Source organism: Oncorhynchus clarkii, chromosome 1, assembly GCF_045791955.1.
Source record: "Oncorhynchus clarkii lewisi isolate Uvic-CL-2024 chromosome 1, UVic_Ocla_1.0, whole genome shotgun sequence".
NCBI classification, from domain to species: Eukaryota; Metazoa; Chordata; class Actinopteri; order Salmoniformes; family Salmonidae; genus Oncorhynchus; species Oncorhynchus clarkii.
Genome location: NC_092147.1, coordinates 31,615,824 through 31,687,912, shown reverse-complemented (window position 1 = coordinate 31,687,912; position 72,089 = coordinate 31,615,824). Strand labels below are relative to the sequence as shown.

General features: G+C 45.1%; 2 protein-coding genes across 2 annotated transcripts; one reads left to right on the top strand and one right to left on the bottom strand.

The window, feature by feature from the left end:
- The first annotated feature begins 18,881 nt into the window (after positions 1-18,881).
- LOC139405858 (metabotropic glutamate receptor 3-like) lies at positions 18,882-42,280 on the top strand. The gene is made up of 11 exons (XM_071148295.1): positions 18,882-19,202; positions 19,395-19,538; positions 20,563-20,832; positions 21,449-22,085; positions 38,015-38,257; positions 38,452-38,641; positions 38,796-39,105; positions 39,299-39,492; positions 39,620-39,752; positions 41,522-41,699; positions 41,940-42,280. The coding sequence occupies exons 1-11, from the start codon at positions 18,882-18,884 to the stop codon at positions 42,014-42,016; spliced, it is 2,697 nt and encodes an 898-aa protein (XP_071004396.1). The 3' UTR covers positions 42,017-42,280.
- Positions 42,281-48,420: 6,140 nt separating this feature from the next.
- Positions 48,421-71,126, bottom strand: LOC139405847 (endosome/lysosome-associated apoptosis and autophagy regulator family member 2-like). The gene is made up of 23 exons (XM_071148285.1): positions 70,780-71,126; positions 70,528-70,629; positions 67,665-67,785; positions 57,454-57,643; positions 57,206-57,353; positions 56,951-57,040; positions 56,565-56,670; positions 56,324-56,476; positions 56,055-56,143; positions 55,661-55,841; positions 53,859-53,987; positions 53,522-53,612; positions 52,273-52,375; positions 51,991-52,128; positions 51,632-51,889; positions 51,337-51,510; positions 51,046-51,232; positions 50,845-50,941; positions 50,580-50,681; positions 50,041-50,167; positions 49,737-49,915; positions 49,446-49,620; positions 48,421-49,294 (listed from the first exon to the last, which is right to left on the bottom strand). The coding sequence occupies exons 1-23, from the start codon at positions 70,825-70,827 to the stop codon at positions 49,226-49,228; spliced, it is 3,057 nt and encodes a 1,018-aa protein (XP_071004386.1). The 5' UTR covers positions 70,828-71,126; the 3' UTR covers positions 48,421-49,225.
- Positions 71,127-72,089: the final 963 nt, after the last annotated feature.

Genomic DNA, 72,089 nt, shown 5'->3' with positions numbered 1-72,089 from the left:
AGGTTTACAATTCTATCTCCCACCATATTCCTCATTCCTAAACCCCATTGAGGAGTTGTTTTCAGCATGGCGGTGGAAGGTGTATAATTGCAAACCCATTGAATGTATGGCCCTTCCCCAGGCAATGGAGGAGGCCTGTGGTGACATTCCAGCATAGTCCTGTCAAGGGTGGATGTGTCCTGCCAGAATATATTCCCCCCTCTGTCTGGCCAAGGAGAATACCACCTGTGATGTTGATGTGATGGGCCAAACAGGTGTTGTACCTTGTTTCCCTCCATCAGGGAATATGTCACTAATCCTTATGAATGACTTGTTGGCAGAAGTCAGCAGCTGATTCGCCAGTTAAATAATTGGTGAAATTTTGCTTGATTATACATTGTTTATGGTTAATATCAGTAGTGGGTAGGTGAACAATATCACATGTACAGTTGGGAGAACAAGTATTTGATACTTTGCCGATTTTGCAGGTTTTCCTACTTACAAAGCATGTAGAGGTCTGTAATTTGTATCATAGGTACACTTCAACTGTGACAGACGGAATCTATTTGATACATCAGAAAAGCAGAACTTAATATTTGGTACAGAAACCTTTGTTTACAATTACAGCGATCATACATTTCCTGTATTTCTTGACCAGGTTTGCACACACTGCAGCAGGGATTTTGGCCCACTCCTCCATACAGACCTTCTCCAGATCCTTCAGGTTTCGGGGCTGTCGCTGGGCAATACGGACTTACAGCTCCCTCCAAAGATTTTCTATTGGGTTCAGATCTGGAGACTGGCTAGGCCACTCCAGGACCTTGAAATGTTTCTTATGGAGCCACTCCTTAGTTGCCCTGGCTGTGTGATTCGGGTCATTGTCATGCTGGAAGATCCAGCCACAACCCATCTTCAATGCTCTTACTGAGGGAAGGAGGTTGTTGGCCAAGATCTTGCGACACATGGCCCCATCCATCCTCCCCTCAATACGGTGCAGTCGTCCTGTCCCCTTTGCAGAAAAGCATCCCCAAAGAATGATGTTTCCACCTCCATGCTTCACGGTTGGGATGGTGATCTTGGGGTTGTACTCATCCTTCTTCTTCCTCCAAACATGGCGAGTGGAGTTTAGACCAAAAAGCTATATTTTTGTCTCATCAGACCACATGACCTTCTCCCATTCCTCCTCTGGATCATCCAGATGGTCATTGGCAAACTTCAGATGGGCCTGGACATGTGCTGGCTTGAGCAGGGCGCTGCAGGATTTTAATCCATGGCGGCGTAGTGTGTTACTAATGGTTTTCTTTGAGACTGTGGTCCCAGCTCTCTTCAGGTCATTAACCAGGTCCTGCCGTGTGATTCTGGGCTGATCCCTCACCTTCCTCATGATCATTGATGCCCCACGAGGTGAGATCTTGCACAGAGCCCCAGACCGAGGGTGATTGACCGTCATCATGAACTTCTTCCATTTTCTAATATGTTGAACAGTTGTTGCCTTCTCACCAAGCTGCTTGCCTATTGTCCTGTAGCCCATCCCAGCCTTGTGCAGGTCTACAATTTTATCCCTGATGTCCTTACACAGCTCTCTGTCTTGGCCATTGTGGAGAGGTTAGAGTTTGTTTGAGTGTGTGGACAGGTGTCTTTTATACAGGTAACGAGTTCAAACTGGTGCAGTTAATACAGGAAATGAGTGGAGAACAGGAGGGCTTCTTAAAGAAAAACTAACAGGTCTGTGAGAGCCGGAATTCTTACTGGTTGGCAGGTGATCAAATACTTATGTCATATGCAATAAAATGCAAATGAATTACTTAAAAATCATAAAATGTGATTTACTGGATTTTTGTTTTAGATTCCGTCTCTCACAGTTGAAGTGTACCTATGAGAAAATTACAGACCTCTACATGCTTTGTAAGTAGGAAACACTGCCAATTTTGCAGGTTGTCAAATACTTGTTCTCCCCACCGAATATGTTTGGTACGTTGGTAACACATTCACCTTTTGATTAGATGACCGGTGTTTGAATCGTAGACAGCATCATGATTCATGAAATCTTATTCTAACCAACAATGGGGCATGCTCAGTATAAATACATTGTGATTTGGTTTCGGTATCAGACTAACTTTTCTTCTGATTTTGTTTGCAGAGCATACAGGCTGGCAGTTTATCGCCAGTTCACCCTATGGAATTGGACGAGGTGTACGGTGTTTCCTCCCTGTGTGTGTCGTCTCTCTTCCACAAGGCAGTATACCCAGAAGCAAAGGCAATTACATAGGTTTCGATTTTGAATAAAACCAGTTAATTTGGTAAATCTAGCCTGCTGTAAGACATAAACCTACAGTAATGCCTGCGCCTTATGTAAAAAATTGTCTTAGTTTACATATAACCTTTATTTAACTAGGAAAGTCAGTTAAGAACAAATTCTTATTTACTATGACAGCCTACCCTGGCCAAACCCAGATGACACTGGGCCAAGTGTGCAGCACCCTATGGGACTCCCAATTACGGTTGGATATGAACCAGGGACTGTAGTGATGCCTCTTGCACTGAGATGCAGTGTATCGGGAGCACACTCGCAACTCGGGAGCCCAATCACCTTAGTTAGCTTGTCCACTAATGTTATAACAACAGGTTCAAGCGTAACCAGAAACCTGCTTTGAAGATAAAACTACTTTCAACGCACACTAATCCCGTGTCCCTGTCACTAGAGTAGTGACTTCAACTAGCTTTGGCTGCCATCTATTGGAAAGGAATGGTAACTATATTGGGAAGCTAGTTGGCAGAATCAAAAGAGGCTTTAATATAACATTTAGCAGACGCCTTTATCCAAAGCGAACTAGGTACATGGTAATGGTAGATCATAGAAACAAGATTACAAGTTTGATTTCATGGATGGTCAGTTGTTGCATCTATAGCTCTGTCTATGAATTTGAGATTGGTTAGATTTCTCCAGCCAATAGTCTTAGAAACAACATGGATTTGCATGTACTTCCTCCACGATGACATTTTCTTCAGGGATGAAGATGTCATCCTGAAACCAAACAAACGTTTTGTTAAGACAACTGAACCCAAATACATGAATTGCCATTAACAAGTTACCTGACTTGTATGCTTTGTCCACACACACACACACACACACACACACACACACATACACATACACACACAGCAAATACAGGGACATTTATTTTTCAGGAAACATTAGCTATGTCAACTTGAGTTTAGCTAAATGAGGTGGAACTAACAAAACACTATAAAAACAAGTCTGTCAACAATGTATTACAGTAACATGACTATCTGAGGTGGGAGCTAGCTACTGTAACTACCTAATAACAAAGGTACACAGAGAAAATTTGTTGCCGTTTCAGTTGTTGCTTGCTAACGGTGTTACACAAAACACTTCAGACAAAATTAGCTAGTTACCTTCAACTAGAGTTGCAACAAAGTTGTCCAGTGTCTAACACTAGCCCATTCAACAAAGTTGTCCAGTGTCTAACGCTAGCCCATTCAACAAAGTTGTCCAGTGTCTAACGCTAGCCCATTCAACAACAGTCATGACCGGTTAACGTACAAAGTATTAACTTAAGGGGGCAGAATAATTTTGCACGCCCAATTTTTCAGTTTTTGATTTGTTAAAAAAGTTTGAAATATCCAATAAATGTCGTTCCACTTCATGATTGTGTCCCACTTGTTGTTGATTCTTCACAAAAAAATACAGTTTTATATCTTTATGTTTGAAGCCTGAAATGTGGCAAAAGGTCGCAAAGTTCAAGGGGGCCGAATACTTTCGCAAGGCACTGTAGGTGTAAAGTGACTATGCATAGATAAATAAACAGAGAGTAGCAGCAGTGTAAAAATATGGGTGGGGGGGACAATGCAAATAGTCCGGGTAGCCATTTGATTAGCTGTTCAGGAGTCTTATGGCTTGGGGGTAGAAGCTGTTAAGAAGCCTTTTGGACCTAGTCTTGGCGCTCCGGTACCACTTGCCGTGCGGTAGCAGAGACAACAGTCTATGACTAGAATGCTCTCAATGGTGCAGCTGTAGAACTTTTTGAGGATCTGAGGACCCATACCAAATATTTTCAGTCTCTTGAGGGGGGAGACGTAAAAGAGGGGGAGACTGCCCTCTTCACGACAGTCTTGGTGTGTTTGGACCATAATAGTTTGTTGGTGATGTGGATACCAAGGAACATGAAGCTCTCAACCTGCACCACTACAGCTCCATCGATGAGTAATGGGGCTGTGCTCGGTCATTCTTTTCCTGTAGTCAACAATCAACTCCTTTGTCTTGATCACGTTGAGGGAGAGGTTTTTATCCTGGCACCACACTGCAAGGTCTCTGACCTCCTCCCTATAGGCTGGCTCCGCTCCGAGACAGGATTGTGTCAAGGCACAGGTCTGAGGAAGAGTACCAAAACATTTCTGCAACATCAAAGGTCCCCAAGAACAAAGTGGCCTCCATCATTCTTAAATGGAAAAAGTTTGGAGCCACCAATACTCATCCTAGAGCTGGCCACCCAGTCAAACTGAGCAATCATGGGAGAAGGACCTTGGTCAGGGAGGTGACCAAGAACCTGATGGTTACTCTGACAGAGTTCCTCTGTGGAGATGGGAGGACCTTCCAGAAGGACAACCATCTCTGCAGCACTCCACCAATCAGGCCAATATGGTAGAGTGTCCAGACAGAAGCCACTCCTCAGTAAAAGACACATGACAGCCCACTTGGAGTTTGTTAAAAGGCACCTAAAGGACTCTCAGGCCATGAGAAAAAAGATTCTCTGGTCTGATGAAACCAAGATTGAACTCTTTGGCCTGAATGCCAAGCGTCACATCTGGAGGAAACCTGGCACCATCCCTAGAGTGAATCATGGTGGTGGCAGCATCATGCTTTGGGATGTTTATCAGCGGCAGGGACTGGGAGACTAGTCAGGATCGAGGGAAAGTTGAACGGAGCAAAGTACAGAGAGATCCTTGATGAAAACCTGCTCCAGAGCGCTCAGGACTTAAACCTTTGCCCCAGTCTGATCTTCCGATAGGACAACGACCCTAAGCACGCAGCCAAGACACTGCAGGAGTGGATTCGGGACAAGTCTCTAAATATCCTTGAGTGGCCCAGCCTGAGCCCAGACTTGAACCCGATCGAACATCTCTGGAGAGACCTGAAAATAGCTGTGCAGTGTTTGAGAGGATCTTCAGAGAAGTATGGGAGAAACTCCCCAAATGCAGGTGTGCCGAGCTTGTAGTGTCATACCCAAGAAGATTTGAGGCTGTAAATGCTGCCAAAGGTGCTTCAACTAAGTACTGTGTAAAGGGTCTGAATACTTATGTAAATGTAACGTTAAACAAAATGTGGAAAAGGTCAAGGGGTCTGAATACTTTCCGAAGGCACTGCATATTAAAAACTGCAAGCGTTTCTCTCCACCCTATGGCAAAATGTGTTGTAGAATTGTAGGAAACATACTGTAAAACAGCTAATTTTCCTCTCTGCCAACAGCAAAATGAGAAGAATGGCATTAAATGTGTTATAAAATTACTGAATCTTCTCTACGCCCCATGGCAAAATGTACAGAATTGCATAGAATATATATATATTTTCCTCGCTGTGTGTGTGTGTGTGTGTGTGTGGGGGGGGGGACCCTCATAATGAGTTCCGATGTTTTGTGGCGCCCACCCCCATCAAAGTTGCCTGTAATGCACTAGAGGTTATATGTTATTAGATTAGTCTAATAAGGGTTAAGAGTTATAATGTGCATCATTCATCACCATTGATCCATCCTAATCAAGAATCAATCATGTGTTTTGTGGTCCTTAACGCCCTGCTGACCCCTACACAGAGCAGGGCTTGTTAGAGTAAAGATCAGGCCGCACATTCAGCGCCCTGCGTGTTCTGGTCATAGCCAGAAAATTAGAACTAATTGAATGGAATCAGCTCTAACATCCATGTACCCAATATTGTGTTGCAATAAAGGCCTGTTTAGTGTTATGGTTGTTTCGAATTAATGTCTATTCTATGATGAGTAATTATACGCTTAGGGAACGTGGGTGCCAATAAGTACATCGTTTTTTCCAATACAAGTGCAAGACAAAATAGGCCTACATAAATAAATAGTGGAATTCACAGACTGTATATTTTAAGCTGGGGTGTCTATACACCACTATGACCCGTCACTGTAGGTGACTTGGCTTGATGCATAGTGAGGACACTGACTAGATGAAGGGAACCCTTCACAGGTCAGTGCCAGTACCTTATTCAATATGCAGGGGTACTGGAGTGGTAGTATATACAGGTCAGTGCCAGTACCTTAGTCAATATGCAGGGGTACTGGAGTGGTAGTATATACAGGTCAGTGCCAATACCTTATTCAATATGCAGGGGTACTGGAGTGGTAGTATATACAGGTCAGTGCCAGTACCTTATTCAATATGCAGGGGTACTGGAGTGGTTGTATATACAGGTCAGTGCCAGTACCTTAGTCAATATGCAGGGGTACTGGAGTGGTAGTATATACAGGTCAGTGCCAATACCTTATTCAATATGCAGGGGTACTGGAGTGGTAGTATATACAGGTCAGTGCCAATACCTTATTCAATATGCAGGGGTACTGGAGTGGTTGTATATACAGGTCATTGCCAGTACCTTAGTCAATATGCAGGGGTACTGGAGTGGTAGTATACAGTGGGGCAAAGAAGTATTTAGTCAGCCACCAATTGTGCAAGTTCTCCCACTTAAAAAGATGAGAGAGGCCTGTAATTTTCATCATAGGTACCCTTCAACTATGACAGACAAAATGAGAAGAAAAAATCCAGAAAATCACATTGTAGGATTTCTAATGAATTAATTTGCAAATTATGGTGGAAAATAAGTATTTGGTCACCTACAAACAAGCAAGATTTCTGGCTCTCACAGACCTGTAAATTCTTCTTTAAGAGGCTCCTCTGTCCTCCACTCGTTACCTGTATTAATGGCACCTGTTTGAACTTGTTATCAGTATAAAAGACATCTGTCCACAATCTCAAACAGTCACACTCCAAACTCCACTATGGCCAAGACCAAAGAGCTGTCAAAGGACACCAGAAACAAAATTGTAGACCTGCACCAGGCTGGGAAGACTGAATCTGCAATAGGTAAGCAGCTTGGTTTGAAGAAATCAACTGTAGGAGCAATTATTAGGAAATGGAAGGCATACAAGACCACTGATAATCTCCCTCGTTCTGGGGCTCCACGCAAGATCTCACCCCGTGGGGTCAAAATTATCACAAGAACGGTGAGCAAAAATCCCAGAACCACATGGGGGGACCTAGTGTATGACCTGCAGAGAGCTGGGACCAAAGTAACAAAGCCTACCATCAGTAACACACCACGCCGCCAGGGACTCAAATCCTGCAGTGCGAGACATGTCCCCCTGCTTAAGCCAGTACATGTCCAGGCCCATCTGAAGTTTGCTAGAGAGCATTTGGATGATCCAGGAGAAGATTGGGAGAATGTCATATGGTCAGATGAAACCATAGAGCTTTTTGGTAAAAACTCAACTCATCGTGTTTGGAGGACAAAGAATGTTGAGTTGCATCCAAAGAACACCATACCTACTGTGAAGCATGGGGGTGGAAACATCATGCTTTGGGACTGTTTTTCTGCAAAGGGACCAGGACGACTGATCCGTGTAAAGGAAATAATGAATGTGGTCATGTATCGTGAGATTTTGAGTGGAAACCTCCTTCCATCAGCAAGGGCATTGAAGATGAAACGTGGCTGGGTCTTTCAGCATGACAATGATCCCAAACACACCGCCTGGGCAACGAAGGAGTGGCTTTGTAAGAAGCATTTCAAGGTCCTGGAGTGGCCTAGCCAGTCTCCAGATCTCAACCCCATAGAAAATCTTTGGAGGGAGTTGAAAGTCCGTGTTGCCCAGCAACAGCCCCAAAACATCACTGCTCTAGAGGAGATCTGCATGGAGGAATGGGCCAAAATACCAGCAACAGTGTGTGAAAACCTTGTGAAGACTTACAGAAAACGTTTGACCTCTGTCATTGCCTACAAAGGGTATATAACAAAGTATTGAGATAAACTTGTTATTGACCAAATACTTATTTTCCACCATAATTTGCAAATAAATAAATTAAAAATCCTACAATGTGATTTTTCTGGATTTTTTTCCCTCATTTTGTCTGTCATAGTTGAAGTGTACCTATGATGAAAATTACAGGCCTCTCTCATCTTTTTAAGTGGGAGAACTTGCACAATTGGTGGCTGACTAAATACTTTTTTTGCCCCACTGTATACAGGTCAGTGCCAGTACCTTATTCAATATGCAGGGGTACTGGAGTGGTAGTATATACAGGTCAGTGCAGGTACCTTCTACGCGGAGTGCCTGGACACAGCCCTTAGCCGTGGTATATTTGCCATATACCCCAAACCCCTGAGATGCCTTATTGCTATTATAAAATGTTTACCAACGTAATAAGAACAGTAAAAATGAATGTTTTGTGATACCCTTGGTATACGGTCTGATATACCACGGATGTCAGCCAATCAACATTCAGGGCTCGAACCACCCAGGTTATAATAAATAGATAAATACTAAGGGTAATGGCAATGTGTGTTTGTGTGTTTGTGTGTTGTTATGTGGTGACCTACATGTAGCAGCAGTGGTTTGTAGTTACTCTGTTTCTTCGACAGAGTGGTGTGAATGTTCAAGAGACACATTAAGCCTAGCAGAAATGCAGGACACACACACACACACAGTCAGGGCACTAGCAGGCAACTCTTCTTGGAGTAATAGCCAACAATGATCTCTCCAGCCGCCAGCACCCCTCCCTCTCACCCCAGGAGTGAACCCTTCACATAGTCAGTGTCCTCACTATGCATCAAGCAAAGTGCTACTACAGAGACGGGTCATAGTCCGGGGCCCACAACGAGGGTGCCCAGTCCGGGGGCGGCGGTGAGGTTCCCCACACCAGAGGCGTCACCAAAGCGGAGTGAGCCAGAGGTGGAGCGGGGACTGGGCACCCTCGTCACTGGGGGCCCCGGGATAGGCACCCTCGTCACTGGGGGCCCCGGGATGTGCACCCTCGTTGCTGGGGGCCCCGGGATGAGTACCCTCGTCGCTGCGGGCCCTGGGATGGGACCCTCATCGCTGGGGGCCCCGGGATGGTACCCTCGTCGCTGCGGGCCCCGGGATGGGACCCTCATCGCTGGGGCCCCGGGCTGGAGGCCGTCTCTGGAGGCTCCTGACTGGACAGCTGTCTCTGATTGAGAACCATACCCGGCTAAAACATAGAAATACAAAATCATAGATAACAAAACATAGAATTTCCACCCCAAATCACACCCTGACCAAACCAAATAGAGACATTAAAAGGCTCTCTAAGGTCAGGGCGTGACAAATCCTTGTAATTACGGTAAGATACTGTGAAATACAAACACCTCCCCTCAATTTCATTCATCCATTAATTCATTCATTCTGATTATGGTAGCATTTACTTTTTTAACAGCATAATTCAGTTTTACGGTAATGTACTGTTGTCATTACGCAGTACTTGTTTTGATACCGTATTTATATTACAGTAGGTGTACTGTAATATGAAATACAGAACTTTACTTGCCACTGAGCTGATTGTAAGCTACTGTCAAATTCACAGTAACCCCTTTATGGTGCTGAACTAGTATGGAGAAGAAAAAAATAACTATGTACACATTGGCATCCATTGTTACCCAACCATATAATTACTAATCATAGAACAGACATTCTCATTCAAAACAACCATAACACTAAATAGGCTTTTAGTGGGCACATGAATGTTAGAGCTGACTCCATTCTATAAGTTCTAATTCTCTGGCTATGACCTGTGACCCGCAGGGCGCTGACCGTGAGGCCTGATCGTTACTCTAATTAGCCCTGCTCTGTGTAGGGGTCAGCAGGTCATTAAGGACCAGAGAACACATGATTGATTATTGACTAGGATGGATTAATGGTGATAAAAGATGCACATTATAGGTATTTACCCGTATTAGACTAATCTGATACCATGCTACCTCTAGTGCATTGGTAGCAGCAGTATCTATCATCGAGTCACCAGCTCTGTCAGATCTCTCATTGTCTGAAGCAACAGCCAGCTTTGAGTTGAACAGATCTGCTGCAAAGGGAAGGGATCACTGCCGCTACCAAGCTTTCCAACCAAGGTGCATGAATTGAAGGAGGAAATTGAATAACACTTGGAAGACAATGGAATAAACATTTAAAAAAGCTAATTTATTGCTAAAAGTAGAACCATTGCCTTCATCATGTTGTTTATTAGATCTAGATCTAAGGCCATCAGACTGTTAAATAGCCATCACTAGCATATTAGAGGCTGCTGCCTATATACAGTACATGGACTTGAAATCACCGACCACTTTAATAAATGGAAGGCTAGTAACTTTAACTCCATTCCGCTCTGACATTGCTTGTCCATAAATATTTATATTCTTAATTCCATTCCTTTACTTACATTTTTGTGTATTGGGTATATGTTGTGAAATTGTTAGCTATTATTTGTTAGATAGTACTGCACTGTTGGAGCTAGAGACACAAGCATTTCGCTACACCCGCAATAACATCTGCTAAACACGTGTATGTGACCAATAACGTTTTATTTGATACACTACTACATTTCTGGCAGATTTTTGCAATCGCAACATGGTTAGGACGGTATTCTGACTTGAGATCCACGCACTTAACCCACATTTCCTCCCATTCCTCCTCCCAAGTCTCCCATTGACATAAATTAATGATTTACCTGAATGACTGAGATCAGTGCACTTATCTCGATTCTGAATCGAGCTGTTAGGGACAGAACAGGACAGGATGGTCTGGAATGTACAAAAAATTAGTAACACCTGCTTTTTCTATGAGTTAGACTAACCAGGTGAATCCAGGTGAAAGGTGATCATCCCTTATTGTAGTTTATGGGGAGGAGACAGGTTAAAGATGGATTTTTAAGCATTGAGACAATTGAGGCATGGATTGTGTACATGTGCCATCAGAGAGTGAATGGGCAAGACAAAATATGTAAGTGCCTTTGAACAGGGTATGGCAGTAGGTGCCAGGTGCGCCCATTTGAGTGTGTCAAGAACTGCAACGCTGCTGGTTGTTTTACGCTCAACAGTTTCCTGTGTGTATCAAGAATGGTCCACCACCCAAAGAACGTCCAGCCAACTTGACACAACCGTGGGAAGCATTGGAGTCAACATGGGCCCACATCTCTGTGGAACGCCTTTGACATCTTGGAGAGTCAATGCCCCGACAAATTGAAGCTGTTTTGAGTGCAAAGAGGGGGTGTAACTCAATAGTTTGGAGTCACTTAGAAATGTCCTTTTTGAAAGAAAAGCAGTTTGCACTGTTCTGTTAAGGGAGTAGTATACAGAGTTGTACCAGATCTTTAGTTACTTGGCAATCATTTCTCAGAACAAGAATAGACTGACGAGTTTCAGAAGAAAATACTTTGTTTCTGGCCATTTTGAGCCTGTAATCGAACCCACAAATGCTGATGCTCCAGATACTCAACTAGTCTAAAGAAGGCCCGTTTTATTGCTTCTTTAATTAGGACAACAGTTTTCAGCTGTGCTAACATAATTGCAAAAGGGTTTTCTAATGATAAATTAGCCTTTTAAAATTATAAACTTGGATTAGCTAACACAACTTGCCATTGGAACACAGGAGTGATGGTTGCTGATAATGGGCCTCTGTACACTGTATATTTACTAGGAGTATATACATAATATACTCCTAGTACTTTTTGTAGTCTTTAGACCAGGGTTTTGTTGAATCATCTTAGGCCTGTGTGTAGGGTGCTGGTGTGTGTTTAGTTGTACCTCTCTATTTACGGAACAACAATTCTTCCTACCCTAAAACACACTCTGTAAATAACAAATGAACTGTCCATCTTACCCAACACATAGGTAGGAGTGTGAGGAGTGTTTCTGGAAAACCAAACTTACACACATGCTTACCCACGCACACATACACACGCGCACACAAGCAGGCACGGCATCTTAATGAAAATCCTGCATGGTGTGCACCGTTTATGTATATGCTTCATAGAGAGATGGAGTGAGAAAGAGAGAGACAGAGTCAAGTATAGAGAGATCCACACAGAAAGTAAGGGAAACAGAAAAAGGCTCTGCTCGTGTGTGACCCTGTAATGAGAGGTCTGTAGCTCTCTCACACCAATGGTGGAGCTTTTGGACAGACAAGAGATAAACACAGATAAACACACACACAGTGTAGAGGGGTGATTACTGTGGTCCATCGACCCTGCATGTCCTCTCTCTGCAGGGTGCGTGTCATTATCAACAACCCTGCCTGTTGGAGAGGGATGGGAGAGAAAAACTGGTTCCACATTTTGTGGAAGTGCAGTGTGAAGCTGATTATAAACTAAATACATTTTTTTAGTTGCGCTCGTGTCTCTTGGTGTCCCCTGCGCTGTGCTGAGCTTAAGTGTTTTACGCATTGCAAGTACTGTAGGTGTGAGCAGAGCACACATTTGACAAGAATGGAATATCTATTGTCTTGTGTGTGTAACATAGTCACAGCTTAAGGAGGAAAGGACAGAGGGGATAGATAGGAGAGAGAGGGTGAGCAGGAGGAGAAAGAAAGAGCGTAGAGATAGAGAAAGGGGAGGAGAGTGAAAGATAATGTAGCAGGTGACCTTTAGGCTGTAAGTTCAGGTCATGATTAGTCTCTCGGTAACACGCTAACAGGCTACATCAGGGTAGAGATCTGCTACTCTCCATCTTTACCGTTCATTCATGTTCCTTTTGTCTCTTCCCTCTTTTTCTCCTTGTCCAATTTGTGAACCATGTAACCAAGACTAACTGGATGTTGTGGGCGTGGGCGTCGGCATGTGCGTGTCCCTAAACGTTGTTTGTTTGCTGACCCATTCTCTATCTCTACCTCTCTAGGTTTCTCTGGTGATGTAGCTATGTACCATGACCCAGAAGCTCTTTGTCTTGTCTGGTTCTTAACCAGACAATAACCTACATTCTCATAACCTACATTCTCAATGGAACACATTACAGCACGACATTATTTATCAGATACATGTCATCATAAGCCAACCAAGAGCTGGCTAGTGTAAGAATGCGGTGTGTGTGATGTGTGTATGTGCGTAATGTGTGTATGCGTGTGATGTGTGTATTTTTGAATGTGCGTGTAGTATAGGAATGTTTTAAGATATTATTATTTGACTCATCAGTTGAACATGAATTTTATGAGCTGCCATTTAGATTACAGCATGCTGTTAAAGAAAGGCCCTGGGTGAACGGCTGCTAGTCTCCAACGCTATCTGCACCCAAAACACATACGTACACGAAAAAGACCACAATGGGCTATATCTGTTCTCTATGTGGTCTTCCTCTCCAGAGACTGAGAGTCACACTGGACAGCAGATGGAAAAGAAGAGATAGAAGAGAGAGAAGAAAGGAAAGAGGCAGCAGAGTAGTAAAGGAAAAAAAAGAGGAGATAGGAGAGGAGTGATAGAGGAGACAAAATAAAACATGGTGCTCATCAAAACGCTGGTCAACCAAGTTGTGGTGCAGGGCTGTGACATAAAGAGAGAGATAAAGGGAGAAAGGAGGGAGAGGGGGAAAGAGGGAGAGAGGGAGGGGGAAATAGGGAGAGGGAGGGGTAGAGAGAGAGAGAGAGAGAGAGAGAGAGAGAGAGAGAGAGAGAGAGAGAGAGAGAGAGAGAGAGAGAGAGAGAGAGAGAGAGAGAGAGAGAGAGAGAGAGGTAGAGAGAGAGAGAGAGAGAGAGAGAGAGAGAGAGAGAGAGAGAGAGAGAGAGAGAGAGAGAGAGAGAGAGAGAGAGAGAAAAAGAAGAGAAGGGGTGGTGAGTTCTCTCTCAGGACAGTATGTTCATGTTATTTAGATAAGATTTCTCTTCTGTAGAGTGGGAAGTTCATAGGAGTTAACAGTCTATAGGGGGGTTGGGTGGGAGACTGATCGTAAAGTTAACTCAGGGCACATTTTCGCCCCTGCAAGAATAATCCTGTTAATTTTCACTGCTCTTGAATCACACACACGAACACACACACACTTTTCCTTGTCGCGTGATGTCATCTTGGAAAAGATCGCTTGAATCTTTCATCAGTACAGAACCTAGTGGGGGATAAACTCCTAATTAGCTGCAGAATAACCCCATTGATGAGACAACCTACAGTAATGAACCTACTGTTTGGGACTACCTACAGTATACTATAGAAGGAGTACATTGTGTTAAACATAGCAGAGTTAGTAACAGACTAGAGTGTATACACAGCAACAGCCTATTGGAGTATCTGAGCTCAGAGCTGACTGCATCTCAGAGAATCTTTCATCCGCCTACATGCTGACACACATACATACTGTCGTGTCTTTAGCTATGCCGGATTAAGTGAGATGACATGCTATTCTATAAAATAATTTCTCTGTAATTAATACTACCTGATTAAGCTAATCAGATAAATAATTAACTAGAAAGTCGGTCGCACCACAAAATAATGTTATAGAGCTGTTATCTTCCGAATAAACTCTTAAAGACCTAGTAGTCTTTTACATCAATAGCAGTCAATATTTAATCGTCACCTTGTTTAGTCTCATCTGAACGTTGTAAATTCTTGGTTATCTTCACAATCCCTGGTTAACAAGTTTAATCAGCAATACAAAATTTGGTTTAATTATTTATTTACTAAATACCTAAATAATCACACAGAATTACATCTACACAGAATGGATCATACATTGATTACAAATGATGTCATAAAGAAAACTTCCCTGGTGGACAGAGCCGACATGACGCCTGGTTACACAAAGGACAGGGGGTTGGGTTTGAATGAAAGAGCGGGAAGACTGAGGAACAAAGGGAGAAACTATGTCTCTATCGGGCCTTGGCAGCTATGCTATCGTAAATACAGTATCTTATGCATTCTAAATTACCGCCCATTTGAAAAAGGAGAATGCAATACATATTTACTCTGAACTGCGCTTCGGTAGATTGTTCGTAGATGGGAGACCGGGTGGTCCAGCATGGATTTTTTTTTTTATTTTTTTTATTTTATTTCACCTTTATTTAACCAGGTAGGCTAGTTGAGAACAAGTTCTCATTTGCAACTGCGACCTGGCCAAGATAAGGCATAGCAGTGTGAACAGACAACACAGAGTTACACATGGAGTAAACAATTAACAAGTCAATAACACAGTAGAAAAAAGGGGAGTCTATATATACATTGTGTGCAAAAGGCATGAGAAGGTAGGCAAATAATTACAATTATGCAGATTAACACTGGAGTGATAAATGATCAGATGGTTATGTAAAGGTAGAGATATTGGTGTGCAAAAGAGCAGAAAAATAAATAAATAAAAACAGTATGGGGATGAGGTAGGTGAAAATGGGTGGGCTATTTACCAATAGACTATGTACAGCTGCAGCGATCGGTTAGCTGCTCAGATAGCAGATGTTTGAAGTTGGTGAGGGAGATAAAAGTCTCCAACTTCAGCGATTTTTGCAATTCGTTCCAATCACAGGCAGCAGAGAACTGGAACGAAAGGCGGCCAAATGAGGTGTTGGCTTTAGGGATGATCAGTGAGATACACCTGCTGGAGCGCGTGCTACGGATGGGTGTTGCCATCGTAACCAGTGAACTGAGATAAGGCGGAGCTTTACCTAGCATGGACTTGTAGATGAGCTGGAGCCAGTGGGTCTGGCGACGAATATGTAGCGAGGGCCAGCCGATTAGAGCATACAAGTCGCAGTGGTGGGTGGTATAAGGTGCTTTAGTGACAAAACGGATGGCACTGTGATAAACTGCATCCAGTTTGCTGAGTAGAGTGTTGGAAGCAATTTTGTAGATGACATCGCCGAAGTCGAGGATCGGTAGGATAGTCAGTTTTACTAGGGTAAGTTTGGCGGCGTGAGTGAAGGAGGCTTTGTTGCGGAATAGAAAGCCGACTCTTGATTTGATTTTCGATTGGAGATGTTTGATATGGGTCTGGAAGGAGAGTTTAGAGTCTAGCCAGACACCTAGGTACTTATAGATGTCCACATATTCAAGGTCGGAACCATCCAGGGTGGTGATGCTGGTCAGGCGTGCGGGTGCAGGCAGCGAACGGTTGAAAAGCATGCATTTGGTTTTACTAGCGTTTAAGAGCAGTTGGAGGCCACGGAAGGAGTGCTGTATGGCATTGAAGCTCGTTTGGAGGTTAGATAGCACAGTGTCCAAGGACGGGCCGGAAGTATATAGAATGGTGTCGTCTGCGTAGAGGTGGATCAGGGAATCGCCCGCAGCCTGAGAAACATCATTGATATATACAGAGAAAAGAGTCGGCCCGAGAATTGAACCCTGTGGCACCCCCATAGAGACTGCCAGAGGACCGGACAGCATGCCCTCCGATTTGACACACTGAACTCTGTCTGCAAAGTAATTGGTGAACCAGGCAAGGCAGTCATCCGAAAAACCGAGGCTACTGAGTCTGCCAATAAGAATACGGTGATTGACAGAGTCGAAAGCCTTGGCAAGGTCTATGAAGACGGCTGCACAGTACTGTCTTTTATCGATGGCGGTTATGATATCGTTTAGTACCTTGAGCGTGGCTGAGGTACACCCGTGACCACCCGGGATCTCTGGTCCTCTGAAGATTGTCTCTGGTGGTAAACTTGATACGTTGTAGTATCGTTGTGTGTGTCAGACTGGATACGTCCTCCATCCTTTCCTAGCCCACGTTTACTGTTGCTGCGCTAACGCAACGGCTAGGAGGCATCACTTCTTTAGTGAATAAGAGTTCAAAGTTCATACCAACTTGCCATGCTTTAAACTCATGCTGAAATTCTTCCTTCTGGCGTGTAGGTCGTCACCTTCACATTGAAATTCAATGCTAATTTCGTCAGGTTCTTGCTGAGGTTGGCTTAGTTCTGTAGGTGGTCTTTGTCCTTTCAACGAGGGGACTGCCAGTCCACACGTCCTTGGAACAGGAAGTTACATTTTTGTCAAGGGGCTTATATAGGATTGGGAGAGAGGGCCGTGTCTCATAGTTTACAACCACTGTCTGTTCACATGTGCGGGCCACTGAGTTGGCAGAGTTTACTCTATGACAAACCGTTCTCTCATTAAGAAGCTAAATTACATTTAATATTTCACAAATAGTTTCATATTTAAACATTTAAATTGCACTACACTTCTATGTGAATCTGATAACTATAATGTGTAGACCTTTCAAGATACAGTTTATGTCATCCTATCATCAGTAATCATGTCTCAGACGTCAACTGAACTGAACTGATTAAGTCCCAAAGCATATTTTCAACTGGTTGGATTACCGACATATGGTTTCATTTCCCATCATTTGATGTCACCAGCCTCTCTCTCAATGTTAACAAAGGGATTTTCAATAGTCACATCGGTAGAGTAGAGAGAGAAAAAAGGGGAAAGGTATTTATGGGGGTCATAAACCTCCCTCTCAGGCCAACGTCATGACAATACACACACACACACACACACACAGACACACACACACACACTGATAGGACAGAAGAAAGCATTCAGATCATACATAGTGAACCTCTCTCCCTATCTCTATCCCTCTCTCTCTCTCTGTTGTGTTGTTGGAACGTATGTGTTGTAAGGCATTATTTCAGGGGGTTCAGTGGAATAGAATTAGATTGTTGGTTGTGAAGAGACAGTGGTATTAGTTCTGCTGGGTAGATAGGCATGTTCTGGGCTTAGGGAAACAGAAAGGGAGCTTTAGTTGAGGACTTAGCATCAGTTTGGGCACTCACATAGACACACACACACACACACACACAGTCTCACAAAAAATGTGCTGTGTCTGCGTCAGTGGAGGCAGGTATGTGGGAGCACACACAAACAGTCAGAGTGTAAGGCATGGGCGAGTGAGGAATCATTGAAACAGAGTTCAGATTCAGGAAGAGTTCCAGAGCAGTGGCATCTGAACCCTGGGCTTCTATATCAGCTATCTGAACAGACTTATCCTAAAACAGCCACAGGCAGAAACACCTATGCACATACACCTACACAAATACACCTACACATATACACATACACACATACACCTGAACACATGCACCTATACACATACACCTACACACATACACCTACACACATACCTACACACCTGCACACATACACAAACACCTACACACATACACATATACACCTAAACACATACACCTACACACATACACCTACACACATGCAGGCACACACAGCATTGCGCAGGGAGAAGAGTAATAGAGTTTGCTGCAGTAGAGAGAGATTTGGGAAAGAAGCTGAGAGAGGGGGAGACAGAAAGAGGATGAGAGAGGGAGAGAGTGAGAGAGCGAGAGAGAGAGGCATTCTCCAAACCGTCTCCTATCCTTTTAGTCATGGTCTGACTGGCTGTGAAGTAGACATTACTGTCAGCTCTTGTTAACAATACCCCAAAAGTCTCCCATAACTCTCAGAAAACTCGAACATAACTCTAACATATTTGATGTCAGCACAAAACATGGAGTTTGTCACTTGTATAGTAGATACATAGAGCTGCTTTGAGATGAGTTGTTTAGCCTTATCTCTTGTTGTTCTGCACCCCCCCTCCTCTTTCTCTCTCCTCTCCTCTCCTCTAGAAGGTCTGATGTCTAGACCGTGTGCTCCTTCATGTGTGGTCCAGTTGAACTCTCCTTGACCATTCGATGGACCACAAACAGACCAGCAGCTACTGTGACCGCACTACTTCACCTTGACTCTTCACCCCTTTACCTTTGAACCCTCACCCCTGACCCATACTCTTGACCTCTAACCCCTCACTCCAAACCCTTAACCTTACTCCTCTCCTCTCCTCTCCTCTCCTCTCCTTTCCTCTCCTCTCCTCTCCTCTCCTTTTCTCTCCTCTCCTCTCCACTATGTTATCCCGCATCTCTACAGTCCTCCTAGCTGTGTTGTGTCGGTGTGTGCTAGTGTCTCTGGGGGTGGACCCCCCTCACCCCCGTCGAGAGATCCGGATCGAGGGAGACCTGGTCTTGGGTGGGCTGTTCCCAGTCCATGAGAAGGGGGGAGGGATAGAGGAGTGTGGGAGGGTGAACGAGGACAGAGGGATCCAGAGGTTGGAGGCCATGCTGTTTGCTATAGACAGGATCAACTCTGATCCTACTCTACTGCCTGGAATCAGTCTGGGAGTTCACATACTGGACACCTGTTCTAGAGATACATATGCACTGGAACAGGTTGGTGAGCATTTGATTTCTTCCTGCTTTTTAAGCTTTTGCTGTAGAAAAATTATACAAATGGCATAATAAGCTTGCCCTTTAAATAAATATCAAGGTAAGCCTAATTGTAGCTCATAGAAAACACTGTCAATATTACATTTACAGACTTTAAATAAGTGTTTATTGAGTATGTGTGTGTGTGCTTCCCAGGCGCTGGAGTTTGTGCGTGCATCTCTGACCAAGGTGGACGATACAGAGTTTATCTGTCCTGATGGATCCTACGCTCTACAGGAAGACATTCCCCTGGCCATTGCTGGAGTTATAGGAGGATCCTATAGCAGTGTGTCTATACAGGTAACACACACACAGAAACACACCCACACACACACACACACACACACACACACACACACACACACACAAATACATTCACACAGTTCCAGTGGTATGGTATTGTGACAGAGTAAGGTGATTTGCATAATTTAGCATAACATCTCCTCCTCTTCTTTTGTGACTGCACAAAGCATCATCTCCTCTCATCCCCTATCCCCCTCTACACCCACCCCCCCCTCTCCTCCCTCCCTCCTCTCCTCCCCTCCCCCCACTCTCCTCCCTTCCCCCACTCTCCTCTCCTCTACCCCCCTCTCCTCCCTCTCCTTTCCTCTACCCCCTCTCCTCCCTCTCCTTTCCTCTACCCCCTCTCCTCTCCCCTTCTCTTCCCCTTCCCTCTCCTCTCCACAGTGCTCCTCTACTCTATCAGACCCAAATCCCTCATCTCTACAACTCTGTCTCTGTTTTTCTCAGTCTCTCTTTTTTTAGTCAATCTCTCTCTCTTTCTCTTCCTCTCCACCTCTCTCTTTGTATTAAAAGCTGTCACTCCCTCACTCTGAGGGGAGAGCCCAGTGTATTCTGACCTCAGTCCACTCTCCTCCTCTCTCTGATAGGCATTGTTATCCCTCATCACTTGTTTTTCACCACATACAATTACTCTTTGTTTTCTCCGGGTTAACAGTCTTTGTTGTTGTTTGGCCTGTGTGCCCACAGGGCAGTCACTGTGTGTGTGTGTGTGTGTGTGTGTGTGTGTGTGTGTGTGTGTGTGTGTGTGTGTGTGTGCGTGTGCGTGTGCGTGTGCGTGTGCGTGTGCGTGTGCGTGTGCGTGTGCGTGTGCGTGTGTGTGTGTGTGTGTGTGTGTAAAATCCTAATCAGGAGAACGTGACCAGAAAAAAAGTGAATATCATATAGAGCCTAGACCCCTTATGTCCATCACTAATGGATGAAACCTGCAGTTTATTGACTGTGTATAAACTTGCACAACTGTGTGTGTGGATTTGCATCTGTGTGTGTCTGTTTCTCATGTCTGTTTGCCTCTCTCTCCCAGGTGGCCAACCTACTGCGCCTCTTTCAGATCCCTCAGATCAGCTATGCCTCCACTAGCGCCAAGCTCAGCGACAAGACACGCTATGACTACTTTGCCCGCACGGTGCCCCCTGACTTCTACCAGGCCAAGGCCATGGCAGAGATCCTGCGGCTGTTCAACTGGACCTACGTGTCCACGGTGGCATCAGAGGGAGACTACGGAGAGACGGGCATTGAGGCCTTTGAACAGGAAGCCCGTATGAGGAACATCTGCATCGCTACCTCTGAGAAGGTAGGGAGAGATAGAAGTGGAAATAAGGTTATCGGGAGATAATATAGGGAGATTGACAGTGAAGGAGATAAGGTTATCAGGAGATTATATAGGGAGATTGACAGTGAAGGAGATAAGGTTATCAGGAGATTATATAGGGAGATTGACAGTGAAGGAGATAGGCGCAGACCTATGTTAGAATATAGAAGAGCAAGCATAGAAGAGATGAGAGGTTGATCAGACAGAAACAACAGGAGAAGGAGATAGGGTTAAGCCTACAGCGTGCTACTATGTATTTTAGCCTACTATTCTATGTACAGATGCAGGTTTTATTTTGAGCCAGTTTGCTACAGCAGGAAAATAATTCTGCAGCAACAGGAAATGTAAATTATTATCATTAATGGACAATTTTGTAGGGGTTGATACATTTTTCGTAAGGGAAAATCAAGTCTTAAATTTCAAAGTGGAAATTACAAACTGCAATACAGGTTTAAAGTTTCCTGCAGTGGAGGATAGTTCTCCTGCAACAGGGTGATCAAATAAAGATCCTACATCTGTAGTAGACCTCTTTCGGATGTGTGTTTACTCCCTCTGTGTCCAGTGTAAATAACTGAAGGATGTTCCTTCTCATGTCCAGGTGGGCCGCTCTAACGCTAAGAAGTCCTATGAGGCAGTGATCAGGCAGCTCCTCCAGAAGCCCAACGCCCACGTGGCTGTCCTCTTCCTGCGCAGCGATGACGCTCGGGAACTCCTCTCTGCTGCTGCTCGACTTAACGCTACCTTCATCTGGGTGGCCAGTGACGGCTGGGGGGCACAGGAGAGCATTGTCAAGGGCAATGAGGCCACAGCCAACGGGGCCATCACCCTGGAGCTGGCGGCCAATCCCGTGCCGGCATTCAACCGCTACTTCCTGTCTCTGGATCCAATCAAAAACCACCGCAACCCCTGGTACCGAGAATTCTGGGAGCAGAAGTTCCAGTGCTCGCTTGGAGGAGGGGGTGGAGGAGTAGGAGCTGGGGCAGGAGCAGTAGGGTCAGGGGGAACTGTGTCTCTCTCTCTCCCTCCCTGTGAGAAGGGTGTGTTGGTGGATGATAGTAACTTTGAGCCGGAGTCCAAGATCATGTTTGTGGTGAATGCGGTATACGCTGTGGCCCACGCCCTCGATAAGATGCAGAGAACACTGTGTTCCAACACCAGCAAGCTCTGTGACAGCATGAAGGCTCTGGATGGACGTAAGCTCTACAGAGACTACCTCCTCAACATCAGCTTCACAGGTCAGTACTGTAGGCTACCTTCTCAACATCAGCATCACAGGTCAGTACTGTAGGCTACCTCCTCAACATCAGCTTCACAGGTCAGTACTGTAGGCTACCTTCTCAACATCAGCTTCACAGGTCAGTACTGTAGGCTACCTCCTCAACATCAGCTTCACAGGTCAGTACTGTAGGCTACCTCCTCAACATCAGCTTCACAGATCAATACTGTAGGCTACCTCCTCAACATCAGCTTCACAGGTCAGTACTGTAGACTACCTTGTGATCATCAATTTCACAGGTCAGTACTGTAGGCTACCTCCTTAACATCAGCTTCACAGGTCAGTACTGTAGGCTACCTCCTCAACATCAGCTTCACAGGTCAGTACTGTAGGCTACCTCCTCAACATCAGCTTCACAGGTCAGTACTGTAGGCTACCTCCTCAACATCAGCTTCACAGATCAGTACTGTAGGCTCCTTCCTCAACATCAGCTTCACAGGTCAATACTGTAGGCTACCTCCTCTACATCAGCTTCACAGGTCAGTACTGTAGGCTACCTTGTGATCATCAGCTTCACAGGTCAGTACTGTAGGCTCCTTCCTCAACATCAGCTTCACAGGTCAATACTGTAGGCTACCTCCTCTACATCAGCTTCACAGGTCAGTACTGTAGGCTACCTTGTGATCATCAGCTTCACAGGTCAGTACTGTAGGCTACCTTGTGATCATCAGTTTCACAGGTCAGTACTGTAGACTACCTTGTGATCATCAGTTTCACAGGTCAGTACTGTAGGCTACCTTGTGATCATCAGCTTCACAGGTCAGTACTGTAGACTACCTTGTGATCATCAGCTTCACAGGTCAGTACTGTAGGCTACCTTGTGATCATCAGCTTCACAGGTCAATACTGTAGGCTACCTCCTCTACATCAGCTTCACAGGTCAGTACTGTAGACTACCTTGTGATCATCAGCTTCACAGGTCAGTACTGTAGACTACCTCCTCTACATCAGTTTCACTGGTCAGTACTGTAGGCTACCTTGTGATCATCAGTTTCACAGGTCAGTACTGTAGACTACCTCGTCTACATCAGTTTCACTGGTCAGTACTGTAGACCTGGCAGAATGGGAGGAGAGGGGCAGAGTGAGGGATGGAAGCAGTGGAAAAGAGAGAGGTGAAAGGGAATGCTCAACATTAACTTTACTGTTTGGTCTGTTTGAGGGGAGGGAGAGACATGAAATGGGGAGGGAAGAGGGTTCATTAGAAGAGAGAGAAGGGGAGAGAGATATGCAAGAATTGCTTTGGCAAGCATAGCAACAGGAAACGTATAAGAATAGTTCACCTCAATTGACATGTACTGTAATGCTTGCTGGTTGCCATCTATTAGATATGTGTAATTGATATGACAGCACAGAGTTCAAGTTAATAGAGACTCCTATAGTAATAATAATACAATTGTGAGTGAGTGCATGCATGCATGCGTGTGTGCGTGTGAGATTGTGTGCGGTGTGTGTGAGTGTGTTGTTTGTGTGTGTGTTTGTGTTTGTGTGTGTTTGTGTGTGTGTGTGTGTGTGTGTGTGTGTGTGTGTGTGTGTGTGTGTGTGTGTGTGTGTGTGTGTGTGTGTGTGTGTGTGTTCATATAGCAGGAGCGTCTCTGAAGACTGGAGAGAAGGAAAAGGGAAAAATCGGATTGGGTTGAGTGGCAGGTGCGGTACAAAGACATAGGTATAAATACACTGCTGTTGGAGAGACAGACAGACAGGCAGACAGACAGACAGACAGACAGACAGACAGACAGGTTTTGAGCTTTTTATTCCCCTTCTAACCATGACCAATGGGGGACATCAAAATACCTCAACAAACAGCACTGCCACTACAGCTTTAGAGAGAGAGGAAGAGGGAGGTTTTGGCATAGGGAGACTGACAGGTCGACAGAAGTGGGTAGAGGTAAAGAGAAAGGTAGCAGTAGTGAAAGGGAGTGAGGTGGAGAGATAGCGGGAGGGAAAGAGAGATAGGAGATAGAGGGAGAGAGAGGGGGAGGCAGGGAGGTAGAGCTGGGTTGCTGGTGGAGTGGGACAGTATGCGTCAGCAGAGGAAGATTCTCTTTGAAATTCCACATCTTCATTTCTCAAGCTGCAAATCAAAGGGCTCAGAGCACGGCTGTCTCAGGGAGAGTGGGAGAGAGAGAGGAAGAGAGGGAGAGGAGAGAGGCTGTCTCAGGGAGAGTGGGAGAGAGAGAGGAAGAGAGGGAGAGGTGAGAGGCTGTCTCAGGGAGAGTGGGAGAGAGCGAGGAAGAGAGGGAGAGAGAGAGGAAGAGAGGGAGAGGAGAGAGGCTGTCTCAGGGAGAGTGGGAGAGAGAGAGGAAGAGAGGGAGAGAGAGAGGAAGAGAGGGAGAGGAGAGAGGCTGTCTCAGGGAGAGGGGGAGAGAGAGGAAGAGAGGGAGAGAGAGAGGAAGAGAGGGAGAGGAGAGAGGCTGTCTCAGGGAGAGTGGGTGAGAGAGAGGAAGAGAGGGAGAGAGAGAGGAAGAGAGGGAGAGGAGAGAGGCTGTCTCAGGGAGAGTGGGGGAGAGAGAGGAAGAGAGGGAGAGAGAGCGGAAGAGAGGGAGAGAGAGAGGAAGAGAGGGAGAGAGAGAGGAAGAGTGGGAGAGGAGAGAGGCTGCCGCAGCCACAGCCTCCAGTGAGCAGGAGTGGAGGTGGGAAGAATAAGTCTGAAGATAGAGGACTGGAGAGAAAGTGAGAGAGATGGGGGGAGTCGCTCTGATCTGTCACTCTGATCTACTAGCATCCCCATAGTCAATCTCCCCTCTCCTTCCCTCTCTCACCCTACCTCCCAATCTTTGCTCTCACCCTCCCTCCCTCCCTCCTTTCTCTATCTCACCCTCCTTCCCTCATCCATTCCTCCCTCCACTCTTACTGCAACAGACATGTCACAGTTAGGAATAGAAAGACGTGGTACAGTGGTGATCAAAGTCAGGAGGATGAGGCTGAACAGACTGATGCTTCTGATGATTAGGATGATGATGATGATCATTTTGTGTGCTTTAGTTTGCACGTGTGTGATGTGTATCATTTAGTGCAGTCTCAATGTTCTTCTAGGCCAGAGCCCTCTCTGTAGCTATGCTGTTGCTATGGTAATTAAGCTGACACTATGGCCGATAGTCGAAGTAGTACTGTAGATGTGAGCTCTCTCAAAGCCAACCGCTAAACACCAGCATTGGGGTTACAAAAAAGTAATATATTTCCTATTACTTTTTCAACAATAACAAATTACTTTACTTATTACTCCACAATAAAAGTAATTTGTTGCACTACTCGTTATATTACTTTTGCGCTACACACCAAAACATTGCGTGTCCTCACTCAATGTAAACAATGTAAATGTTATGTTATGTAGGCCTATACACCAATACAAGTAGCCTAATAATGACAGATTCTACCGTGGATAAGGGCAGCATTTCCTCTACTATATATATACCATTCTACAAGGTTGTTCAGCTCTCCCTGGGTTACAGTCTGTCCTCCTGAACAATTCAAATAAAGCCTTGGTTATCTGGATGTAGGCCTACACCTACAGTCATCTTCAGCAGCAGTGGTCAGGTCTCGGGGTTGTTTTGCAAAACGTTTTGTAATGGCGTGTTGCTTTGCAGGGTGAAGATGGGAAGTCTTGTTTCTAGCATCGGAGAGGTGTTTCACACCTGGGCAAAGTTGACATTTTACATTTATATTCTTGTCATTTTGTCCTACCAAATCAAAAGTAATGGGAGTACTTCCATGCTGAAAATGTTACGGTGCGTGAATGAGGACCCAAAAGCGAATCAACTTAAACAGAGCTTCTTTAATTACCAAACATAGGTAGGCTCAGATGGACCGGCAGATTCCGACAGGACAGGACAAGGTTACAGCAAACATGACGACAGTCTGGTTCAGGCATGAATGACACAAACAAACAAGAATCCGACAAGGACAGGAGCAGAAACAGAGAGAGATATTGGGACCTAATCAGAGGGAAAAAAGGGAACAGGTGGGGAACGGGGTGAATGGGTAGTTAGAGGAGACAAGGGACAGCTGGGGGAAAGCGGGGGAGAAAAGGTAACCTAACACGACCAGCAGAGGGAGACAGGGTGAAGGGAAAGGACAGAGACAAGACAACATGACAGTACATGACAGTACCCCCCCACTCACCGAGCGCCTCCTGGCGCACTCGAGGAGGAAACCTGGCGGCAACGGAGGAAATCATCAATCAGCGCACGGTCCAGCACGTCCCGAGAGGGAACCCAACTCCTCTCCTCAGGACCGTACCCCTCCCAGTCAACTAGGTACTGATGACCACGGCCCCGAGGACGCATGTCCAAGATTTTACGGACCCTGTAGATAGGTGCGCCCTCGACAAGGATGGGGGGGGGGGGGGGGGGGGGGAAGACGAGCGGGGGCGCGAGGAACGGGCTTAACACAGGAGACATGGAAGACCGGGTGGACGCGACGAAGATATCGCGGAAGAAGAAGTCGCACTGCGACAGGATTAATGACCTGAGAGATACGGAATGGACCAATGAACCGCGGGGTCAACTTGCGAGAAGCAGTCTTAAGGGGAAGGTTCTGAGTGGAGAGCCAAACTCTCTGACCGCGACAATATCTAGGGCTCTTAGTTCTACGCTTATTAGCAGCTCTCACAGTCTGCGCCCTATAACGGCAAAGTGCAGACCTGACCCTCTTCCAGGTGCGCTCGCAACGTTGGACAAAAGCCTGAGCGGAGGGGACGCTGGACTCGGCGAACTGAGATGAGAACAACGGAGGCTGGTACCCGAGGCTACTCTGAAAAGGAGATAGCCCGGTCGCAGACGAAGGAAGCGAGTTGTGGGCGTATTCTGCCCAGGGGAGCTGTTCTGACCAAGACGCAGGGTTGCGAAAAGAAAGACTGCGTAAGATGCGACCAATAGTCTGATTGGCCCGTTCTGCTTGACCGTTAGACTGGGGGTGAAAGCCGGAAGAGAGACTGACGGAAGCCCCAATCAAACGGCAAAACTCCCTCCAAAATTGAGACGTGAATTGCGGACCTCTGTCCGAAACGACGTCTGACGGAAGGCCCTGAATTCTGAAAACATTCTCGATGATGATTTGTGCCGTCTCTTTAGCAGAAGGAAGCTTAGCAAGGGGAATGAAATGAGCCGCCTTAGAGAACCTATCGACAACCGTAAGAATAACAGTCTTCCCCGCTGACGAAGGCAGTCCGGTGACAAAATCTAAGGCGATGTGAGACCACGGTCGAGAGGGAATAGGAAGCGGCCTGAGACGGCCGGCAGGAGGAGAGTTACCGGACTTAGTCTGCGCGCAGACCGAGCAAGCAGCCACGAAACGACGCGTGTCATGCTCCCGGGTGGGCCACCAGAAACGCTGGCGAATGGAAGCAAGCGTACCCCGAACGCCAGGGTGGCCGGCTAACTTGGCAGAGTGAGCCCACTGAAGAACGGCCAGACGAGTAGGAACGGGAACGAAAAGAAGGTTCCTAGGACAAGCGCGCGGCGACGGAGTTTGAGTGAGTGCTTGCTTTACCTGCCTCTCAATTCCCCAGACAGTCAACCCGACAACACGCCCCTCAGGGAGAATCCCCTCGGGGTCAGTGGAGGCTACTGAAGAACTGAAGAGACGAGACAAAGCATCAGGCTTGGTGTTCTTAGAGCCCGGACGATAAGAAATCACGAACTCGAAACGAGCGAAAAACAGCGCCCAACGCGCCTGACGCGCATTAAGTCGTTTGGCAGAACGGATGTACTCAAGGTTCCTATGGTCAGTCCAAACGACAAAAGGAACGGTCGCCCCCTCCAACCACTGTCGCCATTCGCCTAGGGCTAACCGGATGGCGAGCAGTTCGCGGTTACCCACATCATAGTTACGTTCCGACGGCGACAGGCGATGAGAAAAATACGCGCATGGGTGGACCTTGTCGTCAGAGAGGGAGCGCTGAGAAAGGATGGCTCCCACTCCCACCTCTGACGCGTCAACCTCGACAACGAACTGTCTAGAGACGTCAGGTGTAACAAGGATAGGAGCGGATGTAAAACGATTCTTGAGGAGATCAAAAGCTCCCTGGGCGGAAACGGTCCACTTAAAGCACGTCTTGACAGAAGTAAGGGCTGTGAGAGGAGCTGCCACCTGACCGAAATTACGGATGAAACGACGATAGAAGTTCGCGAAGCCGAGAAAGCGCTGCAGCTCGACGCGTGACTTAGGGACGGGCCAATCAATGACAGCTTGGACCTTAGCGGGATCCATCTTAATGCCTTCAGCGGAAATAACAGAACCGAGAAATGTGACGGAGGAGGCATGAAAAGTGCACTTCTCAGCCTTCACAAAAAGACAATTCTCTAAAAGGCGCTGGAGGACACGTCGAACGTGCTGAACATGAATCTGGAGTGACGGTGAAAAAATCAGGATATCGTCAAGGTAAACGAAAACAAAGATGTTCAGCATGTCTCTCAGGACATCATTGACTAATGCCTGAAAGACAGCTGGAGCGTTAGCGAGGCCGAAAGGAAGAACCCGGTATTCAAAGTGCCCTAACGGAGTGTTAAACGCCGTCTTCCACTCGTCCCCCTCCCTGATGCGCACGAGATGGTAAGCGTTACGAAGGTCCAACTTAGTGAAAAACCTGGCTCCCTGCAGGATCTCGAAGGCTGAAGACATAAGAGGAAGCGGATAACGATTCTTCACTGTTATGTCATTCAGCCCTCGATAATCTATGCAGGGGCGCAGAGACCCGTCCTTCTTCTTGACAAAAAAAAACCCCGCTCCGGCGGGAGAGGAGGAGGGGACTATGGTACCGGCGTCAAGAGCTACAGACAAATAATCCTCGAGAGCCTTACGTTCGGGAGCCGACAGAGAGTATAGTCTACCCCGGGGGGGGGTGGTTCCCGGAAGGAGATCAATACTACAATCATACGACCGGTGTGGAGGAAGAGAGGTGGCCCTGGACCGACTGAACACCGTGCGCAGATCGTGATATTCCTCCGGCACCCCTGTCAAATCACCAGGCTCCTCCTGTGAAGAAGAGACAGAGGAAACAGGAGGGATAGCAGACATTAAACATTTCACATGACAAGAGACGTTCCAGGAGAGGATAGAATTACTAGACCAATTAATGGAAGGATTATGACAAACTAGCCAGGGATGGCCCAAAACAACAGGTGTAAAAGGTGAACGAAAAATTAAAAAAGAAATGGTTTCACTATGATTACCAGAAACAGTGAGGGTTAAAGGTAGCGTCTCACGCTGAATCCTGGGGAGAGGACTACCATCCAGGGCGAACAAGGCCGTGGGCTCCTTTAACTGTCTGAGAGGAATGTCATGTTCCCGAGCCCAGGTCTCGTCCATAAAACAGCCCTCCGCCCCAGAGTCTATTAAGGCACTGCAGGAAGCTGACGAACCGGTCCAGCGTAGATGGACCGACAAGGTAGTGCAGGATCTTGAAGGAGAGACAGGAGTAGTAGCGCTCACCAGTAGCCCTCCGCTTACTGACGAGCTCTGGCCTTTTACTGGACATGAAGTGACAAAATGACCAGCGGAACCGCAATAGAGACAGAGGCGGTTGGTGATTCTCCGTTCCCTCTCCTCAGTCGAGATGCGGATACCTCCCAGCTGCATGGGCTCAGCACCCGAGCCGGCAGAGGAAGATGGTAGTGATGCGGAGAGGGAGGCGACGGAGAGCGCGAGCTCCTCTCCACGAGCTCGGTGACGAAGATCAACCCGTCGCTCAATGCGAATAGCGAGTTCAATCAAGGAATCCACGCTGGAAGGAACCTCCCGGGAGAGAATCTCATCCTTTACCTCTGCGCGGAAACCCTCCAGAAGACGAGCGAGCAAGGCCGGCTCGTTCCAGCCACTGGAGACAGCAAGAGTGCGAAACTCAATAGAGTAGTCTGTTATGGATCGATTGCCTTGACATAGGGAAGACAGGGCCCTGGAAGCCTCCTCCCCAAAAACAGATCGATCAAAAACCCGTATCATCTCCTCCTTAAAGTCTTGATACTGGTTAGTACACTCAGCCCTTGCCTCCCAGATTGCCGTGCCCCACTCACGAGCCCTTCCAATAAGGAGAGATATGACGTAGGCGACACGAGCAGTGCTCCTGGAGTAAGTGTTGGGCTGGAGAGAAAACACAATATCACACTGGGTGAGGAACGAGCGGCATTCAGTGGGCTCCCCAGAGTAACACGGCGGGTTATTGATTCTGGGCTCCGGAGATTCGAAAGCCCTGGAAGTGGCCGGTGGATCGAGGCGGAGATGGTGAACCTGTTCTGTGAGGTTGGAGACTTGGGTGGCCAGGGTCTCAACGGCATGTCGAGCAGCAGACAATTCCTGCTTGTGTCTGCCTAGCATCGCTCCCTGGATCTCGACGGCTGAGTGGAGAGGATCCGAAGTCGCTGGGTCCATTCTTGGTCGGATTCTTCTGTTACGGTGCGTGAATGAGGACCCAAAAGCGAATCAACTTAAACAGAGCTTCTTTAATTACCAAACATAGGTAGGCTCAGATGGACCGGCAGATTCCGACAGGACAGGACAAGGTTACAGCAAACATGACGACAGTCTGGTTCAGGCATGAATGACACAAACAAACAAGAATCCGACAAGGACAGGAGCAGAAACAGAGAGAGATATTGGGACCTAATCAGAGGGAAAAAAGGGAACAGGTGGGGAACGGGGTGAATGGGTAGTTAGAGGAGACAAGGGACAGCTGGGGGAAAGCGGGGGAGAAAAGGTAACCTAACACGACCAGCAGAGGGAGACAGGGTGAAGGGAAAGGACAGAGACAAGACAACATGACAGTACATGACAGAAAAAGTCAATGTTTTTAAATATTGCGCCAACAGAGAGGGAATACTAATCACAAATGTTTATTTGTATCTAGAAGTATAATAGGAGAGGAATGATAACAGAAGTATCAACCTATGTCTTTAGTAAAAAACTGCAATATTATTACTCAGATTGGAACAGTAACGCTTTTCTATTACTCAGTACTGCAAAAAGTCACATTATTACTCTACAGAGTTACTTTGTAACCCCCAACACTGCTAAACACACACACACACACACACACACACACACACACACACACACACACACACACACAAATACACTCTCAGAGCTTTGGAAAAAGCCACAGCTTCAGAATTGTATTTTTTGGCGTCATGAAATCGCAGACACCCCCAACCCACACACTTTTCAAAGACATCATTCAACTCCCACCTACCGTCCCCCATCTGCAGTAAACAAATCAGTCAACAAACACACACACACACATACACAGACAGACAGACAGACAGACAGACAGACAGACAGACAGACAGACACACAGACAGACAGACACGCAGACAGACACATACACAGACAGACAGACACACACATGCAACCTCCTGTTCAGATAGCTGTCATATTCCCTGTCCTCTGCTCTTGTGTGTGTGTGTGTGTGTGTGTGTGTGTGTGTGTGTGTGTGTGTGTGTGTGTGTGTGTGTGTGTGTGTGTGTGTGTGTGTGTGTGTGTGTGTGTGTGTGTGTGTGCAGAGCGAGGAGAGGCGTTGTGCCTTCAGGGCCGTATTGAGCTAAGAGCTTACTGTAACGGTTACATGCCAGAGAACAACCTTCACTTTCTCTTTCCCTCCCCCACCCCTTTTCACACTTGGAAACAGTGCTTCCCACTCATAAACACTTCACAAGCTTCTTGCCTGGGTGCCATCATCCCTTCCCTCCCTTCACTTCCATCCCTTCCAACAGATTAGCATTTATTGGGAAGACTCATGTACTGAGTGCAGCTCTGCAGAGTGGTCACTAGCTGGCACAGCCACAAAGTCATTAAACCTAACCCTAACCATAGCTTTAACCACACTTCTGACCCGTAATGCCTAATCCGATCCTTAAATTAAGACCAAAAAGCTCAATTTTGTTTTCAGGATTTTTGGGGGCGGAAATCACTCAGGTCTGCCTACAGGACAAGACTCATCCCAATACACATCAACCTGCTCCCTTTCATCCATCCCTTTTTCCTTTCCTTAGCTCATCCTTTTATCTCACTCTTCTCTTCTCTCTTCCCTACCTCTTCTTTTTTATAGCTTTTTCTTTAAAACCTCTTCTCTGTTGTGCTATCACTTGTTCTTCTCTTTCTATCTCTTCTCTGTTGTGCTATCACTTGTTCTTCTCTTTCTATCTCTTCTCTGTTGTGCTATCACTTGTTCTTCTCTTTCTATCTCTTCTCTGTTGTGCTATCACTTGTTCTTCTCTTTCTATCTCTTCTCTGTTGTGCTATCACTTGTTCTTCTCTTTCTATCTCTTCTCTGTTGTGCTATCACTTGTTCTTCTCTTTCTATCTCTTCTTTGTGTCTATCATTTGGTTCCCCCCTTCTCTTGTCATCCCCTCCTGTCTCCTCTCTTATCTTGTCTATCACTCCTCTCCTCTCTTCTCCCCTGCTATTCCCTCTTTTGTCTCCTCTATCACTCCTCTCCTATCTTCTTTCCTTTCTCTCTCTTCTATCTCTTCTTTTCCATCTGCTGTCCAGTGTGACTCTCAGTCTCTGGAGAGGAAGACCACAGAGAGAACAGATATAGCACATTGTGATGTTTTTCATGTGTCTCTCTCTCTGGGACACACATGTAAGAGGTCATCACGCCAAACACGCCTGATTGGACTGAACATTCCCCACGCCTAACAAACATCAGACACAAACACAAACACACGCACACACACATGCACAAGTCTTGCCTAATGCACATTACACACATCACTTTACATTGCAGCTCTAAAGATGTTAGGGAGGGTGGGAGAGAAAGATGATGGAAAAGTAGGAGGAACAGAAATAGAGAGCATGAGGGGAAGGATGAAGAGACTGCCTCTGGGATCTCACAATATTTTACTCACCACCACATTTACTGCAAGGAGAGGAGAGCACAGGAAAGGAGAACAGAGGAGAGGAGAGAGCAAGAGAGGAGAGCACAGGAGAGCACAGGACAGGAGAGCACAGGAAAGGAGAGCACAGGAGAGGAGAGAGCAAGAGAGGAGAGCACAGGAGAGCCCAGGAAAGGAGAGCACAGGAGAGGAGAGCAGAGGAGAGGAGATTGCAGGAAAGGAGAGCAGAGGAGATGAAAGGAAAGGAGATAAGAGGCTGAGAGAGCACAGAAGAGAATAGGAGATGAGAGGCTGAGATTATCCTAGCATATGTTGCACAACGCTTATACAGTCTAAATGTTACCTGTCCCCTAGTGTGTGGTATCAACAGCCAGACAGGTGGACTCTCTCTCTCTCTCTCTCTCTCTCACCCCGCTCTCTCTCTCTTTCTGCAGTATCACATTATGTATTCCCTCTCTTCCCCCCATCATTGGATTAAAGGGGATTGGTTCACCCCCTCCCAGTAATACCCAGCATCCCCTGCGGCCAGCGTGTTAGCCCTACATGATCGAGAGTGTAATTCATTTCTGAGCTACTGAATGAAAGCCCTGCTTCCCCTTACTTTTAATTCATCCAGAATAATAAAGACTCTCTCATTTACAAGTCAAGTTTTGAATGTTTTTACATTTGAATTTGGCCTCAGAATTATTTTTCTTGATCTGTATTTTTCTCTTCTAGCTGTCCTATGTATTGCTGCTCTATAGTCTTAGTAGCTGTAGTTTAGTTCCAGCTGTTTGAGTGCTGCTGCATGAGAGAGAGAGAGAGAGAGAGAGAGAGAGAGAGAGAGAGAGAGAGAGAGAGAGAGAGAGAGAGAGAGAGAGAGAGAGAGATGGAGAGACAGAGACAGAGAGATGGAGACAGAGACAGAGAGACAGAGAGTAAACAATAGACGGATGGTGTGGACAGATTTGCTCTGCATATGAATGCAGTGTAGTGCAGTGCTTTACTGTCTAACGTAAAGCTGCAGACTTCAGCCTTTTTCCAACATCAGAGAGGACTATGGCGGGAGTTCTTCATTCTGCTAGAGCTCTCAGCAAAGCAGATACTGCTGGGGAGACCTAGGGAGAGTCCCGCTAACCTCGGAGCCTGAACTGGACAGTCTCCCAGAGCTCTTAAACTAGAACAAGCTGAGGGGAGAAATATGCCTTTACTCTGGGCTACCTATGCTCTCTTGACGGATATGGTACTGGGTCACATAGAATGTCATAGGAAGTTGCAGGACGAACAGTATACGGGTTTGTTAGGAGTGTGTGTGCCTAGGTGTGTTATGTTTGCATGCATACGTGTGTATGTTCAGCAGTTGGCATTGACATGTGAGTGTGAGTGAACGTTGAACACAGGCTTCCATTCCCACAAGGCACCAAACCTGAATGTACCAGATCCCACGGCCATAGAGACCAAATACCTCTACTGGCGGGGGTGGGGATCTGATAGCAACCAAATCCATTCTCTTCATGGTTGTTGTTTTTCTACAACCTTGTCTTTGTCAGATCTACACAGTCATCAAAATCTCCTCCAGTAGCCTTGGAGTGGCTATAACTTGCAGTGTTAAGTTAGTACTGACTGCCAGCAAGGTCTCATTTCTCTGCAGGGAATAGAAGAGGTACTGGTGTTGGATCAGAGACATGAGTGCCCTCTGGGGACAGACAGCAGACCAATCCTGAATTCTCAAACACCTCCTTACACAGGACCAAACCACGAATGTAGATCTGAGTGAGGAGTAGGGTGTAGGGACAATGGCTTGATTTAGAATTCAGCACACCAGTTCTAACACATAATCATAATGTGGCCAATTAACCTTTTACACAAAGCTGATATGCTAATAGGGTGCAGTTATGATAATGAGGGAGGTGTGTGTGTGTGTCTGTGTGTCTAACCTTATTGCTTTATTATATAGAGAGAGATTAGCTGCATTTTGCAGTATTAAGAATGTTCAGCTATTCTCAGTCTTAAGATCTTATCAGCTTTTCCTTATTGAAATCATTGAACTTTTATTTCGGAAAGAAGCCTAAGCACTGCCAATATCCTCTGTGAGTGACAGAAAGAGAGGGAGGGATGTATTGAGGATGGAGAGAGAGAGAAAGAGCGGGATAGAGAAGAGGGGGAGAGAGAGACTCAGGTTGTCTTTGTGATTTATGGATTTCATAAGCCCTAAAACCTCTCTGGTCTGACACTCCATTCTTCTCTCATCTCATTGAGTCTTCACAGCTATCACAGCTTTAGTCCTAGTCAGCAGACACACACACACACACATAACACACACACATGCAAGCGAGCATGTACGCACGCACGCACGCAAAAGGGGAAAGGTATTTATGGGGGTCATAAACCTCCCTCTCAGGCCAACGTCATGACAATACATGCACACACACACACATACACACACACACACACACACACACACACACACACACACAAACACACACACACACACACACACACACACACACACACACATACACACACACACACAAACAAAAACAGGTATGCTCACACATATACACAAACAAAAACAGGTATGCTCACACACATACACAGACTAACACACGCAGGTATGTTCGCACACACACACACAAACACACACACACAACGATGTCAGCTTTAGTCCTGTCATGACTGTCCTGATCAGGTCAGGTTACAGGAGATCACAACCCTACAGATTATCTCTCAACCCCAACAGAGGAGGAGAGATCTAGGGGTCTGAAGATGTGGGAGTTTTATGACCCCTCACTTCCCTGGTAAATCTCAGGCCACAGACAAATTCCTTTGTCCTGTTACTATGGAGAACCAGCCTCAGAACATTAAACTATGAAATAAAGGGACTTTGGAACAATGGTTTTCGTGGTCATGACGATAGATGGAATATGAAAATATATGTCATTTTTGTTTTGTTATTAAAGGTTAATAGATGACGTTATTACGAAAACATTGTAACGTGAAGAGCTTTCCTAGTATATGTTTGATACATTGTACGTTGTGTGGAAAATGTCCAAATCACAGAGAATGTTTTGGGGAAGATTAAATATTAAGTTAGTTGTCTAAAATTGGATTTGAGATAAACCTAGACCTTGCTCTTAACTAGGTACGCCCAGAGAATTGCCCTAAAGGCGGTTATGCCCACTTCTGACACGAGGGTATAAAACCTGTGAGTAAAGAATTTACAGAGAAGACTACATGACCCAAGCTGCAGCCGAGGTCTAAAAAGTCAACAAACCCAAAACGCAACACAAGTTTGAAGACAAAGAAATATTTTTCTACCCAAGCTACGGATGAGTAGCTGTGTCTAAGCGGGTGAATTCAAGCCGGACCCCCTTAGCATCCAATCCCAGGGAATCGTGGTATCTAAAGGTTTTCATTCCTATGCTGTGAGCTCTGAGCTACAGAGCTGTCTGTCCTCAGAAGACCCCTTCCAGAGCAAGGGTGAGGGAACAGACTCCTAAGCCAAAAGGACACTGACATCGTGAGGACGACCAGAAAGGTGCGCTGGAGAAGTGCGTCATCGAGCAGCCTGAACGGTCCCCTGAATGTTCTCCTCGGAGATCTTCCTCACGTAATTACATCATTATATTCTGACCCATAAGAGCGGCAGCTTGGGGCAAGGCTAGGGTTAGAATAGCATAGCTGACAAATTCACCCAAATGTATATTTCTCTCGTGTACTTTCTTTTTTCTCTCTCTTTGAAATCCCCATTGTGGGTAACACGCGCCATAGTGTGTTGGCCTGTTATACTAAGTTCTAATCAATAGCCTATAATGTGTTTTGTCTATGTGTATCTTTTATCATCATTGTAGCTTTCTCATAAATAAATCTTCAACTAAGATTGGTGTGGTACGAACTCATTGGTGAGACCCGGGTTCGTGCAGATTCACGGACTATACGACGTTCAGAACGGGATTGTAGAGGTAACTGGTTAATTAGCGGCTGTTGTAAAATCCATATTCTGATATTCTTTGAGTTAATTTGGGAAATAGAAACCCATTAAAAACGAGTTTTCCCATGGTGCCCCAGGTTAATGAGTTAATAATTGCTTGATTCAGATAATCACGCAATTAGAAACTTTTAATCATTCGATGAACAACAGTCACATTAACTAATACAACGTCACGGCACTCCCAATCTGCCACCTTGCTCAGAACCATGTGCTATAAACCAGTTAGAATAGGACCCAATGGAGCACACACACACACACACACACACACACACACACACACACACCTGGTCCCATGGGTCTCCTCTAGAACACACACACCTGGTCCCATGGGTCTCCTCTCCTCTAGAATACCAAGTGTTCCGTAAGATGGTTGTCCTTATATGACCTGATCCTGAGGTGCATATAAAGCACAGGGTCTATGTCAAGCACATACCCAGTGTCATGGGGAAACAGGCCTCACTAAGACACACTGAGCATTTACAGCCCCTCAGTAAACACACTCTGACTCTATCTTGGTCATGGAAACATTGTCACAGTTCTGTATAGGCCTACCTCATAGGGGTAAACATCAGTCAATCACCCTCATGTGTTTCCTCTTGCAGTGGAGTTTCGGTAAACCACACTCACACAATTACTAATTTTGTCCAGGCTTTAGCTCGACTGGCTTTGTGGTACAGAGGTAACAGGTTCAATCCCAGTCAGTAACATTAGTGTTGTGACACTCTCATAAAGCGGTGTATGTTCTGAGCTTCTTCTTTCTGCAGTTGTGTTGTTGAGTAGAGGATATTGTCCTCAGTGAGATGCTGTAACACAGGTCTTAAAGCTCCAGAAACACTCGCTACATTTTCACTTTGCCACATCGACTGGCTCTGTACGTGGTGTATGTCTTGGAATTCAATACACCCCTCTGTGTGACACTGCTTTGTTCATATTGACTTTGAAATTGAAATCCTGACACTAGTTCCATTCTGTTTCTTATCTTCTCTCCTCATCTCTCTTCTCTAATGCCCTACCATTCTCTTTCTCTCCCCTGCTCCTCTCCCCTCTCCTCATCCTTCTCATTCTGTCTCCCCCCTCCTTCTCTCTCTTAGCTCCCTTCTCTCCTCCCGGTATTGAGACCGTGGTGAAGTTTGATGCCTATGGCGACGGAATGGGACGCTACAACATCTTCAGTTACCAGCACAACGCTGATCGCTACGGATACGTGCCCATCGGTGAGTGGGCGGAGACTCTGAGCCTGAGCAGTGACCTGATTCGCTGGCCAAGGGAGGTGGTGCCCCCATCCCAGTGCAGCGACCCGTGTGCCCGCAACGAGATGAAAAAGATGCAGGCTGGTGAGGAACACACACACACACACACATAGGGCTTAAGCAGATCTAGTGACATCACTAGCAGAAGTGTCAGTGTAATTTGTTTTGGAAGAATGAAATGATTGGAGCAGCTGGCTCTCATGTAAACATCCTAGTTTCCTTTTCTTACATAGAAGCTGCCTAAGGTAATATATTTGTTTTATACCTGTATCTTGTAGGAGAGTACTGTTGTTGGATCTGTACGGCGTGTGAGGCTCATGAATACCTAGCTGATGAGTTCACCTGTTCGCCCTGCGCCCCTGGCCAGTGGCCCAGTGAAGACCTCACTTCCTGTTACGACCTGCCTGAGGACTACATCATGTGGGAGGACGCCTGGGCTATTGGACCAATCAGCATCGCTGTTGTTGGGTGAGAAGTTAGAGGAGAGGAAGAGGGATCAGTCTCATCAGTTGGGATAGGCCTAAAGTGTAGGCTTTTGTTCAGGCCCAGCACTAACACTAGACACTTTTCCCAAAGGGGATTCAACAAAGTAAACTGAAACTGATCTACTCACCATCTGCAGGTTCCTGTGTACATCTCTGGTGTTCTGGGTGTTTGTGAGACACAACAGCACGCCCCTGGTGAAGGCGTCAGGCAGAGAGTTGTGTTACATTCTCCTGCTGGGTGTCTTCATGTCTTACTCCCTCACCTTCCTCTTCCTGGCCAAGCCCTCGCCTGCTATCTGCGCCATGCGACGCCTCGGCCTCAGCACCTCATTTGCTGTCTGCTACTCTGCCCTGCTCACCAAGACCAATCGGATCGCCCGGATCTTCAGTGGGGTGAAGGACGGGGGCGGGACCACGAAGCCGCGCTTCATAAGCCCCACGTCCCAGGTCAGAGGTCATCCTAGCTGTCAGAATATGGGGGAGGGAAGGGGGGGGGGGGGGGAGAGAGATGTAGGGAGAGATAGAGGAACAGAGGTAGGGAGAGATGGAAGGAGGAGGGAGATGGGAGATGGAGGCAGATTACAGATAGATAACTTAGATGATGGTGTTGCTCTTCTCCCCCCCCCCCCCCCCCCCCCAGGTGTTTATCTGTCTCAGTCTGATATCGGTCCAGTTAGTGATGGTGTCTGTGTGGTTGCTGCTGGAGGTTCCTGGTACCAGGAGGTTTACGTTACCGGAGCGACGGCAGACAGTGATCCTGAAGTGTAACGTCCGTGACTCCAGCATGCTGCTGTCGCTAGGATACGACGTGCTCCTGGTCATCCTGTGTACTGTGTAGGTGGTGCAGAGGTGCTGCGTGTGATTGTGTGTGTGGACATCAGAAGGTTTATCATTCATATTGCGTAAGCCTTCAAGGTTTGTTTATTCTTTCATTCTATTTGTCTCCTTTATCTGATCCTAGGTACGCCTTCAAGACCAGGAAGTGTCCAGAGAACTTCAACGAGGCTAAGTTCATAGGTTTCACCATGTACACAACCTGTATCATCTGGCTAGCCTTCCTGCCCATATTCTACGTCACATCCAGTGACTACAGGGTGAGAGCAAGGTTCACACACACACACACACGTGCATAAACACACTTACTGTATTACACAACCTTTGTATTCATCATTAACAAACATAAGGGCAAACATTTTAATAAGACACACTGCTGTCTTCCACTGTCGCTGGCTGCAGGATATCTGTCCTGACATGTCATGCTAACTGTTTTATGTGCACCCTTATAATGTTAATCCAAGAGGCTGCCAGGTACTGACACACTGTCGACAAGCAGAGCAAGAGGAGGGTATGTGTTTACCTGATCCTTACAAATCACACACACAGCCTTAGGCTGTGGAAAGAATTGCTTTGGCCTTGGTAATCTGACTTGTGAGGTAGAGAGAGACACACTAACACCACAGCCTTGCCTGTGAGATGGTGTGTGTGTGTGTGTGTGTGTGTGTGTGTGTGTGTGTGTGTGTGTGTGCACTTGTACAGGAAGTGGGTACATACACATTTGTTCTTGCTTTTCTGTCTGTTCATACATATGTCCATAAAAAGCATGCACTCTTCCTTCCTCTGGTCCTCTGTTCCAGTGTAGTTACCATGTTCTCTGTCTTCCTCTGGTCCTCTGTTCCAGTGTAGTTACCATGTTCTCTGTCTTCCTCTGGTCCTCTGTTCCAGTGTAGTTACCATGTTCTCTGTCTTCCTCTGGTCCTCTGTTTCAGTGTAGTTACCATGTTCTCTGTCTTCCTCTGGTCCTCTGTTCCAGTGTAGGTACCATGTTCTCTGTTTTCCTCTGGTCCTCTGTTACAGTGGAGTTACCATGTTCTCTGTCTTCCTCTGGTCCTCTGTTCCAGTGGAGTTACCATGTTCTCTGTCTTCCTCTGTTCCAGTGTAGTTACCATGTTCTCTGTCTTCCTCTGGTCCTCTGTTCCAGTGTAGGTACCATGTTCTCTGTCTTCCTCTGGTCCTCTGTTCCAGTGTAGGTACCATGTTCTCTGTTTTCCTCTGGTCCTCTGTTCCAGTGGAGTTACCATGTTCTCTGTCTTCCTTCAGTCCTCTGTTCCAGTGTAGTTACCATGTTCTCTGTCTCCCTCTGGTCCTCTTTTCCAGTGGAGTTACCATGTTCTATGTCTTCCTCTGGTCCTCTGTTCCAGTGTAGTTACCATGTTCTCTGTCCTCCTCTGGTCCTCTGTTCCAGTGGAGTTACCATGTTCTCTGTCTTCCTCTGTTCCAGTGGAGTTACCATGTTCTCTCTCTGTCTTCCTCTGGTCCTCTGTTTCAGTGGAGTTACCATGTTCTCTGACTTCCTCTGGTCCTCTGTTCCAGTGGAGTTACCATGTTCTCTGTCTTCCTCTGTTCCAGTGTAGTTACCATGTTCGCTGTCTCCCTCTGGTCCAGTGGAGTTACCATGTTCTCTGTCTTCCTCTGGTCCTCTGTTCCAGTGGAGTTACCATGTTCTCTGTCTTCCTCTGGTCCTCTGTTCCAGTGGAGTTACCATGTTCTCTGTCTTCCTCTGTTCCAGTGGAGTTACCATGTTCTCTGTCTTCCTTCAGTCCTCTGTTCCAGTGTAGTTACCATGTTCTCTGTCTCCCTCTGGTCCTCTTTTCCAGTGGAGTTACCATGTTCTCTGTCCTCCTCTGGTCCTCTGGTCCAGTGGAGTTACCATGTTCTCTGTCTCCCTCTGGTCCTCTGTTCCAGTGTAGTTACCATGTTCTCTGTCTTCCTCTGGTCCTCTGTTCCAGTGGAGTTACCATGTTCTCTGTCTTCCTCTGGTCCTCTGTTCCAGTGGAGTTACCATGTTCTCTGTCTCCCTCTACAGGTCCAGACCACCACCATGTGTATCTCTGTCAGTCTCAGTGGCTTTGTGGTGCTGGGCTGTATGTTCGCTCCCAAGGTCCACATCATCATGTTCCAACCACAGAAGAACGTCACCAGTCTCCGCCTCAATATCAACCGCTTCAGTGTCAGTGGTCCTGCCACCACATACCCTTCACACGGTATGGTTAAGTTACAGTCAGAGATGAGCATGGTTCGTTATGTAGCCAAGTTGGAATTTAACTAAATGTCCCATTTTTATTAATCTCTCTCTCTCTCTCTCTGTTTCTCTGTGTCTCTGTTTCTCTGTTTCTCTCTCTCTCTCTCTCTCTCTCTCTCTCTCTCTCTCTCTCTCTCTCTCTCTCTCTCTCTCTCTCTCTCTCTCTCTCTCTCCCTCCCTCCCTCTCCCCCTCCCTCTTCAGCATCAGTGAGTGCCCAGTACGTACCGACAGTGTGTAATGGGAGAGAGATCGTCGACTCCACCACTTCCTCTCTGTGACCACACCCACTCACCTCTCTAACCCTGCCCCCCAGAGACTGTTAGCCAATAGGCACACATTGTGCCCCTCTGCCCCCTCCTCCCACGACGTGGACTAGCACAGTTCTGTTTCACGGCTGTAGAAAGGGTTTAATACTACTTTGTTTTCTAGTGCTTTACATATAATGGAATCAAAATTGTTGTAGAGAAACAAAAGAACCAAAACAACTTTGTAGGAGGATTTTTTGAGCCTTTGTTTTGAAAAGCTTTGTTAAGACGTGTGTACATATATAACTGTGCACTGGGTTGTGATAGGAGTGTGTATGTGTTAAGGTTGTGATAGGAGTGTGTGTGTGTGCTAAGATTGTGTTAGGAGTGTATGTATGTGTGTGTTAGGGTTGTGATAGGAGTGTGTGTATGTGTGTGTGTTAGGGTTGTGATAGGAGTGTGTGTATGTGTGTGTTAGGGTTGTGATAGGAGTGTGTGTATGTGTGTGTTAGGGTTGTGATAGGAGTGTGTGTATGTGTGTGTGTGTGTTATGGTTGTGATAGGAGTGTGTTTATGTGTGATCGGGTTGTGATAGGAGTGTGTGTGTGTGTGTGTGTGTGTGTGTGTGTGTGTGTGTGTGTGTGTGTGTGTGTGTTAGGGTTGTGATAAGAGTGTGTGTGTTAGAGTTGTGATAGTAGTGTGTGTGTGTGTGTGTGTGTGTGTGTGTGTGTGTGTGTGTGTGTGTGTGTGTGTGTTAGGGTTGTGATAGGAGTATGTGTGTGTTAGAGTTGTGATAGTAGTGTGTGTGTGTTAGGGTTGTGATAGGAGTGTGTGTATGTTTGTTAGTGTGTGTGTGTGTGTGTGTGTGTGTGTGTGTGTGTGTTAGGATTGTGATAGGAGTGTGTGTGTGTGTGTGTGTGTGTGTTAGGGTTGTGATAGGAGTGTGTGTATGTTTGTTAGTGTGTGTGTGTGTGTGTGTGTGTGTGTGTGTGTGTGTTAGGATTGTGATAGGAGTGTGTGTATGTTTGTTAGTGTGTGTGTGTGTGTGTGTGTGTGTGTGTGTTAGGATTGTGATAGGAGTGTGTGTATGTATTAGGGGTGTCTGAGACATATGTTCTGTAGGGGTAGTGGCTGAGACAGCCTCACCTGCAATAGCCCACAGACTTTGTACTATTTTTTGTAGGTCTCATTGTAATAACCCAGTCAGTATGCATTTTTATTCATTTGTATGTTGTATGTTGTATCTGTATATTTGTATATTACTGATGGTTGGAACAGCACAATGTTGACAGTATTATGTAACTCCAGTAGGATTCCCACTACTGTGGACTGACAGTGGATGAAGCTCCCTGAGTTGGGCTGACGAGCCCATAGGAATAGAATGGCTGGAACGGACATAGTATCCACATTTCATAGTTGAATCACACATTTGCTCTCATTGTAGCATATAGGGGGAAGGTAGCCAAGTGGTTAGAGGGTTGGGCCAGTAACTGAAAGGTCGCTGGTTCAACTTCTTCAGTTACCAGCACAACGCTGATCGCAACAGATACGTGCCCATTGGTGAGTGGCCGGAGACTCTGAGCCTGAGCAGTGACCTGATTCGCTGGCCAAGGGAGGTGATGCCCCCATCCCAGTGCAGCGACCCGTGTGCCCGCAACGAGATGAAGAAGATACAGGCTGGTTAGGAACACACACACACAGGGCTTTAAGCAGATCTAGTGACAGCACTAGTAGAAGCTCTGTTCGAGTCCCCGAGCCGATGTGCCCTTGAACAAGGCTCTTAACCCTAATGGCTCCTATAAGTCGCTCTGGATAAGAGTGTCTACTAAAATGTAAATGTTAAAAATATAGCAGTATAGAATATTTATTGAACTTTCCAAATGAAGCACCCAATATGGCAGCCAGTCCAGTCATTGTTTTGAACTTGAATGTCCTTTCTACACATCCTAATTCTATGGAACAGCCACTGTATAGGAGGGTCCAATTACCTTGGTGACCATAGTAACAGACGTGTGTACAACAACGCAACAACATTTCTCCTTGACCAGCATTTTCGGCATAAATGTTAGCAACGATGTGACAACACAAGTGACTGTTCAAAGTGCCACTTAAAGAAACACTGCAGATGCTATGTCACTTAAAGAAACATTACAGATACTATGTCACTTAAAGAAACATTACAGATGCTATGCCACTTAAAGAAACATTACAGATGCTATGTCACTTAAAGAAACATTACAGATACTATGTCACTTAAAGAAACATTACAGATGCTATGTCACTTAAAGAAACATTACAGATGCTATGTCACTTAAAGAAACATTACAGATGCTATGTCACTTAAAGAAACATTACAGATGCTATGTCACTTAAAGAAACATTACAGATGCTATGTCACTTAAAGAAACATTACAGATGCTATGTCACTTAAAGAAACATTACAGATGCTATGTCACTTAAAGAAACATTACACATGCTATGCCACTTAAAGAAACATTACAGATGCTATGTCACTTAAAGAAACATTACAGATGCTATGTCACTTAAAGAAACATTGCAGATGCTATGTCACTTAAAGAAACATTACAGATGCTATGTCACTTAAAGAAACATTACAGATGCTATGTCACTTAAAGAAACATTACAGATGCTATGTCACTTAAAGAAACATTACAGATGCTATGTCACTTAAAGAAACATTACAGATGCTATGTCACTTAAAGAAACATTACAGATGCTATGCCACTTAAAGAAACATTGCAGATGCTATGTCACTTAAAGAAACATTACAGATGCTATGTCACTTAAAGAAACATTACAGATACTATGCCACTTAAAGAAACATTACAGATGCTATGTCACTTAAAGAAACATTACAGATGCTATGCCACTTAAAGAAACATTGCAGATGCTATGTCACTTAAAGAAACATTACAGATGCTATGTCACTTAAAGAAACATTACAGATGCTATGTCACTTAAAGAAACATTGCAGATGCTATGCCACTTAAAGAAACACTGCAGATGCTATGTCACTTAAAGAAACATTGCAGATGCTATGTCACTTAAAGAAACATTACAGATGCTATGCCACTTAAAGAAACACTGCAGATGCTATGCCACAACCCTAAACTCACTCACTGATGTTTCGTTTAGCATTCAGAAACTTTCATTGAAATCGTTCCACAAGCACTGTTTGTAGAAATGAGTTTACGCCGAACAAGTGTAGTTGAACACGTCTTCCCTGCATCCTTTAAACCAATGGGTAGTGAGCCCTCCCTTGTCGAAGTGTTCTATAGTCATGTGATGATGTTCTATTAATGGCTATGTGCCTTAAGGGGAAATTCCACCCCAAAACAATCTTTTGGTATTTGTTTCATTAGTCCATATAGCCCCCAAATGTATATACAGTACCAGTCAAAAGTTTGGAGACACCTACAGTAATCATTCCAGGGTTTTTCTTTATTTGTACTATTTTCTACATTGTAGAATAATAGTGAAGATATCAAAACTTTGAAATAACACATATGGAATCATGTAGTAACTAAAAAAGTGTTAATCAAATCAAAATACCCTTTGCCTTGATGACAACTTTGCACACTCTTGGCATTCTCTCAACAAGCTTCACCTGGAATACTTTTCCAACGGTCTTGGAGGAGTTCCCACATATGCTGAGCATTTGTTGGCTGCTTTTCCTTCACTCCGCTGTCCAACTCATCCCAAACCATCTCAATTGGGTTGAGGCCAGGTGATCGTGGAGGCCAGCACTCCACAGCCTGGAGGTGTGTTTGGGTCATTGTCCTGTTGAAAAACAAATGATAGTCCCACTAAGTGCAAAGCAGATGGGATGGCGTATCGCTGCTGTGGTAGCCATGTTGGTTAAGTGTGCCTTGAATTCTAAATAAATTCTGACAGTGTCACCAGCAAAGCACCTCCACACCATCACACCACCTCCTCCATGCTTCACAGTGGGAACCACACATGCAGAGATCATCCGTTCACCCACACCGCGTCTCACAAAGACAGGGCGGTTGGAACCAAAAATCTCAAATTTGGAATCCAGACCAAAGGACAGATTTCCACCTGTCCAATGTCCATTGCTCGTGTTTCTTGGCCCAAGCAAGTCTCTTCATCTTATTGGTGTTCATTTTCTTATTGGTGTCTCTTTGCAGCAATTTGACCATGAAGGCCGGATTCATGAAGTCTCCTCTGAACAGTTTATGTTGAGATGTGTCTGTTACTCTGTCTGTGATGCATTTATTTGGGTTGCAATTTCTGGATTGGATTGGACAATTTCTGGATTGTCGTTTCTCATTGCTTATTTGAGCTGTTCTTGCCATAATATGGACTTTTTTTTTTTTTTTTTACCAGATTGGGCTTTCTTCTGTATACCACAACACAACACTGATTTGCTAAAACACATTAAGGAAATAAATTCCACAAATTATCTTTTAACAAGGCACACCTGTTAATTTAAATTAATTCCAGGTGACTACCTCATGAAACTTGTTGAGAGAATGCCAAGAGTGTGCAAAGCTGTCATCAAGGCAAAGGATGACTACTTTGAAGAATCTCAAACCTCAAATATATATTGATTTGTTTAACACTATTTTGGTTACTACATGATTCCAAATGTGTTATTTCATTGTTTTGATGTCTTCACTATTATTCTACATTGTAGAAAATAGTACAAATAAAGACAAACCCTTGAATGAGTAGGTGTGTCCAAACAGACTGGTACTGTATATCTTTTAAACATGATATCTGACACGTGAAACAATTTGGGATTACATCAACAATGGATTAATGAAACAAATTTGAAAAAATAGTTTTTGCAGAGTTTTCCTTTAATGTGTGTCTGCTGGTTTCTCCATGCTGTGCATATAGGCCAGTGTTATTCTATCCTCATTGTTGACTGGAGGTGGGAGGGAAAGGAGATATTCTGGATGCTCTCTTCTTAAATAGAATCCTCTCATTGTCTCCTTTCCTTCATCCCACTTTTCTGTTGTGTGAAACACAGGAAGTGTCCAGGAGAATGAGGCCACACCCATCTCTGCTAACAGGTTTGACTGGGGTGTGAAAACCTCTGTTACACTCCTAACGCAGGTCACCAGTCAAACATTTCCCCAAAGGCTTAGGAATGGTGAAAAACTAAAATAAGAGACAGTTTCTGTGATTGAGCATTTTTCTGTGTGTTTTGCAGCAGGCAGAGGAGCAGGGTTATGTAAAAGTGTGCCACGGGCCAGAAGGCACAGCATCATGTTCAGCCCAGACACACACTAACACAGCCCAGAGATTGGAAGGCTGTTGTTCTGAGGCTTATGCATTCACTCCCCAGCCCTGCTCCAACCAGACACTATAACTTCCAATCCACTCCTCTCCCTGCATGGCACATTGCTATGGACAACCACTGCCACATCCACAATTCCTTTTGTTCTGATGTAGTGGGATGGGGGAGTCGAGTATGAAGAAGGATTAAGGAGTGGGATGTTGATTCAAACTCAAGTTGTCTTTAATTGGACTTGGCAGAAAACTCAACCAACCTACTTTCCCCCTCTCCATCTCTCTCATTGTCTCCCTATATTTCTCTGTCACCCATGGCAGTCCCCCTTCACTCTCTCACCTTGTGAAACTCTGCTGGTGTATTCGTCAGAGCCAAGATTGCTTAAGACAGGCTCTGTACGGATCCTGAGTCCACTGCAACACAATACCAAGAAGGGTTCTGTGACCACGCTCCATCATGTCTAGCACACACATACAGAGCCTGACTCAAATACACACCAAGAACATTGGGCTGTCACAGCAGCATACTTGAAGAGGGTGGAGATGGAGGGGGGGTAGATGAGGTATACATCTAGTCCATTTTAAAATGTATACTGTACTAGTTAGCTTGACCAACAGATGACAGGGATTGTAATGTGTACATATGGGAATAGGCTAGGAGTGACTGGTCCTTCACAAATAATGTAGAACAATACAACAAAACAGTGAAGTTATCAGTCTTTTACCATTATAAGTGTCAATGCTAATGGTACTAACTCTGTCCAAAGGTGTCATTAATAATGTTATAAAAGTATGTGTTCGCTTTCACAGCGTATTCTCACCTGGAATGGGTCAGTGATCTCCAGATTCCCAAGAGAACAATCCAGAACATTCTGGAGTCAAGGTAGAAGTTGTTCCTATAACCACAGATCTAGGGTCACACTATCCTCAATCCTAACCTTAACCATTATAGAATGACAAAGTATCTGACCCTGGATCAGTGGTTCGATCTAGGGTCAACGTGAACCCTGACCTCTTTGGACTGGCCGGTCAGAAAGCAATAGAGCTCATCATACGTGCAATAACGAGGACATCATAATAAACAATAACAAATGATATGCCTGTCGTCTGCTCACTTCTTGTGTGTAGGTTTTTCATTGGAAGCAAGGGACAGATTGAAAGCGTACACAAATACAATATAGTTTATTTCACTTTAAATAACAGAAAGGCAGTCAGCATCATATCGTATCATCATATGGATAATGTAACATCGCCACTCCCGATTGGACTAAGAGAGCGTGAAGGACATTCCACCATCACCATGGTAACTCAAAGCCTACAGACAGAACAAATGGGTAAAGGGTGGTGCAGTTCAGACTAAGATGAGACTGTAATAGGGTGTGTGTGTGTGTGTGTGTGCCGGGTATTTAGGGCTATGTGTGGACTTCTGTAGATCTCAAAGGATTGGACAGGTGCCAACATGCAAAGATCCCACCCAGCCTTTCAGAGGGCACTATGGAACACCGTATCTTCCCTCTTATTGAGAAGGAGCCTAAGGATTGATGTGAGGTTGGTCTCAGAGGACAAAACACCTGAGGGAAAACAACATGGCCACCAAAGCAACCTGACAACAGAGTGGCGGAAAACAGCACAAAAAACATCCCACATATAGGTCCTCTTCTTTACCTAAGCAGACCCGACACACCACCCATTTACACCCTTTTAAATCACACCGCCCATATTCCAGCAATCCACCCACACACACACATCATTCCAGGGATAAGGCCAGATGGGGGTAATGTCCTCTCACATGTGTTTGTGTCGGTGAGCATGCATTCTGGGTGTGTGTACTCTGCATGTGTCTATATATGTTCTGAGTGTGTGTGTTAAGGGTTCAAGCCCTCAACATGGAGATATGTTGAAGAAGTCTCTCTGGGGGGGGGGTGGTTGGTCTCTCTCCTTGTTCTCTTTCCTCTTTCTTCACCCCCACACCAACCCGTTTGACTGTGAGGAGTTCAACTGGACATTTTCATAGCTTCTCCCGTTTCCCTGTGGATGAAATATACAGAGACACGTTAGTCCATGAACTAGAATTACCAGGGGAGAAACAGATTCTGCACTCGCAAGTGTTCACACACGCACATACTGTAGGTAATGTAGTTTGATTTCAGCATAACTGCATAATGGTTCTGACTCTTACCCTAGATGCGATGGCTTTGAGTTTGCGTATCAGGGATGTTTTTTTGGAGTAGACCACCTCATCCTCCATCTCTCCCTCGTTCTCCTCTCCCTCCATCACGGCACAGCTATCCGCCCCCGGCAGTTCACACTCCTTATTGGACGACATTACCAGCTTCGAGTACTTAAACTCCAGCCTACCAGAGTCAGGGGTAGGCGGGACTTAGAAAAATCACCAATCTTCAGGACTACTCTAGTTCTTCTTCCAGACATATGTATGAATGAATACATGAATGAATGGATGAGTTCCTACCTCTTGTTCTTCTTCCAGAAATAGCAGGTGATGGAGAAGAGCAGTGCGGCGGTGAAGGCGCCTATCGTCGCCCCCATCTTTACCAAGAAGTCCATGCTCTCACACGGCCAGGTCTTCTTCTCCGGGAGGGACACCCCTCCTACACACCGCTTTGGCTCAGTCCACACATACAGAGTGTCCTGGGGAGAGGGAGACAGTGAACATGTGTCAGTGTGTAATGGTATGAAATACATTTTATCTAAAGTATTCAGAGTGAGAGCAGATAGCAGCTCCTTTGCAGGTAATCGATTAGTAAAACACACACCTGTAGTCCTCCCTTGCAGGCTCCCTCTATCTGGTGGTAGTTTGTGGATGTGCACTGAGGACACGCCCCTGAGCTCTCCCACAGGAAGTGGAAGGTACAGCCATCACACGTCCCCGCCGGACACTGACTACAACAGAGAAACATACTGTTACTACAATGTACTAATCTAATTTTTACGTTATAAGGACAGTTTCAATGAGATGTAATCTGATCAAATCCGATCAAATCTGAGTGATAAATCCATGTGTTTGTTCTCAGCTTCTCGTGTTCCTCCAGCACGGAGCATGAATATCCATCACACAGAGTTAGATAACTAGCTGCCTGGGAGTAAAAGCAAACTTCTTACTAATTTATCAGTCACAAGAGGATGCAGAGTTTCTGTGAATTGAGCTTGCAGTTCATTTCGAGCTTGGACTTCTTTTAAGTCTCTCCTTTTACTAGTAATCTCCTTTGAGGCTGCAGTTTCGGAGCAAGACAGGAAGAGAAAAAGAGAGATAGAAAGAGAGGGGCAAGAAGAGAGGAAAGGAGACAGACAGTACCTGGGTACTGTGAGTTCTCCTTGTGTGCCTCTATCTGGGTTACAGCGAAGCGTCACCACCACGTTACGACCTTTATCACATGACGAGGTCACCTCCAGAGAACTATCCAATAGAAGCATAACATTTGGTTAAAAAACAACAGGGTACTCCTGATTAAGAGCAACTAAAAACTACCCCAAACCTTTACTTGGGCCCCAAAAACACTATTCACAGAAGTAGTTATGTTTTAGAATTTGTGTTTTAGGATGTAGAAAAGATCAATTACCGGTAGAAGAAGTTGACGTCAGGGACTTTGTTGGTGGTCTGTGGGAACAGGTCTGGTCTTGCCTTGACTCCATCCAGAGTCAAGGCCACTGTCGCTCCTACACACATTCATCAATAAATTAACGCCTACTATACACCAGTGACAAAGATCGGCATCAGGTTACAAGGAAAATGTGTGTGTGTGAGTGTGATGTGTACTCACCCAGAAAGGTGTCTGCTAGGCTGATGGACTGAGAGGATAGTGCTGTGTGGAAGCCCCGCCCACTGGAGGGGATAATGGTTGATTGACAGATTAATGTCTCCACCGCATTGGCTGGTTCCCCTGTCTCTTTCTGAGAATCGGCGCTGGAAAGGTCAGTCACGTTGTCTGTACACACAGCCCTTCTACCCTGAGAATGGAAAGCTAAATTCAGGATCACAAAGTAATTGTAGGTTGCAAATATTGTTAAATCAGTGTGTGTGTGTGTGTGTGTGTGTGTGTGTGTCTGTGTACCTCTCCTCCACAGAGGCTGATGTTGAAAAGGTGGTAGTATTTGGTTCCTTTGGTGGTAAAACTGGGTCCGTTCATCAGTGTTCCAACAGAGCCCAGGGAACTGTAGTCAAAACTCAGAGACACATTGTTCTCAGAGTAGGAGAACACACAGTCACTGTAGCACCTGCTGTGCTCCTGAAAAAACAAACATTCAGTTGTGCACTGGGGGAATCAACAATGGACACACAATTTTATTCACCAATCTTGACACACAAACACAAGCTTGGTGTGACACTGATATCAACAAAACACACACCTTGTTGCTCTTGCTGGATGGTCCACAGGGTTTGCAGGCCTCTGGGCCCAGGGTGCTGTGTGAGGTGAGGTGTGTGTTGGGAGGGCACTCGGTGCACTGGCTGGTGTGTATGTAATGTCCTGGAGGGCAGGGCACACACAGCGAGCCGGAGGGCTGGGAGAGGAGGGCACAGGTCTGACACTCCGACGACACACCGTCTACAGCATTACTCACTGAGATGGAGTAGATACTTGCCACGTTGTTCACATTCTGACGCACCTGGAGAGAAAGAGAATGCACTACTAGTATATGATTGTGTCTGTATACATTAGTGCGTATCCAGGTTTGTATACAGTGTGTGTGTGTGTGTGTGTACTTACGTCAGAGGCCTGGTTGGTCCTCTGGAAGGCCCAGGTGTATGACACAGAGGCGTTCTTGGTCATAATGTGTGTGTAGGACTGTCTGACCTTACTGCCCTCCCATGACGCCACCACCCTTGTACTCTTCCTGTTTACATCCTACACACAGTGATGTAATTAACTTTACACAGTTCAAAAGTAGTGCACATTTTAAAAGGAATAGAAATATCCAAACACATTTCTAGATGCTTGTATACTTTTTGCATTGAGTGTGGGTTTTTCTTTATCCGGTGTTGTTCTCACCATCATAAAGTACAGCTCACAGTCAGCTGAACACACCATCTCAAACTCAAAGCTGATACGGCCAAACTCTGTCCCCGCACCACCTGTTGCTGATGTAGGAGGCCTGAAAACACACACACACACATAAAGAGAGCGAAAGAAGGAGAGGGGAAGGGAGAGAGCAAGAGAGTAGTGTTACACGGTATACCAGTGCCACGGTAATATCCCGATACCAAAACAATACTTACAATAGCAACATTTTAGAATACCGTAGTACCGTTACATATGATACTACCAACATTTGCGGTCCCTGATGAGTCAACTGTTGTTACATTTGATACATTGCAGCAGTGCACAGAGCAAGCAAAGTTGATACATTGTATCATTTCATCGCCTGCTATAACCAAGAGCACAGGTCCGTCTCAGTAGACTTTGGAAGTCCGCTGTGCTGCAGCCGCCGAGTGTCATAGAGGAACAATGGACAGGCAGCTTGCAGCTTTACAGAGAGGAAAACAGGCCTCACCATTAAACGAATATGATCCATATAACCAGAGCTCCCTTATTTCCTTCTAGCACATTTCATATCATTTCACAAACTTTGTCACGGTTCATTTTAAACTAGGTCAGGTGGCTAATTATTGTTTTGTATTAATTAAATTCTCGTGACAGTTAACTGAAGAGTGAAGGTGGTTTCATGGAGTGTTTCCCCCTTACTTCCACAATGACCTGCAGATCATTATGCATTTATATTCCTTCATTCCATTCTTCCAGCCAAGTCACAGGGAGACATTCTATGCAGTATTCTATTATACACTGAGTGGTGTGAAGTTAAATTCAACATGCACAGAACGTTTAGAAAATGGGAAGAAGTGTCCGGGGGAAGGGGCGAACCAGACGCTATGTCACTCCAAATAATTTTTTCAGCGGTTTCACGATACTACTTGGTATCGTGATACTTGGCCTGGTATCGTTAGTAAAATGTTGGTATCGTGATCCTTGGCCTGGTATCGTTAGTAAAATGTTGCTATCGTGATACTTGGCCTGGTATCGTTAGTAAAATGTTGCTATCGTGATACTTGGTCTGGTATCATTAGTAAAATGTTGCTATCGTGATACTTGGCCTGGTATCATTAGTAAAATGTTGCTATCGTGATACTTGGCCTGGCATCGTTAGTAAAATGTTGCTATCGTGATACTTGGCCTGGTATCATTAGTAAAATGTTGATATCGTGACAATAAGACAGAGACAGATTGAGATGAAGGGACTCACTTAAAGCCAGGTACATGGAGGTTGAGGATGAGGTAGTCGTTATCAGAGCCCCCTGCTCCACTACGGATATGATCCCCCGCCACCTCCCAACCTGACGGAGAGACACGTCAGAACACACACAACACGCCAACATACCAGGGTCTTCTCTGAATATTTCACTCAAATGTGGCCTGTGGCCCGCCTTTGCATTATGCTAAAGTGCCGAAGACAGGGGTACACAACCCTCCTCCTGGAGAACTACCCACTCTTAATTCTTATCCTGGCCTAAAGGGAACATGTCAACAACAGTAAAGAGCAACAGCACCCTCTAGACCTCAGAGAGAGCAGCTGCACCCACCATTCATGCCGTCACACTTGGAGTTGCCCACATTGAAGCAGGATGTCTTCATGCTGGCTGGAAGGACGTTCCACCACTTATACTGATAACCTACAGCAGGCTCAGTACCCGCAGGACACGACTCACACGCTGGGAGAGAGGTAGAAAATAGGAAGAGAAGAGGGAGAGAAATAGAGATCATAATTTAGGAAAGCAAACGCAAAAAGAAAATCCAGATCCCACGAGTGATCAGATGAATTGCAATTAATTGCAAAGTCCCTCTTTGCCATGTAAATGAACTGAATCCCCCAAAAACATTTCCACTGCATTTCAGCCCTGCCACAAAAGGACCAGCTGACATCATGTCAGTGATTATCTCATTAACTCAGGTGTAAGTGTTGATGAGGACAAGGCATGAGATCACTCTGTCATGCTGACTGAGTTCGAATAACAGACTGGAAACTTCAAAAGGAGGGTGGTGCTTGGAATAATTGTTCTTCCTCTGTCAACCATGGTTACCTGCAAGGAAACACATACCGTCATCATTGCTTTGCACAAAAAGGGCTTCACGGGCAAGGATACTGCTGCCAGTAAGATTGCACTCAAATCAACCATTTATCGGATCATCAAGAACTTCAAGGAGAGCGGTTCAATTGTTGTGAAGAAGGCTTCAGGGCACCCAAGAAAGTCCAGCAAGCGCCAGGACCGTCTCCTAAAGTTGATTCAGCTGCGGGATCGGGGCACCACCAGTACAGAGCTTAGTCAGGAATGGCAGCAGGCAGGTGTGAGTGCATCTGCACGCACAGTGAGGCGAAGACTTTTGGAGGATGGCGTGGTGTCACGAAGGGCAGCAAAGAAGCCAGGAAAAACATCAGGGACAGACTGATATTCTGCAAAAGGTACATGGATTGGACAGCTGAGGACTGGGGTAAAGTCATTTTCTCTGATGAATCCCATTTGAATGAGATTCAAATGTTTGGGGCATCCGGAAAAAAGCGTGTCCGGAGAAGACAAGGTGAGCGCTACCATCAGTCCTGTGTCATGCCAACAATAAAGCATCCTGAGACCATTCATGTGTGGGGTTGCTTCTCAGCCAAGGGAGTGAGCTCACTCACAATTTTGCCTAACAACACAGCCATGAATAAAGAATGGTACCAAACCATCCTCCGTGAGCAACTTCTCCAAACCATCCAGGAACAGTTTGGTGATAAACAATGCCTTTTCCAGCATGATGGAGCACCTTGCCATAAGGCAAAAGTGATAACTAAGTGGCTCGGGGAACAAAACATCAAGAACCTCCCCAGACCTTAATCCCATTGAGAACTGGTGGTCAATCAAAAACCCACAAATTCTGACAAACTCCAAGCATTGATTATGCAAGAATGGGCTGCCATCAGTCAGGATGTGGCCCAGAAGTTAATTGACAGGGTGGATTGCAGAGGTCTTGAAAAGAAGGATCAACATTGCAAATATTGACTCTTTGCATCAACTTCATGTAATTGTTAGTAAAAGCATTTGACACTTATGAAATAGTTGTAATTATACTTCAGTATTCCATAGTAACATCTGACAAAAATATCTAAAGACAATGTATCAGCAAACTTTGTGAAAATTAATATTTGTGTCATTCTCAAAACTTTTGGTCACGACTGTACAGGAGGGGACTGAGCACGCACCCCTGAGGGGCCCCTGTGTTGAGGATCAGTGTGACAGATGTGTTGTTACCTACCCTTACCACCTGGGGGCTGCCCGTCTGATGGAGGACAAGAGAGAAGGAAGACGAGAGATAGAAGAGGACATGGGATAAAGGGATATTTTGTCACCTTTGACCCCATCAGAGAATGTCCCGGGGGGGCAGGGAGAGCAGGTAGCAGTGTCATTGTTATAGAAACCAGGGTTGCACGGTGGGCAGGGCTCACGGTCACCAGAGGGGGGCAGTGTTTCAGCCCCGGCCACGTCCACCAGACAGATCTGAGGCTCCACCCACCTGTAGGTCACCTGTGTCTGAAACCACACACACAGAGACAACATGGAGGATGAGGAAACTAACCATACAGAGAGCAAACATGGAGGACACAGACACTGAATTGTAGGGATACTGGCGCTAGAATGGCTAACCCCTGCATGGGCACTTGTGTCGATCAAAAAGGATTAGACAGGTATAAGCAATCTGGCAATAATGGATGTGGTATTGGGAGGGTGAGTTAGTCTTCTCACCTTGCCCTCAAGGTCACAGGGGGTGTGGATCTGAAAGTAATCCTTCTTGGAGCATGGTGGTCTCGCTTTGCACTCAGCTGACCCCTCCGCTGGAAGAGAGAGAGGGAAAGAAAATGGGGACAGTGAAAGAGGGAGAGATGTTTAAAAGATAATGAACTGCAGTATAACCAATAAGCTGCTCAAATTCATGTTCTAACTCTAATAAGACAAGTTGTGTATAGGTGTCTGCATCTAGACATGTCTGCATGCTTATGTTCCTGTGAACCTACGTGCATAGAGTGTTGTGGTGTTGCAGGGGGTACAGGAGCTGGCTCCGTGGCCAGAGTGGGTGTCTCTGGGACAGGGCTGACATGAGGAGGAGCCTGGGGTTTGGCTGAACGTCCCTGGTTTACACGGGAAACACTCTGACGCATACGCCACTCCTAAAGAGAGAAAATAACACTTAAGTACATAGGGGAAGTGGCATGAACAGCTACAATAAATACACAAACACACACACGGTAGTCCTACCCTCTATGTGGACGTTCTTCAGCAGAACAGGTTTGACTACTTTAGCTCCAATCAGGATCCCTGCTGTCCTCCAGTACAAGATGTTAGTGCCAGACTTCAGATTCACCTTGAACACACCCATTAGAGACCTGGGTTTAGAATGCCCTTCTACACAGAGATACGACCTGAAAGCATCCCAATACGTGACATTTGATGGTGCTGTAACCTCAGAGGCTGTCTAACCCTTTAGACCTGAGACACTCCTGATTCAATGAGTCAAGGGCTTGGTGATTAGTTAACTAGTGAAATCAGGTGCGCTAGTGCTGGGCTAAAACGAAAGCTTGCACTCAATTTGGGTCTTGAAGACCAGGACTTAGAACTTAATTACAAACAAACACAGCTCTTACAGTGTGTGTGGCCCACTCCCCGTGACTGGTAAGCTTGAGCCACTTCTTATCAGCAGTCTGGTCCATCTCCTGACACTGGTCATTCTGGATCTGCCAAGCAACCAGAACATCAACCAATCAATCAATATTTAAATTAGTGAATATCACTTCAGCATATTTATAGCGCTACTTCGTCAGGAAGGTACTGCAGAGAAGAATTTACTCTCACTAACTAGCAGATATCTTAGGATTGAGAGAATGAAGTAGAAGACTCACAAAGAACTCAAAGAAGAGGTTGCCGTCTGGGTACTGGTAGTCAAAGGAGACTGATCCCGGTTTCTTCAGATGGACAGCATAGATCAGAGAGACAGTACACTCATCTCTGTTAGACTCCAGGTAACTACCCTGCGGAAACCACGTCGAACTGGACACACACACACAGCAGAGATTAATGAGATGTATGCAAGAACTGCAACGACACCATGATTTAAAAATCATAAGCTAAACCGCTCCCCTTCCCACACCTGTTGCAGGTACTGCTGTCGTCTCCATGGGGACCATTGTCAAGGTAAGTTGCTAGGGAGCTGAACCCGCTGGGGATGGTTTCCCAGTCATCAAATCGAATACCGCTGCCCAGAGAGTAGGTACCTGCTGCACACTGAGTACACTCCTGGGCAGACATCTCCAGAAACTCCCCCGCCTCACAGGAAAATGCTGGGGGAGAGAGACGGGAGAGAGTGGACATTTCATGGAAAAGATAAGTGAAGTATACCACCAGCGGGACCTGTCATTCAGGGCACGTGGGGCAAAGCACGACCTGTTTAGCTAAAATATAAATATATACAGTACCAGTCAAAAGTTTGGACACACCTACTCATTCCAGAGTTTTTCTTTATTTTGACTATTTTCTACATTGTAGAATAATAGTGTAGACATCAAAACTATGAAATAACACATATGGAATCATGTAGTAACCCCCAAAAAATTGTTAAATCAAAATCTATTTCATATTTGAGATTCTCGGTGACAGCTTTACACACTCATGGTGTTCTCTCAACCAGCTTCATGAAGTAGTCACCTGTAAAGCATTTCAAATCAGTAGTGTTGTGACAAGGTAGGGGTAGTATACAGAATATAGCCCTATTTGGAAAAAGACCAAGTCCATCTTATGGCAAGAACAGCTCAAATAAGCAAAGAGAAACGACAGTCCATCATTACTTTAATACATGAAGGTCAGTCAATGCGGAAAATTTCACGAACTTTGAAAGTTTCTTCAAGTGCAGTCGCAAAAAACATGAAGCTCTATGATGAAACTGCTTCTCGAGGACCGCCACAGGAAAGGAAGACCCAGAGTTAATAAGTTCATTAGTTACCAGCCTCTTCACAGAGTTCAAGTAAGACACATCTCAACTGTTCAGAGGAGACTGTGTGAGTCAGGCCTTCATGGTCAAATTGCTGCAAAGAAACCACAACCAAAAGGACACTCAGGCTCCCGAGTGGCACCGAGGTATAAGGCACTGCATCTCAGTGCAAGACGCGTCAGTACAATCCCTGGTTCGTATCCAGGCTGTATCACACCCGGGTGTGATTGGGAGTCCCACAGGGCGGCAAACAATTGGCCCAGCATCGTCCGGATTTGGCAGGGGTAGGCTGTCAATGTAAATAAGAATTTGTTCTTAACTGACTTGCCTAGTTAAATAAAGGTTAAATACAAATAAATAAGAAGAGGAGACTTGTCCTTGTCCTGTCCTTTGGTATGACGAGTCCAAATGTGAGATTTTTGGTTCCAACCACCCGTTCTTTGTGAGACGCAGAGTAGGTGAACGGATGATTTCCACATGTGTGGTTCCCACATGAAGCATGGAGGAGGTGGTGTGATGGTACTTCGCCGTTGACACCGTCAGTGATTTATTTAGAATTCAAGTCAAATCTAACCAGCATGGCTAGCACAGCATTCCGCAGCGATACACCATCCCATGTGGTTTGCACTTAGAGGGACTACCATTTGTTTGTCAACAGGACAATAACCCAACACACCTACAGGCTGTGTAAGAGCTATTTGACCAAGAATCAAATCAAAGTGTATTTGTCACGTTCGCCAATTACAACAGGTGTAGTAGACCTTAAAGTGAAATGCTTACATACAGGCTCTAACCAATAGTGCAAAAAGGGTATTAGGTGAACAATAGGTAAGTAAAGAAATAAAACAACAGTAAAAAGACTATATAGGCTATATACAGTAGTGAGGCTATAAAAGTAGCGATGCTACATACAGACACCGGTTAGTCAGGCTGATTAAGGTAGTATGTACAGGTAGATATGATTAAAGTGACTATGCATATATGATGAACAGAGAGTAGCAGTAGCGTAAAAGAGGGGTTGAGGGCACACAATGCAAATAGTCTGGGTAGCCATTTGATTACCTGTGCAGGAGTCTTATGGCTTGGGGGTAAAAAACTGTTGAGAAGCCTTTTTGTCCTAGACTTGGCACTCCAGTACCCCTTGCCATGTGGATGTAGAAAGAACAGTCTAGGACTGGGGTGACTGGGGTCTTTGGCAATTTTTAGGGCCTTCCTCTGACACTGCCAGGTGTAGAGGTCCTGGATGGCAGACAGCTTAGCCCCAGTGATGTACTGGGCCATACGCACTACCCTCTGTAGTGCCTTGCGGTCAGAGGCTGAGCCGCAATTTCCGTACCAGGCAGTGATGCAACCAGTGCTCTCGATTTTGCAGCTGTAGAACGTTTTGAGGATCTTAGGACCCATGCCAAATCTTTCTCGTTTCCTGAGGGGGTATAGGCTTTGTCGTGCCCTCTTCACAACTGTCTTGGTGTGTTTGGACCATTCTAGTTTGTTGTTGATGTGGACACCGATGAACTTGAAGCTCTCAACCTGCTCCACTACAGCCCCGTCGATTAGAATGGGGGAGTGCTCGGTCCTCCATTTCCTGTAGTCCACAATTATCTCCTTAGTCTTGGTTACGATGAGGGATAGGTTGTTATTCTGGCACCACACGGCCAGGTCTCTGACCTCCTCCCTACAGGCTGTCTCGTCATTGATCAGGCTGTTGTGTCGTCTGCAAACTTAATGGTGGTGTTGGAGTCGTACCTGGCCATGCAGTCGTGGGTGAACTGGGAGAACCAGAGGGGACTGAGCACGCACCCCTGTGGAGCTCCAGTGTTGAGGATCAGCGTGGCAGATGTGTTGCTGCCTACCCTCACCACCTGGGGGCGCCCAGTCAGGAAGTCCAGGATCCAGTTGCAGAGGGAGGTGTTTAGTACCAGGATCCTTAGCTTAGTGATGAGCTTTGAGGGTAAAATGGTGTTGAACGCTGAGCTGTAGTCAATGAATAGCATTCTCACATAAGTGTTCCTTTTGTCCAAATGGTGAAAGGGCAGTGTGGAGTGAAATAGAGATTGCATCATCTGTGGATCTGTTTGGGCGGTATGCAAATTGGAGTGGGTCTAGGGCTTCTGAGATAATGGTGTTGATGTGAGCCATTACCGACCTTTCAAAGCATTTCATGGCTACGGAGTCATTTAGACAGGTTGCCTTTGTGTTCTTGGGCACTGGGACTATGGTGGTCTGCTTGAAACCTGTTGGTATTACAGACTCAATCAGTGACATGTTGAAAATGTCAGTGAAGACACCTGCCAGTTGGTCAGCACATGCCCGGAGCACACGTCCCGGTAATCCGTCTGGCCCCACAGCCTTGTGTATGTTGACCTGTTTAAAGGTCTTACGTCGGCTACGGAGAGCGTGATCACACAGTCGTCCAGAACAGCTAATGCTCTCATGCATGCCTCAGTGTTGCTTGCCTCGAAGCGAGCATAGAAGTGATTTAGCTCGTCTGGTAGGCTCGTGTCACTGGGCAGCTCGTGGCTTCCCTTTGTTTTCTGTAATAGTTTGCAAGCCCTGCAACATAACACGAGCGTCGGAGCCAGTGTAGCATGATTCAATCTTAGCTCTGTATTGACGCTTTGCCTGTTTGATGGTTTGTCGCAGGGCATAGCAGACAACGTCCTCAATGCACTTATTGATAAAGACAGTGATTGATGTGGTGTACTCCTCAATGCCATCGGAAAAATCCCGGAACATGTTCCAGTCTGTGATAAAAAAACAGAAGGAGAGCGATGGAGTGCTGCATCAGATGACCTGAACTCCACAATCACCCGACCTCAACCCAATTGAGATGGTTTGGAGTCAGAACTCAGGCCTTTTTCTAGAACTCCAACCTAAAGACTGCTGACGTCCGGATTCAAACTTTATTTAAAATATTTTTGTTCCCAGTTTTCTGTAAAGTTTTACAGGAAGATGGCGCGGTGGTCCATGTGGACAAATTTAGTCATCAGATATTGGTATTCTCTGACAAAGTTTGATGACAAAATTTGCCCATAAGGCCTGCCGCATCACCTTCCTGTTCAAGTGTGCACAGCACAACAAGGTGAGTCATAAAAAGTACTGCATGCTGCCGCATAAATTATAATATGCATGGGAGATACAGTGGCTTGCAAAAGTATTCACTCCCCTTGGCATTTTTCCTATTTTGTTGCCTTACAACCTGGAATTAAAAATTTTTTTTTTTTTTTGGGGGGGGGTTGTATCATTTGATTTACACAACATGCCTACCACTTTGAAGATGCAAAATATTTTTTATTGTGAAACAAACAAGAAATAAGACAAAAAAGTAAAATAAACTTGAGCATGCATAACCATTTACCCCCCAAAATCAATACTTTGTAGAGCCTCCTTTTGAAGCAATTACAGCTGAAAGTCTCTTGGGGTATGTCTCTATTGGATTGGCACATCTAGCCATTCTTTAAGGCAAAATTTCCCCAGCTCCTTCAAGTTGGATGGGTTCGGTTGGTGTAGAGCCATCTTTAAGTCATACCACAGATTCTCAATTGGATTGAGGTCTGGGTTTTGACTAGGCCATTCAAAGACATTTAAATGTTTCCCCTTTAACCACTCGAGTGTTGCTTTAGCAGTATGCTTAGAGTCATTGTCCTGCTGGAAGGTGAACCTCCGTCCCAGTCTCAAATCTCTGGAAGGCAAACAGGATTCCCTCAAGAATGTCCCTGTATTTAGCACCATCCATCATTCCTTCAATTCTGACCAGTTTCCCAAAACATCCCCGCAGCATGATGCTGCCACCACCATGCTTAACTGTGAGGATGGTGCTCGTGTGATGAGAGGTGCTGGGTTTGCGCCAGACATAGCGATTTCCTTGATGTCCAAAAAGCTACATTTTAATCTTATCTGACCCGAGTACCTTCTTCACTATTTTTGGGGAGTCTCCCACATGCCTTTTGGCGAACACCAAACATGTTTCCTTATTTTTTAAGCAATGGCTATTTTTCTGGCCACTTCCATAAAGCCCATCTCTGTGGAATGTACAGCTTAAAGTCGTCCTTTGCAGCTCCTTCAACGTTATCTTTGGTCTCATTGTTGCCTCTCTGATTAATGCTCTCCTTGCCTGGTCCATGAGCTTTGGTGGGCGGCCCTCTCTTGGCAGGTTTGTTGTGGTGCCATATCCTTTCCATTTTTTAATAATGGATTTAATGGTGCTCCGTGGGATGTTCAAAGTTTCTGATCTTTTTTTATAACCCAACCCTGATCTGTACTTCTCCACAACTTTGTCCCTGACCTGTTTGTAGAGCCCCTTCTTGGTCTTCATGGTGCCCCTTGCTTAGTTGTGTTGCACACTTTCAGAACAGGTGTATATATACCGAGATCATATGACAGATCAAGTGACACTTAGTTAAATAAAGTTCACCTGTGTGCAATTGAATTATGTGAGTTCTGAAGGTAATTGTTTGCACCAGATCTTATTTATGGGCTTCATAGCAAAGGGTGTGAATAAATATGCACGCACCACTTTTCTTTTTTTCTTTTTAAAAACTTTTTTTTTTTTTCATTTCACTTCGCCAATTTGGACTATTTTGTGTATGTCCATTACATGAAATCCAAATAAAAATCAATTTAAATGACAGGTTGTAATGCAACAACATAGATAAATCGCAAAGGGGATGAATACTTTTGCAAGGCACTGTATGTATACTGTGGCTACGAAAGTAATACTAAGTGTATGTTGTGTAGTAAGCTGGCCCATGTGCCTCACCCTAATAATTTGGTCCCTTTCCCCCTCATAACCTAGCCTACTGTTCCGGCTTGGTGGTACACATGTAGCCTATAGCCTGTTTTAGAGACCTTTCAATGTCTGCTTATATGCCACCTTTATCTATCCTACGGTTCTGACTTGGTGTACAGTTGTGGCATACAACTGAGAATTTGAGAATGACACAAATATTAATTTTCACAAAGTCTGCTGCCTCAGTTTGTATGATAGCAATTTGTATAATGTTATGAAAAGTGATCAGATGAAATGCGATTAATTGCAAAGTCCCTCTTTGCCATGCAAATGAACTGAATCCCCAAAAAACATTTCCACTGCATTTCAGCCCTGCCACAAAACGACCAGCTGACATCATGTCAGTGATTCTCTCGTTAATAGAGGTATGAGTGTTGACGAGGACAAGGCTGGAGATCACTCTGTCATGCTGACTGAGTTCGAATAACAGACTGGAAGCTTCAAAAGGAGGGTGGTGCTTGGAATCATTGTTCTTCCTCTGTCAACCATGGTTACCTGCAAGGAAACATGTGCCGTCATCATTGCTTTGCACAAAACATGGCTTCACAGGCAATCAACCATTTATTGGATCATCAAGAACTTCAAGGAGAGCGGTTCAATTGTTGTGAAGAAGGCTTCAGGGCGCCCAAAAAAGTCCAGCAAGCGCCAGGACCGTCTCCTAATGTTTATTCAGCTGCGGGATCGGGGCACCACCAGTACAGAGCTTGCTCAGGAATGGCAGCAGGCAGGTGTGAGTGCATCTGCACGCACTGTGAAGAGAAGACCTTTGGAGGATGGCCTGGTGTCAAGAACGGCAGCAAAGAAGCCACTTCTCTCCAGGAAAAACATCAGGGACATACTGATATTCTACAAAAGGTACAGGGATTGGACTGCTGAGGACTGGGGTAAAGTCATTTTCTCTGATGAATCCCATTTCCGAATGTTTGGGGCATCCGGAAAAAAGCGTGTCCGGAGAAGACAAGGTGAGCGCTTTCCTCAGTCCTGTGTCATGACAACAATAAAGCATCCTGAGACCATTCATGTGTGGGGTTGCTTCTCAGCCAAGGGAGTGGGCTCACTCACAATTTTTCCTAAGAACACAGCCATGAATAATGGTTGCGAATGGTACCAACCCATCCTCCGTGAGCAACTTCTCCCAACCATCCAGGAACAGTTTGGTGACGAACAATGCCTTTTCCAGCATGATGGAGCACCTTGTCTTAAGGCGAACAAAACATCAATATTTTGGGTCCATGGCCAGGAAACTCCCCAGGCCTTAACCCCATTGAGAACAATGGGGAACAAAGTGGTCAATCATAAAGAGGCGGGTGGACAAACAAAAACCCACAAATTCTGACAAACTCCAATTATTGATTATGCAAGAATGGGCTGCCATCAGTCAGGATGTGACCCAGAAGTCACAGCATGCCATTGACATTTATGAAATGATTGTAATTATACTTCAGTATTCCATAGTAACATCTGACAAAAATCTAAAGACACTGAAGCATCAAACTTTGCGGAAATTAATATGTGTCATTCTCAAAACCTTTGGCCAAGACTGTACAGGAGAGATAACTGTAAGAACGTTGTTCTGAATCCTGTCGCTATACATTTCCAAACTGCTTAACAAATAGCTATTGACTACGTCGGTCTTAGCTTGCTCATTAATGTCTTATGGATGGCCCCTTATCCACTCTTCATTCCCTTATGCAATAGTTTTTACATCTCAATTGTCAGTAGAAACCACATTTGTTTAAGCAAGTCAACCATATCAGCTGTTTTTTTTAAAGCAGTAAATGAGTCTGAATGAACTGTTTCGCTGCCAGACAAGGCTTCGCTGATAGCCAGGTGTAGCAGTGGTAAGGAATCACTCCATGGTGCTGAAAAGAAAGCTCTGCTGTTGGGACAGCTTTATGTAGGCCCTAACAGTTTGTGGGCACCGTTTGTCAAAGTTATAGTCTAATTCATGTATTGTTTAGTCTTGTGTTGTGTAGTGGCTTTGCTGGCATGCATCTAAAAAATTAAGTTTGCCCCACCAAAATGTACATGCTAAAATCGTCACTGTATACCACTATTTGGAAGCGTTTCAGAGAATGAGAGAGGGGATGTATCAGAGCTTGTTAGAGGTCAGGGATGGTGCAAAACAGGAGATAACATTATATTGGTAAAAGAAAAATGGTAGACCTTCTGTTTACACCAAGGAGAGGGGAAGTAACTGGGTCCATAATTGGGCTGGATACAGCTCAGAGATGTACAACAGCCCTCGGATTGCTTCCCCGTAACCACGGGAACAAACATACTAATCCCCACATCCTGGTGAAAAGGGCTGTGGGGGTGCGTGCGTGGGTGAGGTTGTACAAAGTAGGGGTGTGACATTTAAACGAAATTGGGATTGGTTATGTTAAAAAGAAAAATCCCTAACCTAAAAACATAATAATTTTTTTAACAAAATTTCAACAAAACTACCACGGACAGGATCAAGGATCATTATCATAAAGACAAAAAAATACCAAGGAGGAGAAGTAGGAGAAGACGAAATGCAAAGGTGGAATTGAGCTACAGTGGCAGTACAGATGCAATGCGGAAAAGGGGAGCACCATGAGACCCAACCCCTTGCTGGCAGCAGTGCAATAAGGGACGGACTGAGAAAATCACAGCGCTGATTACAGAAATGATTGCGGTTGCTGTGCAGCCACTGTCAATTGTAGAGGATGCCGGCTTCATTGCTGCCCTAATGGCTTGTCTAGAAACAGACTACAAGATGCCATGTCGAAAAAGCGTGACGGCCTGGATGGAGAAATGATTGTTCTGAAAGTACAAAGCACGAGCTCTCAAAAACAATACTTGGCTCCCGAGTGGCGCAGCAGTCTAAGGCACTGCATCACAGTGCGAGAGGCGTCACTACAGACCATGGTCCGATTCCAGACTGTATCATAACCGGCCGTGATTGGGAGTCCCATAGGGCGGCGCACAATTGGCCCAGCATTGTACAATTGGCCCAGCATCGGGTTAGGGTTTGGCCGGGGTAGGCCACCATTGTAAATAAGAATTTGTTCTTAATTGACTTGCCTAGTTAAATAGAAGGTTAAATAAAAATAAAACACATTGTTTGACGTCTATGAACACGCCGTCATACATCACTGCAATGAGCCATCACATTGAGGAGAAGTGAGAACATGGAGGAGGAGAGCAGAGAATCTTTCTGAGTGGGTTGGGGGCAGAAGTAAGGTCTGGTAGGGTTACCACTAGATAGCACAGCCACAGTCAAAATTGGCTATATTAACGAAAAGAAAAACTAGCTTTTTGTCTTAACTTAAGGTTAGTCATAATGTTAGCAGTGGGGTTTAAAATCACATTTTAAGAAGATAAATTGTAGAAATAGGCAGATTTTATGACTGTGTGGCTGTGGTAATTAGTGACGACTGTTTGTTAGGTAGCGAGGACTGCGGCAAATTGAACTGCATTGTCCCTTAGCAGTCATGCGCAGAACCAGGTCTGAATTGTGATTTTAGTAAGGTGACTTCTGTCACATCCAACAATGAAACAATGCTCTACTCTAGAATTGTCTGGAAGCTTTTCCCCAGGTGTCTGTCTCACTGGCTCAACCAGACGGACTGGGTAGAAAAATGGCCAATCAGGAATTAAATAGAAAAAGAGAAAAGCAGACAGAGGTGAGCTTTTTCCAGAGAACAAAACAAAGATGCACAAAGATCATGCCCTCACATGCTAAACTCACACCATTACTTACCATTAACAGGGGAGGATTCTCTTGGGGGTATGATATTTATGAATCTGTAACTTTCGCACTCATCATTATTCACGATTCAATCATGATTATCTGTAATCATGGTAGAATCCTCATAAAAATAAAAAAAAGTGTTCAGAAACATAAAATATTATATTCTTATTTACAATAAAAGTGACTCCAAAAATAACACAATACAATATTTAACAAGATTTTCTATTGGGTACAACATAATCGGAAACATAACCAAAACAAACTGAAAATGCATCCAACAAGTTTGTAGAGGCACAAGCTAGATGTAGTCATTGCGTGCTAGGAATACTGAACTTTTGACTAAATATAACACACCATAAGTGAATTTGTCCAAATACTTACGACACCTTCGAATGGGGGGACTAGATGCATAAAGTGCTTACATTTCTAAATGTGAAAACACATGTATGAACAAATAAAAAAGGTGACAATTTGTACTGTCGCCTCGTAAAACATTTGATCTCAAATCCAAAATGCTGGAGTATAGAGACCAATTAAAAGTTTTAGCTTCACCCTCCATACAAATATGTAGGGGAGTGTCTGTCAATAAAATCCTTTTCCACAGACATGCATCAGTTAGAGATATTTAGGGAAGCAAAGTCAGGCGCAAGAAGTAAACATATTGAGACCTGTGTGTGTATATGTAAACCTCTGAGGTTATTGGCCTATTGTTCCAGCATGAAGCCAGCTCTGCCCTGTGCTATGACTGGAGCAGAGACAACGAGCCAATCAGGTCATTGTGGAATACTGGAAGAAATTCCAAACAGCTGATAAGAGGGTGTGAGAAACATCTCTGACACACACACACACACACACAGTACTTACTGCACTCTGTCCCTCGTACAGGCTCGGGCAGTCCGATGCAGGATCCATGGCTCTGAGGGATTGCTACTCGCCATCGCGACCCTGTACTGTCACACTCTGTATATTCATAGTAGTAGTCTGTCTGCAACACAAGAGATAGCATGGACACACAGTGATGGAGAGAAAGAGAGGGGTTGAGTGTGTCTGTGTGTCTTTGAACAGTATGTGAGAAACAGTGAGAGACAGATAAAAGACAGACATGGGGACAGAGAGAGGTCAGTAAACACGAAGACCACCAAGGGCCCAGAGTTCTCTCTTCACCCCCCCCCCCCCCCCCCATTCCATCACTATGGATACAGGAAACCAAGGCACAGCACACAGTGGGTAAGTGGATGACATAGAAGTTGTCCATAAAAACAGATCCTATCTCAGTATAATGAAGGTAGAAGTTGTCCCTAACCACTGAATGTCCAGGCGTAGGAATTTGATGGTTCAGTCTTGCTAAAGGTTCTGAGATTTAAGGTTTTTGAGTTCAAGGTTTGCAATTTTCACTGTGAGAACATTGTTGAAGTGTTATATCACACACACAAACATGCTGTGGAGTATGTGGTTCCCCATCATGGTTCGGGAAATCGTAGAGTGAGCATGACTCGTTTAATCACTATTCTGACCATAACGTCGCTTGAATTTGCCAAACCAATGATTGCCAAACCATTGAGTGAAATACAACATGCTTTTTGCCATGTTTAAGGAATGCTGACATTTTAGAAGAACACACACACGTCTGGACACTGTGCTGAAGGGGTCATGTTTTGGGCATCATGGACATGACACATGGCAGATATATGAAGTTGTAGAATCACGCCTAGGCTTTACAGTAACACCATTGTTTCGTCCTCAAAACTGAAGCTATTTGTATCCAACAGCAGTACTGTTTTGATGAAAATTAATGAATGCCACATGCAGACCTGGTTTCACATTATATTTATTTCAAATAATGTATTGCCTTATTTACTACCATCTGTCTTAAACTCTCCCTTTCTCTCAGAAATGACTGATAGCTATGTATCACTGAGATTCATGCCAATCAATAATCAGGGCATAAAGTTTAATTATCTATTCCTCTATACCATGACACCAACAGAAGTCTATATTCTGCATGCCTGTCATGTGTTACCTGATAGGAGATGTCTGTTCCAGGACAAATCTGAACTGATATCGATCTATACCTCAAGCACTGATATATCAGGTTCTGTCACATGGTGTCAATCTAAAGACATTTCACTAGACCAGGGACTGCCAACCCTTCCTCTGCAGAGCTACTGGGTGTGCAGGCTTTTGTTCCAGCCCTGTGCCAACACTCCTTACATCTAAGCATTTGCTCATCAGGACATTGATTAGCAGAATCAGATGTGTTCTAAAGGGCAAGGCGAGAGCAAATGCATGAATATTTAGTGGCTCCAGGAGGATGGTTGCTCCTAGACTCTATTGAGAGTGGAAGACTACTCTCTCGTCTCTAACATGTAGGCTCACTTTTTGTAAAAAGTCCCATCACAAGTAAGACTCTTGAATAAACTTCATTTGAATGTACTTTACCTGTTGTCTGCCGATTTTGTCCTTATGTAGGAGGTAATTGGAGACAAAATACCCACAGGGAAGTGTTATTAGCCCTACTTTGAGTATGCTGGTCTGTTTTTATTTTCAATACTGATGCAATTTTATACTGATGCACGTGACCAACACTATGCCCGAGGAATATGGCCGAACCTAAACCACAGCCGATTGTGAGGAAACATGCTTCAGTCGACTACGTTCGGCTATTGTTGACATATTGTGCATCACATGTGATGTGTGAAGAGACTGAAACTACAAGTGACAGAACCTGCCAGCTCTGCAAAAAAGTCAGGTAAACAACACTTTCCTGTGGATATCTCCACCTCCTACCACCAAAAGTACAAACAGCATGTACAACCAGTAAAGTAAGTTCAAATATCATTTTATTCAACATTCTGGCTTGTAGAGACTATTGTGGGGGTTTTTAGGAAGATTTTGGTCAGACTGATAATCCATGGAGTAACCATGGCAACAGCCTGATGTTTAGACAATGTTGTCCCTTGATAAATGTAGGTCCAAAATACTTGTTTTCTGGTGGTAGAAATAGTAGTCTTGTGGAAGTGCAGAGCGCAGATTCCACAATGCCCTGGTGAGTCACTGTGACTGGACAGTAGATTGGAGTTTGTGTCCGTCTGAATGTAAAATAACCCAGGCTATGTTGTTGCCAGCCATGTGCTATGGCTCAGAGGTGATGAGTGGAGAGAGCGAGAGAGACGGTGGGAAGGAAAGGCAGCTCCATGCAGGAAACTGAAGACTCAAAGTCTGCCCTGAGTGTTGAGACAACACAAACCAGAACACTGCGTGCGCACACAAACACACTGCCCTAAGCAATGCAAGTGTCCTAAGCAACAATTCCCCAGAAATCCTGCAGGACAACCTGATTGCATGACGGACAGGTGTTTGGAGAAACAGGATGAGTAATTAGTTGTCAAGGAGGGCATCGCCCTCTCGCTAAGCAGTGTATGTGTGTGATTTATATGTATATAAACATATGAATCTGACCGGAAGTGCCGCGTCATCAATTCATAATCGTATTAGTAATGGTCGGTGGAATGATTACTGTTTAGCGCTCATGTTGTTCTACACAGTAGCTTGTGTGCCCCTGACTCACACTCCTCTTCTGACTCTCTAGTTTAATGGATAAGCTGGTCAATAACACACTATTGTGTTTTCCACTAACATGCATGGACCATTATTAGCCCACGGAAAATACAGCCACTAAAAATAACTCAGACAACACATACATCGGCATCCTGACAGTGGATCTCACCTCTGTGCATGGATGTGGTCCCTTCGTCCCGAATGCCAGCCGAAAAGAGAGGAGGAGAGCGCTACCAGCGATAAACCAAGACCGGGAAGGCATAATAGGAACCTGGGAATAGAGCGATGTCAAAAAGCTAAGTAGGCTAGATTTCAGTCATAAAGCAATGGCCTGTTAAACGTTGCGGGTGTTTGATGTCGCAAATGTATAAAATGCTGTCCGAATCACGTCTAGGTTGAAGTGGGTTTCCTTTTTCTCTACCTGCGACCGATGGGTTTGAGATTCTGGTTGTACGTTTGCAATTCGCATCTACCGGTGTTTGACGCGACGGTGACGTCGGTGGTCTGATAAATGCAAGCTGTAGAAGAGTCATTATTACGATGAAACAGCGTTCATGATATGTCGGAAATACGAGCTTCCGAATATAAAAAATATATATTTCAATGGCCCTCCAACTCCTAATAAAAAAATGAGGAAACTCTGGTTTCCTCGTGTTGCGACACTATCATTTGTTTAACTGTATGCTGATTTTCTCTTTCATGGTTGACGCAGCTTGATCATGGCACTAGGAATGCCCACATTTCGTTTCTCTGAGTTTCCGATGTGTCATGAATGCAGCATTACAGTGGTCATACCATTCTTTATACCTCAGTGATTCCTACTGTACATACAGAGCAAAATCAGTGCAGCAGATTTGTATTGAGATTAATTAGAATATTTACCTAACAATTCATTATTTCAAATACAACCATAGTTAGCCTACCTGTCTTTGTAGAATCTATGAAAGCTAGCTTTCACACAGGCTGCACTTTCTAAAATCACTGCCAGGGTTCAGAATTGTGGTTAACTGTATATTTTAACGATTGGCCTTTTCACTCAAGTGAGCACAAAGACTTTAAGTGGTTTACAGTTTCCAATGACTTGATATGGAAATGTATAGTCAGTTCTATAATTATTGGCACCCTTTAAAAATATGAGCGAAAAAAGACTGTAGGCTATAAAATAAATAATACAAATAGTGAGCTATATTGTATGCAAAAAAAATGAAATTATATCAATTATATAATGTAATACTAATAAAATTGACCAGAGAAAGAATAATAAAGACATCTTAAAAGGATAGGGGTCAGAATTATTGGCACCCCTGTTTTCGCTAGAGCTCGCCGGCTTGTAGTCCTTACACCCGGAAATGATTTACCTCTGGTTCGTTCAGCCATCCCTATTGGAAAATGAATGGGGAAAGAACAGGGTTTGGGGATTAACGCCTAAAATAAGGTCTGAGGTTAACACAGGTTTAGGAGATCTTATAGGCTTTGTTCTTTGAGATAATATCAGTCAGTTTGCATTACTGTTGTGAATTATGAAGCCTTTATGTGCTTTTATCAAATAGTACATAAATGCTTCAAAATTCACAAAAAGTGATGTAGCTCATGAAGGTTATCTCATAGAATAAAACCTATAAGATCTCAAACCTGTGTTTACCACAGGCCTTATTTTAGGCGTTAATCCCAAAACCCTGTTCTTTCCCCATTAATTTTCCAATGTTTACCACAGGCCTTATTTTCAGCATT

Coding starts and splice junctions, on each gene's coding strand:
- LOC139405858 (XM_071148295.1), top strand. CDS start 18,882: ATGTTATCCCGCATCTCTACAGTCCTCCTAGCTGTGTTGTGTCGGTGT. Junction 19,539..20,562: donor ATAGCAGTGTGTCTATACAG/GTAACACACACA, acceptor TCTCTCTCCCAG/GTGGCCAACCTACTGCGCCT. Junction 38,258..38,451: donor GATGAAAAAGATGCAGGCTG/GTGAGGAACACA, acceptor TGTATCTTGTAG/GAGAGTACTGTTGTTGGATC.
- LOC139405847 (XM_071148285.1), bottom strand. CDS start 70,827: ATGCGAATTGCAAACGTACAACCAGAATCTCAAACCCATCGGTCGCAG. Junction 57,644..67,664: donor TGTACGAGGGACAGAGTGCA/GTAAGTACTGTG, acceptor TCTCTCCCCCAG/CATTTTCCTGTGAGGCGGGG. Junction 53,613..53,858: donor CAAGTGTGACGGCATGAATG/GTGGGTGCAGCT, acceptor TCTCTCCGTCAG/GTTGGGAGGTGGCGGGGGAT.